The following is a 70669-nucleotide window of genomic DNA, read 5'->3' as shown; positions in this document are numbered from 1 at the left end:
TACTCTAACCGCATGCCCTAACCGCGTGAATAAAGTCCGACATACTACTATTGTAACGTAAGCTTTTCTTCAGGCCAGTGGTTGAACTTACTTTTCGTTGATCCTGGCCACTTTCTCGCTCGATCTCTAATCAGAGATCGAAAAAAGGAGATAAATACTCCTTCTTTTGCCGATTAATTATGCCGGCAAATGAGCGTAAATATTTCACGCTCATCTAACGATCGCTCGATTTTACGATCGTTTGTTAAATAATTGAATATAACTTTATTTTAACTCAAATAAAGCCAAATTACTACAAATTTCTATATACTATATTTTCTAATAAAATATAAAATTCATGTGTGTGTATAAACTTTTATGATATTACCAATTATTTAATTAATTAATCGTTTGGCTTTATTTTAAGTTAAAGTAAAATTTAAAAACAATATCTACAAACAAATTCTACAATGGATGAGCTATGATATAAGAAATAGAATAAAATAAGTGCGCGTTATAAGAATAAAGTAGTATCAAAAATTGATAAAATTGTTAAAATTATTAATGCGTGCTCTTGATTTAATAAACTAATCAAGTCTTTACAAAAAAATTTTCTTTTCTTGATTCTCTTTTTTAAATTAATACTTCAATATATTTTCGCAATAGATGCAAAGCATTTCGAAAGAATTTATTAAAAGTTATTTAATTTAATCTATCCTAGCTCATCCATTTTAAGGCAACGGACTTACTACAATTCACACTCTACAATCTACAATCTACAATCTACAATCTACAATCTACAATCTACAATCTACATCTACAATCTCTACGAATCCGTTACCTGAAAGTTAAATAAAAGTTTTTCTCACTCACCGGCACTGATGCGCAACAGCGGAGTTGTTTGTTATCGAAGCTAGTTGTCTGTAACATACAAATATAAAATTCATTTATATTAATGCTCACAAAATGCAATCAATATTTCAAAAAATTTTTATCGCGCGGAATTTTATATCCGATGTGTAAAATAATAAGCAGAGATAAACACGTGTGGAAAAATTTTATAAAATTTTAAAACTGTTTTTTAAGAAAGTTTTTTAAAAAGTTTTATATAACTTTTATAAAAATCTTTCTCTCTAATTTTCTCTTTAATTCATTTAAATAATAAGATCGAATTATTATGCGTACGATTTATAACAATTGATATACAAATAATAAATATTCACCATCAGGTTGCTCCGCCGATGCAAGATGCCTCTCCCAGGCCTCCTCCTCCTCTCATGTTGTTGACGCGCGATACTTTCAACGGCACTCCCGCACTCACGTGCGATATTTTTATATCGCTATTTCGTTATTTTACGCGCGATACTAAACGGCACTCCCGCACTACTTCGGTATTCGGATTAAAAATTTGGTCGCGCGATGTATATATTTAATACATATATACTGTGTACGACACTCCCGGTTTCGGTACGAGCGAAAATCCCATTTCATTTCGCGAGAATCAAATTCGAGCCAACAGGTCGGGAATGCAACGTTACAACGAGCAAAGATTAGGCCCGAACCGGAAAGAAGACGAAACGATTGACGGAATAGAGGAAAATAAAGTTCACCAGCTCTTTTTCGCGCATAATTATCCTATCTCATATCGAACCTGGACCCGCTAAGCACGATTTCAAGTGACCCGCACGGATGCTATATCACTAGCGCAGTACACAAGGCTGATAGACGGTAAAAGAAGAGGATACCCACATTTTTTAAAAGCTAACATTCAGCAATTTAGAAAATGGGGAGGCAACCCCTTTTACCGAGCGAAAATCGTGCCTAAGGGAATCCACTCGACTCCTCGACAGGGTTAACACACGCTAGGCGTGTGGCTGTAAGGTAGACGAGCAAAGAGAAGGGACCCATTGACGACCATTTCGAACAATCGATCGAGTTCTAACCGATTCGGGCCAAATCAATTGACGAAGCAGAGCGTGTTCATCACTAAGCCGATCGAGCGCGAAGCATCGAACCCGCGCGCCCATGTACATTTTGTACTGGACCTACGTTCTGCGCGGCCGGCATCACCAAGTGCCACGTTGCACAAGGCGCGAGTACGTCGCAAAGCAACAACTCGATGAAACATCCCACTTAGTTGGCGTCGGAAGGAGAGACTCGTTGACAAAAAACGAAATTGGGATTTTGAAAACGCGAAAACGCGATAACGCGAGAATACTATAACGCGAAAACGCGGTTACGAAGCGCAGCCGTCCGCGACACGTTGACGGCACCGACGACGCGAAAGGGTACTTCGCTTCCCTTTCAGGCACCATAAGATTTATCGTAAATAGAAAAATTTAGAATAAATCTCAAGGCACCATCCAAGTACTAAGCCCTCCCACCACGACAAGGTGTACCCCATGGGAGGGTTATATTATATATAATTTTTTTTATATATAATATAATATAATATAATAATTGTAATTAATAAGCTCTCTATAAAAAATAATTAAATGGAGTGAGAGTAAAAGCTCTCAAATCCTTTACTCTCACTCCATTTAATAATATAATATATATATAATTTGGAATTTATTTTGAAATATAGTATATAAATTTAAATTTACATAATAAGATTTCGATTAAATTGTGTATTTAATTAACAAAAATTGAGAAAATTTAAAGCATTGGTTGAAATATATTTAATTCTAATATTATATTCTAATATTATAAAGAAATATTATAATAAGCATCGATGATCGAAATATCAAAACATAATCTCTTATACTCTTTTATGCATAATCTATTTTAATTTTTAATCGCAGTAATGAATGATTGCGATTCGATAAAAATTTATCGTTGCATTACAGTTTCATGTCGTTAATTAATTTTTAATTAATTAACATTTATTAATATTCACAAATTATGTTTCATGTCGTTAATTAATTTTTAATTAATTAACATTTATTAATATAACAAATTATGTTTCAAGAATAATCATAATCGTGTTTAGTAAAAAAATTATAATATACGAAGCGTTTCTCACCACTACTTTATTACTCGAGAGTCACTGTGCAAATGATGATAAAGCGGTAACGTATAGAGCCCTATTGTTTATATGTTATATTGTTAAAGTCGAACGTCGTGTTATCGATAATTAGCTGAAATATTTTATTCTAAAATATACATTGTAAAATATACATTAACGCAGAATATTAAGTTAATGAAGTATTTTAATTTACTGATTAAAATTGATTATTTATTTAAAAATTTATCACGGAAACTTTTGTTATGCTAATTATGTGCATCCATAATTCGATTGTTTTACTTCGCGTTTTCTCACATCCCAAATTATATTTAGATTATCAAGTAGAACGATAAAGTAACACGGATGAAATATATTTGTGTTCTAATTATTAAAATAATAATTATTGTACGTAAAAATCGCAATTATCAAAGTGTTTATTTAATATTTTAAATCTCTATAATTTCATCGATTTTCGATTAAATTGTGTATTTAGAAAAATTAAGAAAACTTAAAGCATTGAATCGAAATATATTTGATTCTAATATTATATTCTAATATTATAGAGAAATATTGTAATAAGTATCGATGATCGAAATATCACAACATAATCTCTTATCCTCTTTTATGTATAACCTGTTTCAATTTTCAATCGCGGTAATCAATGATTGCGATTTGATAAAGATTTATCGTTGCTATACTGTTTCATGTCGCTAATTAATTTTTAATTAATTAATTTTTATTAAAATTTATAGTAAATTATGTTTCCATACTAATTGTAATCATGTTTAGTAAAAAAATTACAATATACAAAGCGTTTCTTACCACTACTTTATTACTCGAGAGTCACCGTACGAATGATGACAAAGCGGCACCGTATAGCGCGCTACTGTTTATATTTTATATTGCCAAAATCAAACATCGTATTATCGATAATTCGTCACCGAAATATTTTATATATTATAAAATATACATTAACGTAAAATATTAAATTATGAAAGTATTTAATTTATTGATTAAAATTAATTATTTATCAATCAATTCACGGAGTCTTTTGTTATGCTAATTATTTGCGTCTATAATTCGATTGTTTTACTTCGCGTTCTCTCATATCCCAAATTATATTTAAATTATCAAGTAGAACGATAAAGTAACGTATGAAATATATTTGTCATTCTAAATATTAAAATAATAATTATTGTCTGTAAAAATCGCAATTATCGAAATGATTATTTAATATTTTGTATCCCTATAATTTAATCAATTTTTGATTAAATTGTGTATTTAATTAACAAAGATTGAGAAAATTTAAAGCATTAGTCAAAATATATTTAATTCTAATATTATATTCTAATATTATAAAGAAATAATATAATAAGGATCGATGATCGAAATATCACAACATAATCTTTTATCCTTTTTTATGTATAACCTGTTTCAATTTTCAATCGCGGCAATCAATGATTGCTATTTGATAAAGATTTATCGTTGCTATACTGTTTCATGTTGCTAATTAATTTTTAGTTAATTAATTTTTATTAAAATTTATAGTAAATTATGTTTCCATACTAATTGTAATCATGTTTAGTAAAAAAATTATAATATACAAAGCGTTTCTTACCACTACTTTATTACTCGAGAGTCATCGTACGAATGATGACAAAGCGGCACCGTATAGCGCGCTACTGTTTATATATTATATTGCCAAAATCAAACATCGTGTTATCGATAATTCGTTATCGAAATATTTTATATATTATAAAATATACATTAAAGTAAAATATTAAATTATGAAAGTATTTAATTTATTGATTAAAATTAATTATTTATCAAACAATTCACGCAGTCTTTCGTTATGCTAATTATTTGTATGTATAATTCGATTGTTTTACTTCGCGTTCTCTCACATCCTAAATTATATTTAGATTATCAAGTAGAACGATAAAGTAACACGGATGATATATATTTGTGATTCTAAATATTAAAATAATAATTATTGTCCGTAAAAATCTCAATTATCAAAGTGATTATTTTATATTTCAGATCCCTATAATTTAATCAATTTTTGATTAAATAGTGTATTTAATTAACAATGATTGAGAAAATTTAAAGCATTAGTCGAAATATATTTAATTCTAATATCATATTCTAATATTATAAAGAAATATTGTAATAAGTTTCGATGATCGAAATATCGCAACATAATCTCTTATCCTCTTTTATGTATAACCTGTTTCAATTTTCAATCGTAAAGATCTATCGTTGCGATACAGTTTCATGTCGTTAATTAATTTTTATTAATATTCATAGCAAATTATGTTTCGATACTAATCGTAATCGTGTTTTGTAAAAAAATTACAATATACGATGCGTTTCTCACCACAACTTTATTACTCGAGAGTCACTGTGAGAATGATGAAAAAGCAGTAATGTATAGAACGCTACTGTTTATATTTTATATTTCCAAAGTCGAAAGCCCTGTTATCGATAATTTGCTGAAATATTTTATAAATTGTAAAATATACATTAACGCAGAATCTTAAGTTAATGAAGTATTTTAATTTATTGATTAAAATTGATTATTTATTAAACAATTTATCACGGAGCCTTTCGTTATGCTAATTATTTGTATGTATAATTCGATTGTTTTACTTCGCGTTCTCTCACATCCTAAATTATATTTAGATTATCAAGTAGAACGATAAAGTAACACGGATGATATATATTTGTGATTCTAAATATTAAAATAATAATTATTGTCCGTAGAAATCGCAATTATCAAAGTGATTATTTTATTTCAGATCCCTATAATTTATTCCATTTTCGATTAAATTGTGTATTTAATTAACAAAGATTGAGAAAATTTAAAGCATTGGTCGAAATATATTTAATTCTAATATTATATTCTAATATTATAAAGAAATATTGTAATAAGTATCGATGATCGAAATATCGCAACATAATCTCTTATCCTCTTTTATGTATAACCTGTTTCAATTTTCAATCGTAAAGATCTATCGTTGCGATACAGTTTTATGTCGTTAATTAATTTTTATTAATATTCATAGCAAATTATGTTTCGAAATTAATCGTAATCGTGTTTTGTAAAAAAATTACAATATACGAAGCGTTTCTCACCACAACTTTATTACTCGAGAGTCACTGTGAGAATGATGACAAAGCAGTAATAAAGTATAAAGCGCTACTATTTATATTTTATATTTCCAAAGTCGAACGTCGTGTTATTGATAATTTGCTGAAATATTTTATAAATTGTAAAATATACATTAACGCAGAATCTTAAGTTAATGAAGTATTTTAATTTACTGATTAAAATTGATTATATATTAAACAATTTATCACGGAATCTTTTGTTATGCTAATTATGTGCATCTATAATTCGATTGTTTTACTTCGCGTTCTCTCACATCCGAAATTATATTTAGATTATCAAGTAGAACGATAAAGTAACACGGATGAAATATATTTGTGATTCTAAATATTAAAATAATAATTATTGTCTGTAACAATCGCAATTATCGAAGTAATTATTTAATATTTTGGATCACTATAATTTAATCGATTTTTGGTTAAATTGTATATTGTTTTATTAATAAGGATTGAGAAAATTTAACGAATTGGTCGAAATATAGTTAATTCTAATATTGTTAAAGAAATGTCACAATAAGCATCATTGATCGCTATCATAACATAATTAATTTTTTTATCCTCTTTTATATATCCCGTGTTTCAATTTTTGTTCCCAGTAATGAATAATTGCGATTCGATAAAGATTTATCGTTGCGATACAATTTCATCGTCGTTAATTAATTTCTAATTAATTAATTTTTGATAATATTTACAGCAAATTATGTTTCAATACTAATCGTAATCGTGTTTAGTAAAAAAAATACAGTATACGAAGCGCTTCTTAACACTATTTCATTACTCGAGAGTCGAACCGTGCGAATGATGACAAAACGGTAACGTATGAAGCGCTACTGTTTATATTTTATATTGCCAAAGTCGAATGTCATGTTATCGATAATTCGTTGCCAAAATATTTTATATATTATAAAATATACATTAACGTGGAATATTAAATTATGAGAGAATTTAATTTATTGATTAAAATTGATTATTTATCAATCAATTCACGGAGTCTTTTGTTATGCTAATTATTTGCATGTATAATTCAATTGTTTTAGTTCGTGTTCTCTCACAATCCAGATTATATTTAGATTTTCAAGAACGATAAAATAACATGGATGAAATATATTTGTGACTCTAAGTATTGAAATAATAATTATTGTCCGTAAAGATTGCAATCATCGAAATGATTATTTAATATCTTGGATTACTATCATTTAATCGATTCTCAATTAAATTGTATATTGTTTAATTAACAAGGATTGAGAAAATTTAAAGCATTGATCGAAATATATTTAAGTTTAATATTATTAAAGAAATAATATAATAAGCATCGATGATCGAAAGATTATGTTTAATTCTTCTATTCCTTTTTATGTATTTTCTGTTTCAATTTTTAATCGCGGTAATGAATGATTACGATTCGATAAAGATTTAACTGTATCGTTGCGATACAGTTTCATGTCGTTAATTAATCTTTAATTAATTAATTTTTGTCAATATTTATAGTAAATTATGTTTCGATACTAACCGTAATCGTGTTTAGTAAAAAAATTACAGTATACGAAGCGTTTCTTACCACTACTTTAGTCGAGAGTCACCGTGCGAATAATGACAAAGCTGTAATATAGCGCGCTACTGTTTATATTTTACATTGCCAAAATCGAACATCGTGTTATCGATAATTCGTTACCAAAATATTTTATATATTATAAAATATATTGTACATTATCGTGAAATATTAAATTATAGAAGCATTCTAAGTTATGGATTAAAATTGATTATTTATTAAACAATTTATTCATTATGGAATCTTTTATGCATAAAATATTTAAATATATTATTGTGAAGCAGTTTATGAAATATTACTATCTATGTAAAAGTGTTAAATAATATAAGAATATTTTATTATAGATATTTTAAGTATATTAAAATAAGATAATCCAGAATATTTTAGATATGTGTTATACTAATATAATTTAAAAACTTAAATAATTTAGATAATTTACAATGAGAAAGAGAGAGAGAGAGAGAGAGAGAGAGAGAGAGGGAGAGGGAAAGAGAGAGAATCGTTATTGAGAAAACATGCAATATATAATATGATCTGCATATAAATGACATATATATATATATATATATATATATATATATATAATCTGAATATAAATGATAAAATGATAAATAATTTATAAACTATTTACCGGATAATGTTGCTTAGTACGTGGCCCAGTGCTTTTTAGACTTGCTTTTCCTTTCCTTCGCTATTTTTTCGTTGCACTCACTTTCACTCCTGAAAACAAGATTAATTAAGATTAGTTAATTAATATTAGTATACGCAAAAATCGCGAGACATTTTGCACGGCATTCCCGATCGCGTAGTAATTACAATTAAAAGTTTAGCAAGTACTAATTATAATTATCATAGCGAATTATGTTTTAATACTAGTCATAATTGTGTTTTATCGTTAGAGAAAAAATTTAATAATATACGAAGTATTTAGCACCTTACTCTTCGAATGTTGCCGTGTGAATGATATCAAGACCGTACATGTAAACACAGCGCGTCATACGCCGCCAAGGCCGATCGTGTTATTATCCATTCACTGCTGATATATTTTACGTACTTTAACATATACACGAAATGTTAAAGTGTCTAAAAGTTTTAGATTACATGGATTAATTAAATAATATTTGTTAATTTCATGTATCGCAAAGCTTTTTATTATGTTAATTATTTCGATTTATGATTCGATTGTTTTGTTGTGCGTTTTGATTCTAAATTAAATAATTAAATTTTAAATAATTGAAAAATAAAACGAGATAAAGCGTCGCGGGAATTATATTTTATTCTATAAATATCATTAAAATAATAATTGTTCATAAACAATGCGGACCACAAATGTTTATCAAAATATCTTCGTGTATCATCATTTGTGTGATAATAATTATGTCGCGCGCGTATCTATTGATAGTTTTGATTATCATATTATAAAAATTATACGTATATTTCTCGTAATCGAATATTCCTATTATTATCGATTTATTTATTCGCGTTTTCTCGCGAATTTTAAATCGCGATTTATTTTGTAATTTAATTGTTGATTTACATTGAAGCTTATTTTATTTTTTCGTATTTTGAATATTTCCTTTGATAATCTACACAAAATGCGCTAATAATGCAAATATTTTCTTCTACAATCGAAGAAATGATCAATAATTTTATTAATGATTCTTTTAATCACGATTATATATATTTACGTTACATAAAACTTATTAAATTCTATTATCGCATATCGATTATCAATGATAAATGTTGCATAATTAATCATCGCTAATCGGGCTTGTCTGGACTATATAAAAATATTTAGTAAATTTTATATTATATGTATATTTTAGAGACATTTTCGTGTATTAAATTATTCCATGTAATAAATAAAAATTATTATATATTATTTTGTATTAAGTTTCAAATTATATTTTACATTCACTTTTGTATTAAACCCTGTATTGAAAGAAAATAAAAATAAAATTTAAAAAAAATTTTTTCCTCGTATCTCCACCTTACAGAGGCATTTGCCGGATGAGGTTTGAGTACTCTAATGAACCTAAGAGCTATGCGGCAGTAACGTATAATACGCCGATATTCATATATGTAGACTATTTTTATATTTAAAATAATCTTAAGTATAATCTTAGATCGCGTCTTGAGATTCCGATCAGTTAGTAAAATAGTTGTATTTTCCAACTTACTTAAAACGATCTTAAATATAAGAATGAATTATGAATGCCGGCCTTAGGGTTACCTATGCCGGACAAGTCGAAGGGAAAGAGTCAGACTAAGAAAGATATCAAAATTATATATATGTTATTTTTAATTATATTAATATTTTTGAATAAAATAAAAGAAAAAGAGACAGTAATTGAGAAAATAGAAAAAAGACAACTACAGTGATTTGAATATCTCAAATCTTTTCTCCTCCTCTTTCTCTCTTTCTCTCTCTCTGAGTGATTTGAATATCTATACTCGAGAGAACAAATGTCCATAGAAAATATTTCGATGGGCTCCATAGAAAGGAATAACCATGACAAATGATGATAATCCCTATGATTTTAACACCAAGGAATATACAATAAACCATAATAATCCAAGAACTCGAAGAAGAAGATAATAGATAATAGAAATAGATAATAGAAATGCATAATGATTGGAAATGATTAAAAATTAAAAGACAGTATGAATACAACCTATTTATTAATAGTAATACTATTTTGTAATTATATTAAATTTTATAATTTAGTACATTGTATTATATAAAATATTAAGCATAAAAATATTATGCTGGCAAGAAAATTATAATAAAAGTATATAAATAATGTTGACTATATTAGAATGGAACATATGAATTCTTTATATTTTATATAAAGGAAGAGATATTTAAAATATTTTGCAACTATATTTTTCGAATCTTAATTATAAAAACTTTAGAACAATCAGTGATTAATTTGACAAATTCTATACATGTATTAATAATTAAATAAGTAATCAATAAATAAGTAAATAATTAATAATATAATAACTTTTTTAAATAATTAAAAAAGTGATTAATAAATATCAAAGATCAGTTTATTGCTAATTAAGATTTATAGAAATAACGGTTAAAAATGTTTTTATTCCACAGCAGGCATTTCGTGTTTTGTAAATAAAAATATATAAATATGGCAATGAATATAGAAAAATATTTATCTTTGAACATTACATTAGAAGATTACAGTATCTTTCACGATTGCATAATTTATTTACTATCAATTTATATGTATACATGAGTGTCTTGTTATACTCTGGTGTTACCGACATTTCGTGCACATAGCACGGAACGAAACCAGAAATTGTGCACATGATACCCTCTGAGAACATTCATGGACATTGGCTTTGTAGTTCATGTCCACGTTTTCAATGTCCATAGAGGGAATATCGCTTTCAGGGATCACCTAAAAGCAGGCCATAGCCATCTCTCAGTTTTCTCTCTGTTCGTGCTACGTTATTGGAATGAGCATATTCACAGATTATGGCATATTGCAAGCAGCATAAATTCATCTATGGCCTATGATGCATGGCTTTAAAGTTAGAATGCACTATGAATACTGATCTATGTCACGAATGTAAACCGTGGTTGGCATTGGCAGCAGATTCGAAATTCAGTTGCGGTGTAAGGAAAAGTTTATGAGTATAAAACAAGAAATAAATACGACTAATATCGTTGAAGATTGACGAAGTCACGAGATAATTATATGCCAAGGTATTTGAATTGTGAATAGTACAATCTTAATTATGAGCAACGAAGCAGAATAAATGAATAGATACTTTATATATACAATAATTATTTGTTTTTTGTTTTCTATTTCAAAACAAACCTAAATATTTTACATAATTAATCTATTAAAATAATTGTATTTGATTATTATTTGCAGATCATAAAGACAGGTAGGCTTATTGTATCTTCGAATAGTATATTCATCTTTATCATTAAGGGGATAATGAAGTGTTAAATAAATGCAAGTGCTGTCCATGGAGAAATATCATAGTAGCAATTAAGACAATATTTTTAAATACTTGTCAAAAAATGTCACAATATATAGTATATTGATTCGAGAATATAAAACCGAATCTACAAGCTACATTGAATCTTGAAAGTATCATTAATTTAATAAATAGGAGAGAAATTATGAACCTTAATTGTATTAATATTTTTGTAGATTAAAGGGAAAAAAATTATTGGATGAAGCTCATGTAATAAGAAATCATAAAAGTCAAGCGTGTAGAATAAACAGTAACGCTTAACTTTTATGATTTCAAATTACATAAATTACATAGTTGCTAAAAATATATAGACACATTTCATATATACAATGATTACCTATTTCTTGTTTATATTTAAGATTGTCTTAAGTTAGATCTGAAAATATTATGTGGCCATTTCATTGGCTGAATAGAATCTTAAGACAATGCAATTCACAAAGCTCGAAACAAATTATCAATGATGCATGCTGATATAAAAACATGAGAGCTTGGTGCTTTTACTACAATTATGCCATTTGTATTATCTGTATATTATTTCATTTGGTTCATATTATTCATATGGATCAGGATGACAAAACAAAGTAGAATAATGAGTGCAGATAATGTGAATCCTGATTTATTGTCATGAGTGAGTAACATATTTCTTAATGAAATGGAATCTATTTTACTTAAACGTTAAACATGTAAAACATTTTTATGTTATATAATTTATAGCTCACATATGTTGCTACATATTTATTTTATTTAATATATAACATATTTAATTGAAATAATTTCTCATATTAGATTAATACTCTGGACTTTTTTTATTGCTGCTAATATTAGTTATATGCTGCTCATCATAATTATCAATGTAGGCTAGTACCAGACTTTAATTATACACTTAAATTTTGTATTTTTCTAAAAGTTTTGTCATACTAATGCATAGCATTAAAATATTATATTAAAAATTTTAAAATATGTTAAAAAAAAATAGATACAGATTTTTATAGTTACATCCAACTAAAGGATTAATATTTTTTTCAACATTATAGATATAATGTATCTTAACAATGTAGCATTATTTTAAAAGCTTATTTAATATAAAGTAATTAATAAAATAATAAGATATAATTACAAATATTTAATTAATAAATTAAAATATATAACGAGCTACAATGATTTATTGCTTCATTATACATGACACAGAGAAAAACTCCAGTCTTTTATTGTTTATATTGTTAAAAAACATTTAATTTTGGCGTCTTTTCATTACTATCCTACAATTGTACAAAAGAATTCTTCCTATGATAATTATAAATAAAAAGATATGGAATGTATAATATAAATGTAAAATGCTACACATTTTTCTTTGATTCAAAAGCAGAAATACTCTTGTAATGTAATGATCTTTAACATGTAATAATGTAATCTTTAGCTCATGTGATAGTGATCACGTGATAGATCACTGATGAGCTACAGAGAAGCGCGAAATTTCTAATCTCCCAAAAGCTTGTGCTCTTTTTTACATAAAAATTTTATGAAATTTTCTGTTAATATTATTCTATTATACACGTAAAATTTCTGCGAATGCTCCAATTTGTAAATTAAATCTATTTTGAAACCTGCAGAGCTAACGGGTCAAACATATGATCGGCAATTTATATTCTTTTTCTCAGTAAAGAGATGCTCGGTTGGATTTTCCGTACAATTATTTGTGTAACTATTGTTAATGAATGTTTGCTTGAAGCTTTTGAAAAGAAAGGCGACACGTTTCATACGCTCCTGGAAATGCGCATGTATGGCGAAGCGTGCGTCGGCACTCCCGTTATCGATCAGTCTCGTGGTCCCGCCGTGTCATGGAGGATCTCCTGCTGCAGATCGTCAGGGAGTCGAATAATGCGAAATTACAAAATTTACGCAAATCGGCGCAGGAAGCGCACGGTGAGCATTCGTCACGTTTCCTTTTTCTTTTTTTCGCTTGATACACTTTTATCCAATTTTTTAATTAAGTGTTTTTCCCGCGAGAAACATATGTATCTTTTCTCGCTTCTTCGATGAAAATGTCAAGCAAATTGCATCCCTCACGACAAATTTAATCTCGCACCTGTAAATTATATATATTATATTTATCTCTTATACTGAATTTGATTGTATTTAAAAATTTTTGTTGTGTTGTGTTTTATGTTTTTTAAGTTGACGTTTTTCGACGACATAAAATGATAGTACTATATGATATATATTAATGAGATTAATCATTGAGAAAATAAATGTTTTATAATAAAGATACTTTGTTCTTTGTCGTAAAAGGTTAATTTCTTTTTCTTGCAGATTTTCTGGAGAAGCAGCAAGGATTGCTACGAGATCCTCCTCACGAACTGCGCGCAAAATGCTTACATACGTTTCAGCTAGCATTGGAGAGCAACAGAAGCAAATTCGTTGCCTTCGGTCTTGCGGGATTACATGTAAGTGAATAAAAATTTTCTCTTATAAAGCCATTTTTTTCACGTAAAAAGATACTTTTTTCAAATGTAAAATTTCGCGTATGCTTGAAGTTTTATCTTTAATCTATTCTACATGTTTTGATGGTCAGCATTGGTGTAACCGCATGGAAAGAAACGCATGTTCCGGAACTATGTGCGATAAAAATGAGAGATAGCGACGAACAGCTACGACAATTTTAAACGAAGTCGCTATAACAAAATTTTTAATTAGCTTTGAAATAAACTGTTTTTATATAAATTTTTATATTGTGATAACACAGAAGATTAAATAGCTGGAATTAAAAATAGATAAATTATTATAATTAATTAAATTATAACAATTAATTACGATTTAGTTGTGAATTTGATTTATAATTGATTATATTGATAATTAATTATATTGATAATTTTCTTGTTGATAATTAATCGAATTAATGTATAATGAAATTGATAAAATTCGTAGAAAATGTTAAGAGACGATAGATTCCAATCGCCCTATGAGCCGGAAGACGATTCGTTATGGTTGCCTGCACAAATGTTGCACGCCATGAGCTCCATCGTCTCGCAGTCCGATGACACGCAGACAGATATGCTTAAAGTAAGTCCCGTAATAAAAACACTTCAGAGCAAGTGCTTTAAAAATAGAAGTTAAAAAAAAGAGCAGAAAAGAAAAATATTAATAAAATTAAAATATCTTTCGTTTTCACAATGCTTACTTTAAGATTATTATTCAAAGACGGGTGATATCTCATCATTTCTTCTTTCAGGTTTTATTGCAAGTTGCCTGTTCCCCTTATTGGACCATGAATGGACGTCTAATTATCGCTATATTGACTACTTGCTGTGAAGCTTTTGAGAATGGAAATCAAGCTGTACGTACAGCAGCACAGGCGGCGACCAGTCAAACATTGCGATCGTTTTGTCTTTTCTTAGGTAATGCGAGAAAATTCAGCCTAAGAAAAAAATAAGAAACGATAATAACATATTGTTGATGATGCATATCCGCTCTGCATAGTGATTGAAGATATAGCACTCGTAGAGATGTTTGATCAATAAATTACAAGATCGCGTGTCGGCGGAAAATGCGGGTCAAAGAATGCCATCAGCGAAGCATCCAAACAGCCGGCTATATCGTTGATGCTAGCGAATGTGTATCGTAGGCATATTCCGATGTTTGTACGTTGCAAATAAAAATTGTCTTTACTTATTTATTTGCAGATGAAGAGTGTCAGGAGATGGATGAAAATGCCAAACGGAACAAGAATGTCCGCGAGCGAGGCGTCTCGTGCTTCAACGAGGCGTTGCCGATTCTGCAGTACATCTGTAGCAAACTAGATGAGGCTCAAAAGTAAGATTATATCTTGGATGATCAGTAATAAGACTTACATAATATCCCGTAAGTAATGTTTAGGAAATCCTGTTCCAGTAACGGCAGGAACGGCAACACTGTAGTCTTCCTACTGGAATGCCTGCACACACTCATATCGTCGCTACCGCAAAAGATCCACACCAATGCGCATTTCACGACCTTCCTGTGGCAGAAGTTCTGTCCCGCCTTGATAGCTTTCCTTGGCACACCTCGAGTGGATAAGACCTTCACCTCTCGGGAGGGGAAGGAGAATGAGATTGGCAGAGGTTCCGGATACTTGGCCACGTCGTTGAGTTTTGATAGCCATCAAGCTAAGACTGTTTACAGGTAAAAGTCTTAATAAAGTTATAACAGAATCGGAAAATAATATTTAATATATATTTTTATAAGAATTTGCATACGTGGTATAACATATTCCATGAGAAATAATTGATATAATGTGTCTTTTTCATCAGCATCGGCACAGAATTGGTGAGATTAGTAGGATGCGTTGGCCCGCTGCGACCAGTTTTGGAATCGGTGTTCCACAGAATGCTGCTATACCCACCGCCACAGCAACGTCTAGAACCGTTGAAAGCGTTGAAAGAATTGTTGCGTAGTCCTAGTCGTATGGTGGATTTCGCTGGACCGTTATTGGTGGAAGAAGATCGATCGAGTCATATACAAAGCGATATGGCACTGATGAGATTGTGAGTGTTGCAAATTTTCAATATCTAATAAAATTTCATCTAATTTAAACAATTCAATATTCATTGGAATTTATATATGTATATATATATATATATATATATATATATATATTTATTTATTTATTTACTTTAGAGCCATGGACTCTATCGAGGAATCGACAACGGGTGGACTGACTATATTGCATGCAAGTGTTTCTTGCGTTGTCGCCATGTTATCAGCGCTTCAGGAACTTTGCGAGGGCAAGGCTATCAATCACAATTATACATGTACGATCAATAGTTTGTACGAGGATTTGGAATCCTGCGATTATCGCGGACCTTTGACCTATCAGAGCATGGCACGATTGCCAAAAACATATAGGTGAATATCAACAACGTCCCACAAGAAAAGATATTAATTATTAATTATTATGTGGCAGTTGATTTAAAAATATAATTAAGGAGATTATTGATTTCAATTTAAATATAAAGATAAAATATTGAAAATTTTTTAAATTTATTTTATAAAAATAAGATTTTATTTTAATCCATTTCTTTTTTCATTTAGAGAACAATTGGAATTAATGAAAAAAGGAATGGGTTCGGATTCCGATTCATCCGGGCATGGACCATCGGAAGATGGTGATTCAACCGACACCGAAGGTCCACAAAATGAGTCGGACGAGATACAAGAAGAAAATAGCCTCGACGACAATGATTGTACAACGGAGAACGAATGCGAGAGACTAAGATTGAAAAAATTACCCAAATGTCTTCATGTAGGTCGACAGGTAGCTGACGAATGCAACGTGGACGTTGAGAGGCATAATGCCAGGCGATTCGTAAAAACACTCAGATCTGATCTGATACCGATGGTACTCACATTGAGGAGTAACATCGAAGTGGATGAAGCCTTGCAAAACTTTGCTTCTGAATATTGTCAAGGTACACTGTTATTATGAAGCTACTAGCAAAAAAATGTTTGAAAATTATATTAATAATGTGTGACAATATATTGTATGGATATAAAATTTTTTACTTTTTGTATTTTAGGTGTGTTTGTAGCTCAGCAGAAAATGCAGGAACAAAGCGATACCAGTACAGATTCATGTGCATTAATCACAATTATGAACGCCGATGGAATTTATTTGGCGACGTATGCGGCGTTACTTCTTAACCTGAAATTAATTCGAATAAATTACTATCATGAAGAGGCTCGACAAGTACCAGTTAGCGAGGTACTTTTAATTTATAGTTTAGTCTAATTTATATTGAATTATCGCATTTATCTTCAAATTTATTTTTAAGGAGCAATTTGTGGAAGAAGTGCATGGATCAGGTGTGCTGGTTTATCTCTCAGCGACATGGCTTTCCGAATTATATCAACAAGTGCTCGCGTGTAATTTACTTGAGAAATGCGGTTATAATCCTAGCTCTACGGAAAATAATGCGTTAGTCAATGTTCTCACGGGTACGCAAAATATTAAATTATATATTTTTTTAGAGAAATCGATATTACCAAAGAAATTATTTCTCTCATAGTATCTAAATTGCAGTCTTGCTAAATTAAATTAGTAAGATCTCTTTTTTTATACAATTCAGATGTGGACGGTATACCCGGTAGCCACCGAGGCGGACAGTTGCTCTCCGATTATATAAGACTGGAACGAGCCCAACTTTCTCGAAGCGAGCCGACTCCGGAAGCGGAGGCTGGTGCAAAACTCTCCCGAAGAGTGCTGACTTGTTGCTGGGGCAGCATGATGACGGTTCTTACAACGGGACTGAATCCTCCCAAAGAAGAAACCAATAAAAGCATCTTGAACAGAGATGGCAGCAGAAGAGGAGTCAGAGACACGGTCGTCTTGGCGCTTGAGGGTCTTCACAAGGCTGCCACATTGAGCAATGTACTCGGTACTTGTATCACTTCTTTCTTCCTCGTAAAATTTTTATCCGAGATATTATCTATGTTCATTTTTATCATATTTTTTTCTGTTTTAGGTCTACAGAACCGTTGCGGCTCCATTTTTGCTCTTCTCGCCAAAGCCGCTTGTACAGAACAATCAATTTCAAGAATCACTCGCAAGAAGGATGTTCTTCGACTTAAATTACAGAATAGGGCGACCAATATTCACACATCTCACGCACTTAGTATGGATGTACTTTTAGGGCGAGGTCTTGAGCTCGGTAGCCATGGTAGCGATTGTTGGCCACATGTTTTTACGTAAGTGACATTCAAAGACTTAACTCCAATATGCTCCCATATATTAATTAAAAAAGATCTTTTTTTATGATAGAACAGCTCTATCTTTATCACTTTTAAGTCTCTTGCAAAATTTAACATTTTCTTTGATAGTTTTCCAAATAATCATCTATTGCTAGATTTTTTATTTAGCCCACATTTAAAATTTATAACTATATGGTCTTTACATCTTCAACGCCTTGATCTTATCATATCTTAGATTTTTATAATCTCTAATATTGTTCCAAGTGTTTTTATTTCAATAATCCTTAATATATTTCCTATTTTAAAAAAATTATATGTTTGAAAAGGTGTTGTCTATATGTGAGCAAACTGGAACATGACTTCTTTGGAAGGAATCAAAATCCGTTGCTGCCTAAAACTCATCAGAAAAAAGAAAAAAAAGACATTGCGAATGGGGATGTTAAAAATGGTCAAGATAGACTGCGACTGAATTTCAATATCATCGATGATGAGGAATCTTGGTAAGATTTACCTTTCTATTTTATAAAATTTTAATCATTCGATATTTGTTTTCTGACAAATTTTTTCAAGCAATATTCTATATTTTTACTCACCTCATTATTTTTTTTGTAGTGTGGACGTTTACAGTTTTCTTTCGAGTCCTTATACGCAGAATCCCAGCTCGGACACTATCCCGGAAATTATCCAAGAGTCGAATGCTGATAGTCAATTCAACGGCATTCTACCGGCGGACTATGCCGCCAAGATTATCTGCGTATTGTCGCAGCAAGTCGATAGACTCTTCGAGGATGCGGCGCTTAAATTGAATCTCAGAGCGCTTTGCTCTTTCCTCACAGCTCTTTGTAAAGCTAGTAAAGCGCAACTTTTTAAGACCACCGATGGCTGTAAAGAAAATAAGAGATTTTGGTGGAGACGGAATAAACCGAGAGAAAACGAGATGAATGTGTTGCTCTTAGCTCGTTTAGGCGAAGTTATGCTCAAGTGCGTAAAAAGTGGAAGGCCCTTAATTCATATAATGGGGGTAAAAGTCTATTTTCTTTTATAATATTCGCGAATAACGAAACTTTTATATAACATAAAGATTATATAATTTTCCAGGTATGGAGTATTCTAGGGCCACATTTCATGGAAGCAGCTTGTCACGAGGACCGCGGCATTTCAAAGAAAGCCGTTCAATGCATTCATGACTCCATGGCAGCTCTGTTGAACGAACAGATAGAACTTCCGCATTTTCACTTCAACGAAGCACTTTTCAAGCCTTTTGAAAATCTTTTATGTCTCGAGCTTTGCGATAGCGACGTGCAGGATCAAGTGCGTAGTCACTTGCGATTACATAAAGCGATTTAGCTTACAAACTGCTATTTCTTTTCTCAGATTGTTAGCTGCATCTGCGAGTTCGTCGAAACGAATCGCACGGAGATTCGCTCGGGCTGGCGTCCACTTTTCGGCGCTCTTCGAGTGGCGTCGGTCGGCAATTCAGATTCCGTCGAGTCTGCGCCCTTATTGGAAGTCTTCAGGGTCTTCCTCTCAACAGACAACACGTTGGTCTTTGCCAACGCCGCATTGGATTGTATCCTGTGTTTGCTGAAACATGTGCGAGGTATTGGCGATAATGAGACTCAATCCGAGGAAACGGAAAACATTGATGGCGCGGAATCGAGGAGGATGAGACTCTGTGTGGAGAGTCTCAAATATTTATTGAGTTGCAGCGATATTTTGTCGTCAATGTATCGAATGCCGGCTTGTCCGATCTTCCATTCTGCCCAGAGAATTCAAGTATCGACGTTACCGCAATATGTAGATCCGATTATTCCGAATCTCGAGCTGACCAGATTCGATAAGCACATGGAATCGATGCAAGATATCATCCCGGAAAGATCGTACGATGTGCTGACTCCTCTGATCGACAAGAATGCTCATTCCACGACGACATTGCAGAGTATGGATAAGCCCAGTGGTATTCTTCGCGTCTGGTATATTCTTATCGAAGGCCTAGCGAGTGCAACCATGATCTGTCCAAGACGTTATCAACCACATACCTTGGAGACCTTATTCCATCTTTTGCGCGACATCTTGAATGTACCCGGACCAGCTTTCGGACTCTACTGCGTTAATCATCTGCTACTACCTATGGTGCAAAATTGGCTGAGGAAAACGTCCAAGATCTTCCGTGGTTGGGATAACTTCGCGCCCAATTTTAAACAATGCTGCGGTCTCACGACCGATCTCGTGGTTGATTACTTGACGCATCTACAAGGTAAATACGAAGATAAGGCGAACAGAAACAATAAATTATTCAATAAATTAACAAAGCGCTAATTCGTCCGTTCGTGTAATCGATTCCTCAGGTCCAGAAGTCACCAGGAACGATGCCTACCTACCAGCCACAACGTTGATGTTGAAACAACTTTTATTAGTGATGGCGGAATGCGTGGTGCAGTCTACGGAGAGCATAGCTCGTCTCGGTTGCGCTTGCATCAGGTAAATCAAAAGCGCGGAGAACAACTCGCGACATAAAAATCGTTCCGAAGCGAGCCCAAGTAATTTGCTTGTTCACTCGTTAGTTCTTTATTGCCGTTCTCGCGACCTTCGTTAATATTTACGCGGTTTTGTGCGCGACTAGGTCGTCTCTATGCATGGAAAATCGATGGTATTAATGACAAAACGAGATTGCAGTAAAAAAGGAGAGAACCGGAATGCGACGTAATGGGCACCAAACGTGATGATACTTTAACGGCTAATTGAAACGACGCGTTGTCGCCGGTGATTTCGTAATTAGGAAACTCGATTAGGAAACCTGCCATCATAAAGTGACACGAAGAATGAAGCGTTTTTCTTATATAATTTTATATCACTTGGCTAATATCTCGTCCAAATTTCAGTGATAAATTAGTCAATTTTGATGGAATGTCTAACACAGCTGACGGTTAAGTTAGGTATATCGTTGTTACGAAGAGTGTGTGTAAGACGATAACGAAGCTTGACAGGCTGTCCGATGAGATAAAATAGCCACCGACACTCGACACCCTCAAGAGGGCGTCATGCCAACGAGCTGCACACGTTCTCCCCCCGTGCGCGTCCATCCATTCGTCCATCTAGAGAGTCATCGATGCATTTTCTTCGTATTAATGTACATCCAACCGGGCCGAGCTCGGTAACACGATCCTGCGAATCGGTGTCGATCACGAAGTATCGATGTACACGTGTTGCATCGTATGCCGATATTTTAAAAATGGAACTTGGTTCGCGAATGCGCGAGAGTCGAACGGTATCCCGATCTGAAATCCTAGAGTCGTCCGGTATAGGTGGACAACCCGCTTCGATAACGTGATCTAACTCTAGATCAGATGATTCTCGCTTGATCGGCGTGATGATGAAAGCATTGATTGCTCGAAAAACCAAATACTTGACAAGATAATAGCATGAAAAATTCAATTGTTGCTTATCAACGTAAATAGATGCTATTCAAAATGCGAGTCTAATTATTATAAAAAATAAATAGAAATATATAGAAAGAGAGAGAGAGAGAGAGAGAAATCTTTCTACTTAAACTATTATTATTTCTCTTTTATATTATTTTACTCAGAAATAAAATCGTGAATTAACGAATGACATTTGACAGGCACGTCCTAGTGAGCAGCGGGCCACTCCTCACCTCGGAACAATGGGAAGTCTGCGGTGTCGCGTGCTACCGCGCTTGCTCAAACTCGTTGCAGGAGCTGCACCAGCTGACCATGGCTTTCTCGCCCAGATCGGAATCCTTTTACGGGGACGTCGCCCAAGTGAAGGTCGCGGCGCGCCGAGACGCGACACCGGAAGAGACGGAACGACTGCGACGACTCGCCGGCCAGGTAAGTAATCCGAGTAACTTTAATTTCGAGATGTGGCAGAGAATCGACACGATTCCGCCTAGTCCCCAAATTGTTGTTCGATGTGCTTGATCGATGTGCTCCTCGTAGAGATCTCGATAGACGGAATATTCCGAGCGCGTAAATTCTACGCCCTGACTAGAGAGAGCTCCTTCTACGTTTATCATTCACACGTCACAATATCAAAATTATCTTTTTATTTTCTGATACGCATCTCATGTTAGACGCTAAAAAAATATATCCATCTAATTTTCACAAACCGAACGATAACATACGTAATATCTATTTAAACGAGCGTAAATTTCAAAGCCGGATATTTAACGTTAAGTATGAGATGCGAAAATTTTTCTTTCGGTTTAAATTCACAATCATTATGCCAATTTTATTTTATTTTCGGCTGCTATATCCGTTCGATAGATGATTTTTCTTCGCATAGATATCTCCTTGTCATTTGATAAAGCCCGTTGTTCAATGAAGTAACAAATGCTTGAGTGTGAAAAAATGAGAGAAAGAAAGTGTGTATGTGTGTGTGAAAGGAGAGAGATAGAGAAAGAAAGAAAGATAGACGTACAGGGACACACGTGGTGTCCTCCTGACCTGACTTGCTCTCAGGTGAGCCAGCTGCGTGAAGTATTGACTGCCATCAAGAGGCAGAGCGCGGCGTCACTGCCGACGACGCCTTTCCAGGATACGATGACCATTGAGACGGCAATGATCGACCAGCACACTACCTCCTACCCCGTCGGTTGTAGGCAGCACACGACACCCCTCGATTACACTAACACTACGACGAACACAGGCCCTCAATGGCTCTAGCCGTCCACGGTAACTCACGTCATGGATTTTAAGAACAATCAGACAAGAAAAAAAAGAGCTCTACTGTATCGCATCGTGAGATATTCACCATTCCGGCAGAAAAGCGAATAACGTGGATAGACTGTGTCCCCGATATATCCACGTCGAGTGATTCACAGAATCGTGCAGGCGTGCCGTCAGGCATATCGTCGTCGACAGGCAAGGCTCCAAAATGCTTGCATCATATGATCGCGATTTAATACCGCTCTCAGCCTAAAGAATATTTTTGCATATCGAGCAATATAGTGTATATCTTGTTTGTATACAGGATATCTCAAAATTAATCTTCTCTTAATAGCAGATTCATTGGTCGGTTTGGACAAGGTTTTTTTCCTAAAATACGAAAATATCGAAAATATCAATAACTTTCGAGTTATACAAGCGATTGAGAAAGAATGTTTTTCGCAAATTATACTTTGTCGAGTTGCAAGCTTAACAAAATTACATTCTTTAATTAATATTTAAAATAGTTTATTATTATAGAATTTTAATTTGGAGTTTAATTATAATAAAGATATATGACGGAAAAATTAAAAACTTGCAAAAAATCATCTTCGATATTTTTGTAAAAATTGAATTCGAGTTGGCCAAGGAGTTTATTATTAAAAGAACATATCCGTGGAGATTTTTCAAGATACTCTGCACACATACATACATACATATACACACATACAGAGGGAGAGAGAGACATACAAATATATGTACTTATATACAGAACGCACGTACCTTGTATGTACATTAAGTACGTACGGCAAGTATCATGACCGGCCGATCGCTTTCGATGTATTCCAAGCTTATTCAATGTGGCTGATATCGGCGACGTGACAGATTTCCGAAATGTTTGTGTATTTTTGTACCGCCAAATAATTGTTTTCAACAAATATAGAGCTTCCATCATCAGCTGATTGACTGTTCACTTGCCACCCTCCACTTTGAACGATAAGGCCGTGATAATGGAATACGCCTGTCGACGAGGAAACGCCGTTCGATTCGGATCACTATTTTTTTTCTTTTTTTTTAAACATTTGCACACGCTGGTAGAAGGCACGGGTTAGGCAAAGACGCTTTGACGAGGTTCTTTTCGAAAAGTAAATTAATTACACGAATTAAACGTAGAATCTCAACTAAAGAAAAAAAATAATTTTGATACGTGATATTATTTTTTTCCGTCAAATTTATTGTCTTAAAGAAAATTTTTTACTTCGCTGAAATTCGTTAATTTTAAGTATGATTGTTGAATTAATTCCGCTCTTGAAATATTTTAATAAGAGAACTGGTGCGCTCAAATGTAATAAATATCTCTCCTTTTTGATCGTTTTATTTCGTTATTTGAATTTATTGATGGAGAAGGACCTCGTCGCGCTGATTGAAATATCATTTCAATTTTACTTGGCACGGTCTTGCGAATCACCATTAAAATCCATGGCTTGGGTCCATGGCTAGAATTTCACTGTCACGATAACGTGTACGTAACGATATACGACACTGTATTATAGAAGCTGCAGCTTTCGTAGTGTGCACACATTATCTTGCGACTTGAAGAATTTACAGAGTCGCGTTAGACTAAGTGCATACTGTTATTACTATTGTAATTAAGATTATCTTCACGATCAGTTATTTAATCGTCGCGAGCAATGTCTAAGTCATATATAGCACGATATATTTTTACAATTAATCGAGACATTTTTACGCGTACAGTATCATCATGAGAAGAACTGATGATAGATATAATCTTACTTGCAATCGGAATATTATCGAGATTCAACAGACAATTGCTTCTAAAATAGAGATTTGCAAAATGTAGAAAATTTTCATCAGAGTTTACGAGAATTTTGAGAGAAACTACATCATACCATACATTGAAAATGCTGCTTGAAACAAGTTTGAACTTCATAATTCACGATTGTGTCTTCAGGTGTTCCTTCTGGAGGAACAGACACGCGTCGAGGATGCCTCGCGGTCGCCTGATGAAAGATCGTACGTGTTCCTTTTGTATCCTCCTGCCGTAGGCACTACTCTCAATCCCGATCTCTACATCATTAGAGTTCAATTGCGCGCGTTAGTGGTCGGGCTTTTGGTACATCAGATGCTGCTTCATTGCATCGCGAGTGTCCTCCTACAGGGAGCCGGCACCTCAATTTCAAGGTTCGTACATCACTATTTCGAAATCTGTAACAGTAAAAATTATTAGATAATACAATATAATATTATTGTACTTGTATAAAATATATTAAAATTATGGATAGTTTAAATTAATAATTTTAAACTTTAATAAAGAAGTATAGAGTAACATAAGTGCGTTATCAAGAACATGTTTCCGTAGCTTGTCCCATGTGATTCCGCATTCGACGCCGTGCAGTTCGCCTAATCCAAACGTCAAACACGGTTACCTGTCCCACTTGAATCCGTATCACATGGAGATCTTTCTTTCCATCTTGGATCTCTCTTACGTCGCTGCGTTGAAATTTGATTGCCGACCCGGCCTGAAGTTTCTGGTGCAGAAGGTGGCGAATCTTGAGCAGCCGGCGAATTTGTATCGTCAGGCGGCCGCTGCCTGGACCATCAAAATCATCACACTATTCGAACTGTGCTTGCGCGAGATAGAGGAACTAAACGCGACCTTGGAACTGGTTAAGACCATTCTAGGCACAGGGCTAAACGATCGGGAGTGCGTCTACGACATAAAGCATCGGAAGCTCACCAAGTATCTTCGACAACTACGTATGATTTTCGATGAGCTCTGTGAGACCTACGTTGAGGTGGTCCTCGATGAGGATGGCAGGTATACCAAGGTCGATAGTTTCGCAGAGAGAAAGATATTTTTGTTAGTGGCGCAGCCCGATGATTATCCCGAGATCACCAGAAAGGAAGCTATCGACGATCGACTCGCTGCCAGCACTCCAGCACCCGTCGGCTTAGAAGATCCTGATGTTCAACCGAACGACGAAGAGGACGACCAGGATGATCCAGATGATGTCGACGTATATAATCCAAATTTGGACGACGAGAGTGGTTTAGAAGAACTCGGAGCTGAATGTGAAAATGATCCGAGGCCGTTCAGACTGTCGGACTTGGCCGCAGAATACTCGACTGATTCTGGTCCGCAGTCCGAGCCGGAAACCGACGACTCGAGACCGATGTCCAGGCTTGGTTCAGTCACAGAGAAAGTTGTCTATCTTGATCGCTCGGGTGGTACCTCCAGCGAGGATTATATCGATGCCAAGTACGATGCCGTGACACCAGCACCTCCAAACATGATATATGATAGCGATGATCTCCGCTGTAATTTAGAATCATTTTGGGGAACAGAGTCGACCGACGCCTCTTCCATGAGAACCATGGCGAACGTAAAAATGCTCGATCGGGATGCATTCTCGGACGAAACTTTTTTATACCAGAAATCATATCCAGAAAGACGCGGTAGCGACGTATGTCCGTTGTCTAGGCGAAAATCCTTAACATTCATCACTACAACGGACCTCGAAGATGCGAATAAGTCATCGCTAGCCGCAGAATCCGTGGATCTTCGACCAAGATCGGTGATGGAACTCCGCGAAACAAAACGTCCCGTCTGGACGACATCCAGTGAACCTTGCGAGCTGAAAACAGGTAATGAAGAGGAGAACAAAAATAATTCTAAATCCTCGCAGATTCTTGACAATATAGACGAATTGCTGCGCGATTACGAACGTAGCAAGCGTGGCTTCAGAACGAATCCCTTTTTGCGGGACGAAGGAGATAAGGAGATAACTGCAGCCGAGAGTCAGCCAATCATCAATCAGGAAGTGGAGTTTCAGCGGAGAAACGTTAATAAAGATAGCGAAGCCCACAGAAAAGCATGGGCAGATACTCTGAACACTGCGCTGGAATGGGCCTTAGTTTTGCCAGTGAGTTACATACATAACTTTCTTATATTATATCATGAAAGATTCCAATATCAAATTCGAAATTGTAGACAAGTACTCTTTTCCGAGTGAATAATTTAGTCTCTCAAATAAGAATTTATGTGTAATTGTACAAGTCTGTAAATCATTTACATTATTTTCACATTCCATTTGATCGTTTCAAACGTGTCTTGCAGGATGAACGATTGGCACCGTTACTTCCGGTTTTCGTTGGCGGCGTGCGAACACTGACCAGGCACGCCGTAGATCAAAGTCTGAAGCAGCGTCTCTCGGCTTTCTTTCATCGTATCGCCGTGCTTTATGGATTGACAAATAATTAATAGCAATCGTGTTTTATGCGCGATCGCAGCCTTAGATCGTAAGACTCTTCAAGAAGCCGAAAAAGGATTTGATATGTCCGTGATATAATTTATTCTTTTCATATTCTTTATTGTTACTGCGATGAAACTATTGCTCGCAAGTCCAAGAGAGAGGAAAGCAAAAAAAGCAAGATCTGTCAATGTATCTTATTTGCGATCGAGTTGAGAAGGAGATCGTAAGATTGATACGAATTTTATCGGATGATTTAAAAACGAAAAACGTATGTGCGACGCGTTCCCGTTTCCGCACGCGGATCTCTATTTTTCTTCCCGCGTCGACACGTCGGAGACAAGGATTTTATTTACGATCCATTCCGCACGCACATCCCTCGATTCTCATTTTATGCTCTTTGCGCTTAACTGTAGTTTGCGGTTCGGTCGTAGTGCCGGGTGTAGCGCCCGGATTTTTGCTTCCAACACGTAAAGCTTGAGAACGCGGGCGACTCGTCTCGCGAATAGAGAATGATATTGGCACACACTCCTCTGTTCACTTGCCAAAACGACATCTCCAGGAGTGAAGTGTACCATCATTTTTTTACGCAATTTCTCTCTTGCCAGTATAGATACTCGCGATTATTTATACGCGCGCATTTCCGTTTTTCATAAAAAGTAGAATAAAAGATCTCTCGATGAGAGAAGCAGATTATATTAGTGCGACTATATTTTATTATATACAACGTAATTGTGAAACATATTGCTAGCGTAAATCTAATTAAGATTATAGTGTAATGCGTGTAATAATTTTTACATTGCGTTCCGTAAGTTGGAATATTATTTGTTGATTTAATTTATATTTTTCATTTTGTGCAATTAACACGTGTAGAGATAATATAATTGAACGTTGTGTGATGTATATATTATATCAAATATTATCTCCGATGTTTCTCTATGTATGGTATATTCCATAAACGTTGTAAATGTTGTTGAAGAGTATCAGATGGTTTAAAAATGGAGGGATTAATAATTGATAATAAAACGTGCCTACATGTATCCCCTGTTTTTTCCTCTCGAGATTGCATCTAGACGTACGAAAAGTAGAAAATATTGAAAGAAATCGTCGTAGATCAATGTGCAGCTAAAACGTCTGCATAATATATATATGACAATTTGCAAATAAAATGTATTTGACGAAGATGTGTATTAGCATTAAATAAATAAAATCAAATATCTGAGAACGTTAATGTAAATTATAATTGTGCGCGTTTTCGGAGATGTGATATTTTTAAATATAGGATCCAATTTGATTTCTAATATCGATATCTCGAAAATTGTGAATTTTTTTTATAGTTAAATATTCATTAAGACTGGATATGTAAGACTTTCTCTCAGAAAAATAATATTCTAGGATGAGAAAGACCATTAAAAAGACCATTTCTTCTCGATCGAGGTCGCGGATATCACACGATTTATTTCCATCGGCCATGCTCGGCTGGTACCAAAGATGTCGACCATTTCCTGCGAGACGAAACGTATTTCAGTTCGTCTTAACGGGCGCAGAAAAGGGCGGGAGACACTCTCGTCTGCGGTCGACTGCGAGTCGAGTCATCCTCGTAAAGAGAGAAGCTTACGAGCGACGACCGCCTCGGCTTATTCCGTGGTTTTATTCGTTGCGTCCCATTCGCAGGACGCGTCGGGGCTGTAAACATCGCAGCGAGAGACAGAGAGAGACGGAGAGAGGTGGAAGAGCGAAGAGATCTCTCTTCCAAGTGCGAAGTCATCGAAGTAGGAGAAATTTTTCATTCGGCTTTTTCCGCAGCCATTATCACCTGCGATTCTGATTGCAACGTCACTGTATTCTTTCCCGTTTAATCTATCCTCTTGGAAGAAGAAAAGAAAATGTACAAAATATTTAATTTATACACACTCTTCAAAAATGATTTTGATTCTTTCGATTTTTCAGTAAATAGAGAATGTTTGTACAAAATGTAATAAGTTACAAACTATATGATTATTTCTAATTAGAATACGGTGATATTTTTTTCTTGTTTTGAGTCGCTTCTTTGGTACTCCTTTCTTTGAAGTAATTTAGAGCATTAAATTTACAGAAACAAATAATGCGATTATACTAGGGAAGAGAAAGAGAGAGAGAGAAAAAGAGTTACTTACTGAGAAATGGACGTTCAGCTTGTTATTATACCTTTGATTCCAGTTACGAAGATTACTTTGTCGTTGTATACACATTGTCAAACGGCAAAATCGTCGAGAAGACGCTTATTAAGTTCTTAGCCACGTAGTAATTTCACATCAACGTACGTTTAGGAGAGACAATCTTCTATTATTTTCTATTATTTCCTGTGTCAAATACGATGGACAGTACGTTTTCACGGCGTGTTAGGTCTCTGGATTTCTAATTTAAAATTTCTGCATAATATCCAAGTCTAATAAACTGAAAGATTAATTCATTATAACATAAATTGAAAATTAACAAGTAAAGAGAGAAATCAGAAAATTATGAATAAAAATAATTTATCCAATCCTTTCACTTTTAATTAATATGTGAATAATTTTATATACATTATCTTTTGAATTATGATTTAAATAAATTAATTTAGCTACTCTTTGTAAATTACTTATTTATAAATCTTTCTAAAATAAATAAATTAATTATCGCACAAAGCAAGGGGTTAATTTAGGCGAAACGGGTTTAAAGATTTTGCTGACACGGAGCATGCACAGGGCGACTCGCTAATAATGGGACGCAGGAACGACGAACCGGCGATGTCGCGACCAGACAGACCGCAACTATCCATCCGTTCGTCATTTCCAGCATGCTTTAAATATTAAATAGAGCTCGCTGCGCTCGTAAAAAGGGTTATCCGTTCCCCCGCGATGGGAGAGACGACGACGTTGCTCTCTCTTTCCATTTGCCCTTATGATGCGAACGAAACTTTTTTTTTCTATCTGAGAAAGACAATCAGAATGTATTGTTCTCTTCATTGCATCTTTCTAAAATTAATTCTTGCAAAAAAGTTTAAGAAATTTATTTACATATGAAGAAAAATATAGAGAGGGTGATCCTTAGCTTTGATATCGACGTGAAATTTCTTTGTAAAACCTTAAGTGAAAGGATTTAGGAACCTGTCGGGCAAGACTTTATTTCATTTCTGAAAATATTTGTGTATTTACAAGCGTTACAGCGTTTGACTAACGTCAAGAATCAAACAGCATTCTCACGACTCGATTTTATATCGAAAACGAGCGAATAAGGTGATAATTATTCAGTCACTGATTAGTCTCATGTTTCGATTAATGAGATCTATCCGATCTGCTCGTTGATTTTTCATAAATGGTGCATATTTTTTTAACCAAAGTTTCTTTACTTTATCTCACATACTCGACACGTGAACGAGTCAATAATTTTCACTTTCATCACTATTACGAAACACCGGATATCGCTTACTTCAACAGAGTTCTCACACAATTGCAATAATTCGCGCGGATGATTACGAATGTTTGAGAGAATTGGCTGTCTCATATACAGCAAATGACGAAATGTCTCACGCACATTTTCCTGCCAGAATGTATTGACGTATGTTCTGCTATCTTTGTTCGTCGATATTTATATGTCGTCACTGCACTAACCAGAGATTATATATTGCCATAATCAATAAACTCGCATAAAAACTCACGCACGATAAAGTCGCCGGCGATTTCATATAATCATGTTAGTAGAGATACCTCTTCTCTTAATATGGTCTCCATACATCGTTCCTCTGTTCGCTCTCTTCCCCGAGCACGCCGATCTCTCGGATGCTACTGATGGTGAGATTGCCACCAGCTATGGTGACCTGTTCCTCGCTCAGATCGCCATGCAGATGTAAATGAATCTGATTCTGATTGACGGTGCTGTAGAGCTGAGGATAGAGGACCATAGGTGTCGGACCTGTGATGTAATTCTGACTTGGATTGTTATAGTAACCTTGATAATTGGGATTGTAATTGTGGGAGGCCACCGGGACCGGGGTCGCCGGGCCAGGTGTCCAGGAACCGTAGTGATAACCCGGACTGCCCGCATTGCCCGTACCACCGCCGGCGAAGATGTCAGGGTCGCTGGGCCTGGTCGGCACCAGCGGCAACGAGGTGGTCGGCGAAGTGCCGTGTCCCGAGTACATGGGCACGCAGTTCGGCGTGTAGGTATCCTGTTGATTTTCCGAGGAAAGCACTGCAAGCGGAAAACAAAATCGCTTCGATTTCCCAACTCTTCGTTCGAGGAGACAATTTAATTGCGAGAACCAAGAAAAAAAATTTTTTAATCAATAAATTGCGCTAATGTGATGATTGTTATCTAATATCTCTTAATAAATTTGCATTCTCGTGACATTTTCTTTGCCAAGATTTCAGCTTTAACTATAACTCGCGGTTTGTGAAACGTGTTTTGTCAATTTCGAATTTTATTATGATTTCCACCTTCGTAAATTATTAGCGAGACGACTTTACGAGCTTCCATATCTGAAGAATCGACTGTAATATAGTTTCGAAAATAGATACAAATGAAACACCTTTGAGATTACACGTTACGAACGGAGATTGCACGGCGCAAAGTTTTTTTCCTGGAACGAGTCATGCGTCAGAATATAATTAAATCGTCATAGGTTTTTAATTATCAACGACTCGGAAAATTGCATTATCGGATCTGCAGTATAAATTAGTTCAATTTTTTTGTACTATAATGTATATTAATCGATCATACCCGTTGGCAACGGTACCGGTTCCGTCGTCGGGTGATGCGACAGTGATTCTCCTGGATACGAAAACGCACCGCCTGGCAAAGGGGAATAGGACCCGCTGCTGCTGACTGGAGGAGCCGGATAAGACGGCGCTGTGGGTGGATAAGTCCATTCCGTGGTACCTACGCCCGTATCTGTAACAAAAAAATTATTTTTCTTTAGAATCGACTACTAATTGTGCAGGTAAAACGCATAAATATTTTATGAGGCAATGCCTTTATCTTTTATCTCCATCAAATCATTTAACATCATACATATGTATCTATATATAGGTATGTGTGTGTGTGTGTCTCTCTCTTTTTAATTTTCTAAAATAAATTCATTATAATAAATTCATTATTTAATATATTTTCTTAATTTGTATATACATATAAATAATTTAGAAATAAATAAATTTATACATAAATACATACATGCATGCATGTGTGTGTACATATATAATAGATGCAGAAATAACTTCTTAGTATTGTATTAAAAATTCATGTTTTACGAGATGAAATTATAATTAAATTATGATTTGATGGAGATAACAGATAAAAACATTATCTTATAAAATACTATTATTAAAAGAAAAAGATTACATGTACATATTCTTTGAAAAATTCTCTATAATAAATTAAATATTTAAAAATTAATTCATAAAAAATTAAACTTGTTTGGACACATGCCGTGAGCCTTGCTTCTTAAAATGCGCAGCAAATCGTATGAGTCGGTAACGGAGTTCCGAATGAGTAACAACCGGCAAATTAATTGACATGAGTCACGAATCGAAGAAGTCGCGACGGAAGTTTTAAGCGCTCGTCTGGTAGCGAATGTGTGTACGTGCATCGTGGGATGCACGCGTCGCGACGAGATTAATATCATTAACAAATAAAGCGATGTGATTGCATAAGAATCCCGATGATAAAAATAAAGTCTCAATCGTTCGCGAATAATCCGTATGACTTTCGTATCTTTCTCCAGGCTCTTCTTGTACTGTACAAGCGATTTCTTTGTCGCATACGCCAATTATGGCAATATTCTTGTGTATTTTAGTCGCGGAAGAAATCATTTTACCGTATCATAAGCTTCATGATTGCATTCTCATGCCGTACCTTCTCTTTCCCCAAGAGAGCTCGCTTCTAGGAAAGAAACTCAAATCACAATTCCTCGCATCGGTCGACTCTATTTGTAGGAAGCATTAGTAATATTATTTTATTTTGCATTTCTATCCTACGATCTGCATCGTAAAGTACTGGGATTTTCGAAACGGTAGAACGTTTCTCAAGCGAAAGAAATCGCTGGAAAGTCCGCGAAAACGTTAATGAATCTCATCGACGGACGATCAGCTGATGACAAAACTCGATTCTCAAGGGCGTGCTCATCGTCCGTTTGGTTTCAGAAATTATTTCATCGACTTATAATTTCTTGTCACACATCTCGAAATGTTTTTTTTTTCGACAGGAGAGCTTTCTTATATAAATTCTGAAAATTTTCGAGTTTTCAGAGAAGAAAAAAAAAGGAAATTTCAAAAGAAGAATTAATTGAAAATTTCTTGAGAAATTTTAAAGTTTATGACGTAAAAAATGCCAATTTTCATCTCGGCTGTCTTTTCGCAAAGAGATATATCTCGGGAAAAGATTTCGAAACGGTTTGCTTTGCGTGACTGTTGATAGAACCTCTGTTAACACAACACGTGTTTAATGATAATTATACCTCGCAGTTATGCTAAATATTTCGTTCGCACATAGCTTCGGAGAAAATTAACACGAAACTCATTGGAATTACCTCTTTCGCGTGCAAGCAATGGGGAAATACCTTCATCTTTATATGAAAACTATTTATATGTAAAATATTCTCCTCTCGCGAATTCATTTACAATCTTCTACAGACATGTAAGTCTCTCCTATTTAATAATATTACACATCAGCTGTTGCGTTGCACTTGTGACTTGTTAATTGGTAAATTGACACTATTTCATGCCGAGTATTTTTCCGAATCATTATTCTAGTTTTTCCAGAAGAAGTCATTGACACGTATGCGACGAGCAATATAATTTCAGATATCGTTTAGATCGGCCGAGCTCGATCTACCACGAGGCTAGGTCGAGGTCGAGACCGATCGGACAAAACTGTCGTTACGCCTATCGAGAGCGGAAGGTCGAGGTCGTTTCGGAATTCTCAAAGGGGACCGCCGTAGCAAGGAGGCGCTCGAGGGGCTGATTACCGAAAATGGCAGCGTATTTGCCGCAATTACCGGAACAACGGTAACAAAACAAAGGCACAAACACACTCGGGATAAGATCGGTGTCGGCACAGGACCATCTGTTGGATAATAGTCCGTTTCCCCCGATCCGGTTCCCGCTCTAGGAGCGAACGAGCAAGAAAAGGAGAGAGAAATGTTCGGTTCCATTCAAGACGGCTCTTTCTGTCCTCTTCTATTTTTTTTTTCCTTAGCAATGTTTCATTAGCACGGTGACCATACGTTCCGTACTCGTTTTTCAAACAGTTCTCAAACATGCACATTCTAATTAGCGTTGAGGACACTATAATTAATCATATTCATGTTTGCAATAATATAGTGACTAATGACGGCAGAATTTAGAGAAATATGGTTTCCAAAATCTTCTAGCTAGTGCACAAAAGGATTGATTCACGTGGGATCTAATGTCGAAAAATTTAATATCCGGTGATAAACAAGTCAAAAGTGGTCTCTTGATTTTTATTAACAATCACTAATAGCAAAATCTCCTAATTAATAATCTATCACTGTCAAACTTCTCTATATTGTTAATCGTCGTCGTTGGTTTGACATTTGGCGTCGAACAGCTGATCGTCACGCCGCTGCTCGCGTCGTCTCCGTTGACCGATTCTCAAGAGATGGCTTGTTCTTGCTCTTTAGGATCGCAGAGTTGTATCCATCGTCGTTGATCCTGACCGAAAGAAACGCACGAGTCCTGACCAAAGAAACTCCGCGAGCTGTTTACTACAGCCTCATCTTTCTCTCTTTCTCTCTCGCACACACACTCCGCGGGTGTGAAACCACAGTGAGGTGGTTTTGGTGCTTAGTCCTCCGACCAGCCATCTACTTAACGAACCGTCCATCGACCGCCGTCATTTCGTCGTTTCTCGGTTTCCCTCCCATCTAGCCGCCGCCCCCGTTCTTCCCCCTTTTGCGGGGAGAAGAGACGGAGGAGTCTCTTCTCCTCGAGGTGCTACCGCTATTCGGCGGTTCGATCGACCTCATCTTTTCGCTACCTACATCGTTTAAAATCCTTCAGAGATCTCTTCTCTGCGCTTTCAGAAAAGAGAGCCGACTCGGACTTTGATCGTGACCGTCAGCGTAACATGAAATAATATGAAAATCGAACTCTCTCTCGTCCTCGGACTATTGAATTCTAATTAGATGATCGGAACTGATTGGAATTACCTCGCCGATAATTCAAAGTTGTTCTTTTCTCATTCTTCAGATATAAATGTTCTCTCGTGAGGCGAAATTTTTCCTCCAAGTCACTCGAGATGAGAAAGAGAGCGTCGTCGCGCTTTCAGCGAGCGTCGGTTCCACCTCGTCGACCTCGTCCTTCATCGCTGTAGCGAGAATTTAGAATCCCGAGCGAGCCGAGAGATCAAAGCTGTTAAGGAGAAGAACTCAAGGAGTTTCGAAGTGGGGCTTCTCGGTTCCCACCGAGATAGATACTCGTTCGATCGTGTAATGTAAGTCGATATTGCCTCGATATATATTGCGGGTCCCGGGTTTATATACGCTATCGATATATCGGACAATATACAAGCCGGCCTCATAAACCGGCCTCGTAACGTACCAAAGAAGAACGCGAGAGAAGTCTTACTCGCAGGAAACTCGCGCGTATCGCTTACCATCCATACGATTTCTTCTTATACCGAGTATCCTGTCTCGAGGATAGTGTTTCTTCTCGGGGATGTCGACAATCTTGGCAGAGATTGTCTGCCGTCACTTCGATCTCTTAATATCTCGTCGAAAGAAAATATCTAAAAAGCGAGACTCGAACAAAAACTCTTATAAAAAATTTTCTAAATAATTTTTCTAATTTTAACGATGACACGTAAAATACAATCATTTTATTGCGATATTTTCTATAAAATAAATATTTACAATTAATAAAATAAATATATACTCTATAAATATTTACAATTTTGCAATAAAATTATAATGCAGCAAATGTATCAATATTTTGCCTAGTGATTAAAGGGTCCGATTTACTTTAGAAAATAAAAAAATCAAATCTTTTATATTTTTTAAGCATATGATATCTGAAGACTGTTTTTTCAAATTTTTTAAATTCGTAAATTTAAGAATTATAAAGTTTTGGAATAGTATACAGTGCAGGTTTTTAAATGAGTTTGTAAAACTTTAAACATTATTTTTAAAATTGTGACAAATATCGTGACAAATATCTCAAAAATTAATAGACTGAATAATTTCAATTTTTTTTAATGAAAGAGAACTTTAGATATACTGAACCTAAATAGAATTTTAAAAAATAATGATTCATATTTTTCTAATCTTTAAAAAATGGAAAAAGACTTTACAAAATTGAAAATATTAATAAAAACATATATAAAACATCAAAAAATTTAATTTCTAATATTCTTCAAAAAAAAAATTGCTAAAAATCATTGTTAGAATATATATTGGGCCTTTAATTAAATCGAACTATGTGAAAAAAGAAGCGCGAAGAGATTCTTTCCCATCGCGCGGTAACTCGATTACGCGCGTTGTTCCCTTACATCGATACTCCCCTGCGGGAGTCAGTAACCCGGGAGATGTTCAATCTGCGAAACCGAGATCGACAACGCCGCTCTGCTCGACTTCAATGACCATCGCCGGTAATTTCATTCGCTCGGTTTGCACTCTCGCGCCTCGAACTCCCTCCCTTCCGCCATCCCCCTCGTCTTCTCCCCGCAACCCCGCTCTCATTCACGTTGCCATTCATTCCCCGTTCGCGCATTCCTTTATCTCGCCGCATCCCGGGTGCTCCATTCAATTCCACGGATGCTGCGAATTTGCAAAAGGAGGAAATCTGTTTAGCGTAACGTCGCCGGCCGCAGAGCTCGGGAGTCTGCGTGTTTCGCACGCACGCATCGCACGCACGCATCGTGCCGTAATTTGCCTCGGGCCGGGATTTACAATAGAGCCCCGGATTTAGGTGCCGAAATGAAAAAAAAAACCGATCGACGAATTTGGCCCTTTCCCTCCCTCCCTATCTCACTCTCTCTTTCTCTTCGCTCATTCTATCTTCTTCCGATAGTCCTTGGTGTTTGTGCTTTCTCTCGATATGATCTCTCTCTCAAGCTGCCACCAGGATTACCGCTCTCGTGCACCTCTCGTCCTCCTTCTCCTCGCACGTTCGCGCGCAATTTTCAGGGTGAATGAAGAACGCAGCATGAATGGCCGAGCCCCGATGATGCGCCCGGAAATGCTGAGGTCTTACATCGAGACCGGAGTATCGTAATAATTGCTCCCGTCAAGGCGATACAAAGGCCCGGTCGCGGTTAACGAAAGATACATGAACAAAAAGGATCATTAAATCAATCAATAAGAAAAACTGCGACCGACAGATATTTGTGTACACATCATAAAATTCGCATCTCGCGGATTTTAATGTCAATATTTATTAATTATCTATTGTTATACTAGAGTTTCTTTAAATTCTTAAATTTGGAAAAATAAATAATTATTAATTATCTATTGTTATACTAGAGTTTCTTAAAATTCTTAAATTTGGAAAAATAAATAATCTTATTCGCACGAACATGTCACCCTATTGTTAAAGCGTCGATGTGAGATTTCATGAGTTTCCGGAGTTTACTCGTAATTTCGCACGTTAAACGTTTTCACAGGAACGCCTCAAAAGTGGGCGCTGAAAGGAAGCGACTTTCAATTACATCTTTTCGGCTTCTGAAAAGAGGGTTACTTATTGTGTCTTTGAAAAGCGACGGAAAGGATAATTGAGGTAACAGTATGTCTCCCGAATATATACCATTGCCCTTTTCTTCACGTAATTTTGAGATCGTTGTGTTCCTTTGAGACGCTGCGATACCGATGGTTTGTCATATTCGTATTTTTCGACGATATATTGTTTTCTAAATAAAGCGAGAGAAGTATCTCGTAAACTATTACATAATCGATTTTACAAATAAGCTCGGTTAAACGCGGCTAAAGCAGGCAAAAAAGTAGACAATACGAGGCGAAAATGGAGGAATCGGATATAAATCGAGGACCCTTTCATTAAATGACACTGCTACTTCCAGGAATAGGGTTCCTCTCGACTGCTGGAGACTACAATCTTACAACTCCAGCTCGACTTCGTTTAAACCAATATACTCAAATTCCTTGTATCGAGGTAGGGTCACGGAAGGCCTTTCATTAGGATCTAGACCGACGGAACTCGTGTAGGTGGCCTTTTCTCTATATACAGTAATTACAAATTTTCCTTTCCATTTTCAAAAAAAAAACTTTCCTAATATCCTTATCCTCAACATTACTTTTATATCTTTGCAAAACTTAATTTTTTTTTACAAAAAGAATAACCTTTACAAAAAAATAAACCTTTATGTAAATAATAAAGGGATTATCAATGAATTATTAAGACTGATGTCAGATTTATTAAACGTCAACGCATTCAAAATATTGTTCGAAAAATATTGTGGAAAATACTGTTTGCTTTCTGATGACAAACCTACGGTGAAGTATTTCAACGGAATAACGGCGAAAGCGGTACATTTGTTAATCAATTGACTACGCTCAAGTCGCATCGTTGATTGGCTACCAATTAATCCGAGGTAGAAAAGAAGCGCGATGCGACAGAAAAGGATCTGGAAGAATTCGTGCCACTCGAGTGCACCAGGCCAGGTCGGCCTTTCGGATGGACCGTTGGTGCCGTTATTGTTTATCGGCCGACAGAGTGCTCGCTTACTTTTTTCTCTGGCGGACCGTAACCGTTTTTTTTTTGCGAGCTATCACGCACGTACGAATCTATTTTCGAGTCATCTAATGGCAGTTCGTACGGGAACCGAGTCTATTAAGCAGCTGAATCTAGGTGCATTCTCCACTTTTACAAAATAAATAATAGAAATTACACATCTTTCCTTTCTTTTCTTGCTCTCAAGCTTACTGCGTCATTTAACGGGGTGCCTATCACTCAAATCTTGTAAAAAGATTCTGATCTTCCAGATATTTTTATTTAAAATTCTAGATAAAGAAAATATTTTAAAGATATTTTGCTGCAATTTTCTAAAATAAAATTTTTTATTGCATACGTTTCCTAATGCTATTCATCTATATGATTTAATATTATCACTTTTGAAAAAAAAAAAGGAAAATATCGTGCAAATGAAAAATGTTTATTTTACGGAAGCAATTAAGTTTCAGTAATTTTACAATAAAGAATATGTACTGTATATTTAATATTTTGTTAATTAATAGATCCTTTTCAAAGTCAAATAATATTATTTCAGTTAAATATTATTTGACTTTAAAAGGACCCAGAGCATGATCGAAACGACGTCGACAGCACACTTTAAACATATATTTTTGTGCTTCTTATTGTATGTATAACTTTACCAAGTTTCTTTCATAACATATTACTATCATGCACCTTTACGCGTCTTTAGTTCCTAGCTTTCTTTTACTTCTTATTGAATTTGTATTATTTTTACAGGTTAAACATTTTATTTATTTGATATTTTAAATAACTGGTAAGCAGCAGATCATTGACTATTTTAATATAAGAGTAAAATTATCAAGGAGAATTTATCAAAAAATTCCATGAGAATTCATTAATTTTTTCAGGTACAAGAGAAATCCCTGAGAATTCCAAGCTTTTCATTATTTTCTCTAGCGAATAGACACCCTATATAAATAATACAATTAAAACCGTGTCGAGATGAATATCGGGAGGATTTTTCACCGGCATGTTTCGCGGATATTAAAAAATAAACAGCGACAGGTGAGGCATTGTGAGGCAAAATGGAACGATCGAAAGGAAGCATCCGTGCCTTCTCGAGCGTGGATCACGTAACTACTACCTCCTTCTCTTCTCTTCCACTCTCTCTTGTCTTGTCTCTCATTCCTTGCCTTCTCTCTTACTTCTCGCTTCTCGCGAGATATATCGTCTTCTTCTTTCGTTGCGCATCCTTTCTATTTTCCATTCTCTCTCTCTCTCGCTCTCTCTCTTTCTTCCGCTCCCTCACTTTTCTCTCCTTTCTTCCGTCGACACGATCGAGTCAGTGTACCTGCGATGTTACGAGTACAAGAATTTCGTATAGGAAAAAAAAACCGAAAAAAGCCCAAGAGCATGGGCTCTTCCTCCCGATCCTAATTCGTCTACCTCACCTCGGTACTTCCGTTCACTCGCGTTTTAGCGTGCTCCTTGTTCCCGCAAAAATAAAAAAAGAGCGTTTCTTTTCAATTATAGGTAGACATCTCGTCTCTATATATAGACGTATGAAATTTGCCGACGATACACGACCCCAGATGTATCCCTACACGACGGATGTATATTCTTCGGAAATTTTTGAATTTCGTAATCAGTGAACTCGCATCCAATTATTCGTCGATCTCACAGTTGCAAGATCCTTTACATATCGGGGTCGAGATAAATCGATGGGATCGAGTGACGACATTGGAATTTCCGGCGTCGACGCGAAATGATGGAAGAACGCATCGACACCGTTCTGGCATGCGTGGAATCTGCTGTACTGATCATCGAGATTGAACACCGAATTTACACCGTGTGCGGTATCCGTGACGAGTATTAAAGTGCGAGATAAAGGAGCGGGTAACACACATTTGAGGATGATGACTCAATGGTGAACCATTCGTTCGTACAATTTAATTTCTATGTGAGATTTCTCATGAAATCAGACTCGCTGAATTGGTAGAAAAATAAGTTTCCTGTCGTAGCGGCGTCTGAGTAAAAGTATGCTAATTCGTAGTGGATATTTTCTGCGAATGGCAGCGATTACGACGAACGTGGTGGAAACTTTAAATCCGCCGGCAAAGGTCGGGATTATTTACGATCTAGAGACGTGAACGGTGCGGGGACGAAACGCGGCGTGAATCGTGAATGATGTTAGAAAGTTCTTTTATCATCATAAATAAGGAGAAAACGAAAAATGGCATTCTTTAATTTTTTAAACACTTCTTATCATTATATTGTAATATATAAGAGAAACTCGAAATATTTATCGCGATTTATTTACAGAATTTTTTTTTGCAATATGCCAATGTTTCGGCGAAGCGATCTTCAGTTCGCGAATCGCTTTCTCGTTTCGCTCGTTCGTGATTCTTTCTACGATTTCAGTCGGCGAATCAACCTTGGACCTCGATTTGCCCGAGATGATTTCTCGATCGAGTTCAAATCGATTCGAACCAGTATCTTTGATTGAGGGACGTCTCGATTTTCGGTATCAAATTCCTTACAGGATCCACGCCAACTTTCAATAATACATATGGATTTTTCTATTTTATCTATAAAAATTTTTATGAGATTATATGAGATTAAGAGATGATTCTGATAATACAATTATTCAATATCAATATAATTTTTTTCTAGTAACTTTAAAAATTGAGAAAGTGGAAATTAATAAAGGCATGTCGGTGATGAAAAAAAATTAGAAGACGCCATTTACGAGCTCGTTTGAATTTTTGGATTCAAATATCGACAGTTAAATTGCCAGTAGAGACGACGAGAGAAGCTTGGGTAGAGGAAACAGTCCATCTTCAATGGTCTGGAACTCTCATTCGATCGTCGCGTGGGAAAATCTGAATGCATCGAAGCAAAGGGTTCGACTCGATCTCGAGTTAGCCCTTTCTACGGAGCAATATTTCAGAAAAACTTTTGATGCGAAAACTTTTGCGCATCAATGACATGCTTCTCGTACTCGAAAATGTGTCTTTCAAGTAAATTTAGTTTTTAAAAGCTAAATTAGATGCACAATAAGTGTCTAAAAGGTCGGCACGGGCTACGAAAAATTCGATGTGACAAAAAGAAAATAGAAACATAAAAAGAAGGAATATTTTAGGATTAACGAGAAAGGACCACCCCCTCGCGCCTAAAGCGATCGACCTTTCACCGCAGGTGGGCGAGAATGTGTTACTTTGCGCGGCCGCCGGATCAAAGATGAATATATCAAACTGGTAAAACTAATTAGGGGCTTCTCTAGTCGGATACGCTCGTTGGCTTATCTCCCGTCGGGAATAACGAGGATTCGACTTAAAGGAGGCGAGGAAAGGAATCGCCCATCTGCTTCCGCTTATCTGCGGCTTAGCCTTTCGCGCGCCTCTGGTTCCCTGTCGTGTAACACGAAGAATACGTGGAAACGGAACGGGCACGGCTGCCCTGTTTATTATCGCGGTCTGGACTAAGCGGTCGCCACGGGTTTCCTTAAGCCGTCCGCCAAGTGTGCGCCTGATTGGACGGACACGAAGGATGTTGTACCACCAGGATACGCGATAAACCGGGCAGGCGATAAAGTTCCGCATCGGTCACTGCCGCAGAAGGGGTGGGGAAGAAGGATTTCTGAAATTCCACTTTGCGGAAGGCGTCTCAGATAGGATTTCTCCGTAGATTCGACAACGTCCGGAATCTTCGACCATCAGCGGGAGCACTTTAGAATCCGAGAGAAGAAAGAGCTCTTAAATTTCTTACGAAAATATATTACAGAAACAAATAATGAAACTTATTTTTTTAAATCTTAAATTGATTTTGCTTTAAGGCCCAGTCTTTAGAGGGTTAAAAACATCGATTTTTTTATATTATCTGAAAGTATGATGCCTGAAAAATGAATATAAATAAATTTTCAAATATTTCATAAGGTGATATGTAAAATATAGCCATTTTATTACGACCTCTGTACTTTTCTATAAAATATATCTAAAGTTTCGCAATAAGATTATAATGCAGAAAAATCTCAATCTCAATATTTTGCCTAGTGCCTTAAGAATCCAATATAATTTAGAGAAGAGAAATAATTAATTTTATAAATATTTTCTGATGGTATGATGCCTGAGAAATGTATCTTTCAAATTTTATTGAAAAATTTGCAAAATTGACAGAGTAAAACTTTGAATAGGATAGCACACAAGTTTTCAAAATGCTGCCTGCAAAACTTTAAACATGTTTATTTTTTTTCAAAACGTTGTTTTCAAAGTTGATGTAACGGATATTTTTAAAAACTAATGGACTGAATATTTCAATTTTTTAGATAAAGGAAAGAGGACACTTTTTTAGAGATATATTAAACTTAAAAGAATTTAAAAAAAATTAATAATTAATATTTTTCTAACCTTTAAGAAATGAATAAGTTTCAACAAACTTAAAATATCTAATTTTAAAATGAATCTACTTTGTTATTTTTTAATTTTCCCTATTACAATTAGATTATAAGTAATCTTCTACGGAATAGAATTAAACCGAGTTTATTAATTTCAGACAATTACACGAGAGAGCATGTCATCGTCGAATTATGCATTTTCGGACACGCTATGCATAAACTTGTATTGAATGAAAAAAAGTTAATCCAAGCTTTAAAAATACTAACGTATTATTTAAGCATCAATAGCAACACATGTAAAATGGCAAAAAGGTAAATAAAATCTCTAATATTCTTCCAAAAAATATTTCTAAACATTATCAATTTGTCATAAAGCTAGAATAGACTGGGCCTTTTAAATGGACTTCTAAGTTGAAATATTTTTCAAATTATACAGACGCTTGATGTCGAAAATTTTAATTAAAAAAAATCGATTATAATTTGACCTCGTATGAGAGTCTTATATACATATATGTATATAAAAAAACCTATAAGAGACACCTAGGACTCTTTACAACTGCGCAGTTCGCTTTTAACCATGTCATTATCAGATCATTATGCAGCCCTATTAGCATTAAATTTTTTTTAATGCAAAGTGGAAGTGCAGGTATCTGTCATGGACGTGCCTCGTGCATGATATGCATGATGCATTCGACGTTTCTGATTGGCCGAGACGCCGTTTATAGCGTGTACTCCGAGGTAAATAAGTACTAGGAGACGCAACAACGGTCGTGGAAGTCGACGATGGTGCCGACGGATTTACGAGTTTAATTAAGTTCTGCGGTCGCGTTTGTCATTTTAGCAGGCATCGAAGACTCGTTGGCCACGCTTCGAACTTCGCCTTCCTGCGGGAAGTACGAATTGCAAAGAAGAAAAGTTTACGTCGCCGTTTCTCAAGCTGCGCCGGCAACGACGATCCACTTTTTCTCCACGCGAAGCGTCTTCTTCACGCAAACGTTCGATGGCTCGTCGCGTTTAACGCGATGTAAAATGCATAAATTATAATTCGAAAATGTACCTTGAGAGAAAATCAAGAAGACAGATGCGCGGACGAAGCATGCACGTTGCTTCTTAATGCATCACAGGTCTTTTTCGCATCTCCTATAGACGATTTAACGCGTACGTTAATAACCTCGTGATAGAATATGATAGGGGTCGCCGTGCTGCGAGGGTGAGTCGCGATAGGAGTGTGTGTGACACTTTCCTAATTGCCTCGCAACTTCCTACCCTTTCCCCTGTTTAAGAAAAGCAACCCTTATCCGTCTGCTTCTCGCGGGGTTGGTAGAATCTGGATCGGGGAACTTGCGAACAATACAACTGGACGTGAACTTTTGCTTCCTACTGCGTTGCGGAGACAATATCCTTTAGAAAATAAAAGTGTTCGTGTTAAAAAAAAATATATAAATAAATTTATAAATTATAAACACGCGCGTAAATCTTTCATATATAAAAATTATGATTAAAAAAAAATGAAAAAGAAGTCAAATTATTTTTCCGTATTCTTCAATTTCCAGTAGTTTCGGCGGCGGGATAAAAATCACTCGATTGTGTCCACTGAATTTACGGCAGTCGAATGTCGGATAAAATGAGATATCGAAGAATTGGACTCGCTACATAATGCGTACACGGATAAGATCGTGCTGTTCTCAAGAACATCGAAATAACGTTTAAGTAAGAGTGCCAGCTGCAGCGAGTAGCGGCAAGGAGGCGTAATAATCTCGTACAAGCACGCACTAGGCCTCCATTAAACCGCGTCGGCAGCATTCTAAGTACCGACGGGTAAAGTGCAGGCCGCGGAGGAGGTGAGCACCGAGAGGGATCCACGGTAGGACAATCAGTAGGTGGAAAAAATACCCGCAGCAGCCAGAAAGGTAGCCGCATTCTTGGTAGCCTGCGGAGGCACGTGGGAATCGCGAGATCGGACGGGGTCCCCCTCAGTAGTCCTTCTGCTCTCTCCCGCGCGGCTCGTCGTCTTTTTGGGTGTACCTTCTAGCTAAAGTACGAGCACATCTCCCGGTAAATAGGTAAAGAGTCGAGATGCGCCGGCCTCTTTGTCTCTTTCTCGCCGGGGAGTAATATGCCGGCCAAGGGGGATACGAGAGAGAGATGATTCCCTTCTTGCTAACTCGCGACAAGCTGCTCCTGGATTCTTCGCGCGCACCTCCGTGGACGAAGCTCGCAACGGAGCGAATTACACGCTTCTTAACCTTAACCACCCGGTAACTGGTACCGCGTGGTTAAAAATCGCAAGATACGTTTACGCGGCCGAAAAATACGATACGCGAGTCGCGATCGCGAACTATCTCTCGAGAGAGTCGTTGACGTTTTTCCTCGCATTTTCCTCTTCCGTAGTGTCCTCTCGCGTGTCTTCTTTTTTCATCGTTTCCGAATTCTTGAAATTCTGCAAGATGAAAGGTCGACTGGTACGTTTCTCATCCGTTCTTTGCATCCGGCGGATTTTTTAACTCGACTGTTCGTTTATCTTAGCCGGATAAATAACTTCCTCCTCGTAAACCACCATGACGTGCCTTTAGAAACGCAGTTTTCGTCTCTTTCTCCGACAGTGAACCTGTTAGAAGGCGCACTGGATAATCTCTTTCCCTCTCTCTCCTTCTCTCCTTGAATAATCTTTCGTCGGGAAGAAGAGAGGAGAAGAATAGCTACGACGACGACGACAACAACGAAGAAGAAGGACGCGAAGATGAGGAAACGAGAGCCCGCCACTCGCAGCCTATACGAGTAGACGTAAAGGCAGACAGAAGGAGTCAGCGCAGAATATACAATCAGCATGATTGTTTGACACCCCATAATCAGCGTCCTTACCCCTACCACACCAGCGGCATCGTGGCTTCTCCGTTCGTTTTACTTCGCCCCCGCCCGCACCTGTCTCCTCCTCTTCCTGATGCTGACCAGGTAGGCCACTCTTCTCTTCGTTCCTTTCACGTTGATACCATCCGAGATCCGCTCCTCTCCTCTCCTCTCGTCTCCTCTCTTCGCATCACCTCTTTGGGTACCTACTCTCGGTCCGCTGCCACTGCGCGCGGGGCCTCATTACCCCGATCACGACTCGAAATGAGACTCGGCGGGGCAAGGTAGACGAGAGAAACGGACACGGTTATATTATAGGAGACAGAAATAATGTTCGCGCTTCCCTTTTTTCCTCACCCGGAGACCTCCCGATCGACGTGGCGTTTAGCCTTTCGGTAAAGACACTCGTACGCGAGTAAATGTTGCGTGTACCTCTCAAAGTAATCGTGAACTTCATTTGTAATATTCGAGAAAAATTCTACAAAAACCTTCCTTATTCTATTTCCATCTTATTTTCCCCGGCTATCGAAGCGTAAATTCTATCAACTTTATATTTTGTTTTGCATACTTTTATATATATATTTTTATTCTCATGTTTATAAAATAAAAGTATTTTTAACGATTTCACTTTTTCTTGTAGCACTTTCCGGCACGTACGCGAGATTTAGAAAGCAATCACGGGAATACAAAGTCACGGGAAGTAGAAGGTGAAGAGGAGGAGGAGAAAGATGAGGAGGAGGTGGATAGGTTCGATTCAGTAACGTCGCAAGCGAAGCGAACAGAAGATAAAAGGAAGAGTCGCGCGAGCGAAGGGCAAAAACAACATGGATCCAGCTTCGGATCGATCGAGAAGCAACCGATCGATCCCTGGTATTACGCAGACGTGCACGTGAGTCGTACGTGAGTGCACGGGCATGTCGGGGATACCGTCGGCGAAGAGATCTGAATTGGGTGAAAAGAGTTATCTCAAGGTAGAGGAGCTGCTAAGAACGAGAAACGGATAGCTCTTTCTTTCTTTCTTTCTTCTCTTTCGAATCCGAGAGGAAGAAAATTGCATCCACCAACGCACTCGGTCATTTTGCACTATGGTTGGAGAGTCCGACGCCCATCGGAACTGCTCATTAGAGACGCGAAGGAGTCGAAAAAAGTGTCGAATGAATGAGCGGTAAATGGAATATCCGCCGAGATTGCATCCATTCATGCGAAGGTGGTGGAAGTGAAATTCATCGTTGGCCATCCGATACTCGGCTCCGCGTTTTGTCGAAAGCAACTAACGGCTCGCGAGCTCTTTCGCCGAGCTTTTGCGCGGCGAAACGAGCTAATTACGATGCATGTCGATCCACGAAGGTGTCTCGAGTTGACGAGAAGTCTCGGTCCGGAAGGTGACGGAGGACCCGATCGCGCGCACGGTAGGCGAGGAGAGGCGAAAGGGAACGAGGGGGGAGGGTGGTTGCGGAGGAGGAGATTAGGGCAAAGAGAAACCGCAACGTAGCTTCAAAGAGGTCTCGCCAGTCAGGGGGCGCGTCTACTTAACTTTGATCAGGTCGAGACCGCTGATGCGAGACGAGCCACGCAGAAATAAAGTGCCTCGCCTCGACCTTCCCCGTCTTTTTGCATCCTAAATTATCTCGATAGTTCGAAATATCGAAGCTACCCGACAGGCGCAGGACTCGCGCGTTTCGCTGAGGGAAACGGCCCCTGTTTTTGTCAGCTGGACGAATTTTTACCATAGTCGAACGATTTAACACGCCATTGAGGCGGTATTTCGAGAGAGGAAGAGACGATTCTCCTCATCTTTTTACCGCGTAGGAAAATCTGCGCGGAGGAAAAAAAGTTTTCCCGGAGGAAAATTTACGACGGTAGCCTGGTTCGCGACCGATGACGTTTCTCCACGAGGAGGAGGACACTTTTTCCTCGTGCTACGGAGATGCAACGGTGCATCGAGAGGGATCGGTGAAGGGGGGAGATGGAAACGGCAGGTTGAATGTCGTTATTACGTTGAATTAGAGGGTGCAGAGCCGGAACGAGGTATGAAACTATTACCTCGCGAAACGGCAGAGCTCTCCTCTCTTTTCCTCCCTCCCTCCCCGGAGTCCCTCTCCGCGATTTCTCCCCCTTTACCTTTTCGCGACGAAGGGTTGGGTGGGGTTAGCGCGTAGTTTCGAGTCGTTCTCCCACAAGGAGAACTCGCTGCGCGAGGAGAGTACGAGATGATGATAGCCGCATCACGAATATCTCATCGCGAACCAAAGAAGTAAATAGATCGGTAGATGTTGTTTCTACTTGGCACTTGATAATCGAGCACGTAAATCTTCAGTATGGAAAATATATAAGAGCTATTTTCTGGGAAAATTTTCTCATGTGATAAACAAAGTACCTTGAAAACTCGCTGTATCTTTAATTAATTTGGAATTCTTCCTTTTCGTCAAAAAGAAGTATGTGTATCAAACTTGAATTTGATCAATTTTATCGTATAAATATTAACGCGGTTACATCTATCGATTTATATATAATCCCTGCGTGTAAAAGCGCGTATCGAACAGACTTATCCATTAAAAATGGGCGACAACATAGAATCAGAACTCACCGCCGTGTTGAGGACTGCGTTTGTAGCAATCCTGATGAGCAGAGGAGCCGCCGGTAGCCCCGAGGTGTGTACTGGAAGCCGGCGATGTGGTCGGGTCGGTGTTGTTGGGGTTGGTGCAGGCACCGCTAACCGAATTCGCGGTGACATTGTTGCCGGTCTGCTGGTCGTGTAAGTGACTGCTACTGTGATGATGGTGATGCTTATTCCTCCCGAAAGATTCGAGCTCTCGCAGATGAGACCTGAACGAGGTCGGCGCGTCGAGGAAAGGTCTTTGTCCTAGGCCGAGCGCACGGAATTGCTGATGTTGTTGTCCTGAACAAGAAAAATTGCATTGCATAATATATCGCACACGATGTATAAATCGCAATCTCGAGTCGCTTAAATTTGTCATCCATTTGTTGTCTCGACTGCAAGATTCTAGTCTGTTTTTCTAGTCATTTAAATAATTTCGCGATTAATTGTAGAGAAAATTCTGAAAAATACATCTCGGACTTTCTTAAACGTTTTTCGAATCTTTCACGGCTTTTGAGCTTTGACACGATGCAAACACGTGGATTCTCGAATCAGGAGATTGACTAGCGCGCGTGTCTACGTCATTAGACCAATAGAGCGAGATAATGAAGAAACTCGACCTCTCTTCCCTTGATAGACTTCAATAGCATTCCTCGCATATCCGGAGCCCCGTGGATAGACAGAATCTCGAGCCAAGTATCGCGGCGTACACATAACGTGGGTACTCCGATTCCCTATTATGTCGGATCCTGATACACGCTATATATATATATATATATATATATATATTGTTACACGACAATGCACATGATTCGCCATGTGCACGAGCTCGGACGCTTACATAATCATCGGAGATCGCATAGACGACGTATATTCGAAAGGCAACGATGTTTAAGAATTAAAATAATGCTCACGTCCAACTCGCGAATATATTGCGACATGTATTTCCCGGTCGAAAGTCGATTCTTGCAATATATATTCCGTACTTTCGATATTTACATACTAGCATCTCCAGTGAAAGAACGACGACAGGAATTCTGAATTCCATCTATTACCGGTAGGCAGCAAAAGTGGCACATTTTCCCTCCCCCTTCCTTCTTTCTCCGTTTCAACGGATGCTGACATTGAGGAGAAGTCAAAAGAATGGAGGTCTAAGCGCAAATTGTTATTCCTCGGGAGAGTAGAAGGAAAAGAAGAGCAAGATGAGACGGAGCGCGAAGAGGGAAGAGAGAGGGCGAGATAAAGAAAGAAGGAGAGACACCTCCGGCCACGAGGGCGAACGACAAATAAAGTTCGACCGCAAACTGCACGAAATTGTCGGCGAGCCCAGATGGTCAGCTCCAGTGCTCTGACCGATGCCTACAAGATTATTCCCTGCTACCGACTACCACGGCCCGCGCCAGGAGATACTACAAGTGAAGGGGCCCGTGTAAAAGGGGCCCGCGCGAATCCCACGTACCGGACTTCTCACGTACCGGACGCCGATAATGCTCTAAATGTACGAAGCGTTACGCAGCAATGGATTCGTTCCTTTGAAAGGTCAAACGGTAGACGCGAGTTTTACTCCTTTGAAAATCTTTTCTGCAAAAGGGGATTCTTTCGAGAAAAATTTGAAGACGCAACCAATGTTGGATTGCACGTTATGCACGGGTTTTACATTTAATTACGATAATATAATGGGGATATAAAACACCTTCATCAATTGCCTTTCTGGCTTCTATAAAATACGGATAATCAAAGAGTGTGAAAGAGAGAAAGAGAGAGAGAAAGAAAGAAGGCGGGATGCAGAGAGCAATAATTCCAATCTCTCTCTGCGGCACGAGTAGTCGGCTTATCTAATCAAAATGTGGCGGCCCTCGGGAGAACGGAAACAACGCTTTTTCCTCCTCTCTAATAGCGGGGACCCCTCCCTCCGCCCGTCTTACGTTCTCCTTGACGCCAGCGTGGCGATTCGTAGATTTTAATATTCCCATCTGCTTCTTTCTTTTCTCTCTCATTCCTCAACGCTAACGTAATTTCGCAGTATCCATTTTGCTCTCTCTCTCCCCCTTCCCCCTTCGTCTTTTTAGTATACATCCGTTTGCGATTTCAGATCGTCGCAACGATAACCGCGAGTAATTTTTCCAACGAGTATACTATTCACGAGTATACTATTCAGCGTATCCTCGAGCCGGAAGCCCCGCGAGATCTGCCACTTCTCGACGCCGCTTTATCAGGAGGTGGTCTTTAATCGGACTTTTCGGTCGCTGATAGAGCCTTCCTCTGACCGGTGTCGGGATCAAGAGTCGGCCACGAGGGAATCCAATCGCGAAGTAGCCTGGTTCAATTTTAACATTTTGATTGACGGCCCACCGACCGTCGAAATTGCTTCGTATGGTTCCTTTCGTCGCTATCGGTTTTCTCGAAAACTGCATTTAAGAGAGATGTCGATTGGGACGGACGAGCGATTTTGCGGAGAGATGAAGACCGGAAAAACACATCGGGATGGATCGGCTCGCGTGTTTCACAAAATTCGGATCTCGCGAATTTCTCGAAGAGAAACGTCGTTTATCGCTGAAATGAAAATACAAGGGAGGGAGGAAAGGGGAAGGAAAGGGGGGAGGGGAGAAGAAATCTATCGCTGGTGACACATCGGAGACGACGTTTCGTTTCGCTCGTATTAAAGCGGGAAATGATTTCGCGAATATATCTATGACATGCTACTAATAGATGACATTCCAAATACGGAGCAATTACGGAACGAAGCAAATTCAATTTCGACCTTTGACTGACAGCACCCATCCATCCGATATTGTTCCGCTCGCTTGCATTTCGATGATTTTGGGGCCACGGTGACGGGCGAGCGGCCACTTTGTTTCACGAGCGCGTCTCTCTTTCTCCGTTTATTCGTACCGCGCTCGATTCATTCTGCGTTACGCGAATCTCTGCTGGCATTTCCGTTATTGGCAACCGACAAATTACTCAGGCACTGCTTTGTCGTGACCGATTCGTCTAACGGAAAAGGTCAAAGTTGTCACCTTGCGCTTCATCTCCCTTTTCTGAAACGATTTAACGCGCATTACATTATGTGCGGAAGAAACACTCTCCAAGTATTGCATTTAAATCTATTTAAAGGATATCTATTTAAATCTTGTAAAAAAATTCCCCGATATTCCACGTATTTTTATTTAAAATTTCAGATAAAGAGAATAGTTTAAAGATTTTTTATGCAGTCTCCTAAAATAACTCTTTTATAATGTGCATTTTCTAATGCTCTTCATCCATACAAAAAGAAAAATATAGAGCCACTTAAGTTTCAAGTGTTAGATGTTCACATGTATTGAAAAAAGTTAAATAGCTTTCGTAAGATGAACATTCTTTGCTTGCACATTTTAATTTTTTTATCATTAAAAATGATAAACGAATATGTATTGCATATTCAATATTTTTTCAAGAAATATTTTTAAATATGTAAACATATATATATATATATATATATATATATATATATATTTTATAATTTGACTTACTGGCTTGTCAATTGCTTACAATATAAGAGCAAAATTATTAGGGAGAATTTTTTAAAAAAATTTCTGAGAGGTTTTTCATATTTTTCCAGACAATAGACTCTTCGTATAAAATCCATACGCCAAATTGGTCGCTTTCCTTCGAGGAAACGGAAAGCTATTCTAAACCATTTCGCGCGCAAGTCGACGATAGAGCGAATTACGGAAATTGCCCGATTACCGGCCATGGCATATACATATAAACACACACACACACACACATGCATGATGGCGCGCACAGGGATGATTTCCGATAACAAAAAGCTCGCGATTATGCACGCAATAATGAGACCCGGCAGGTGTCTGCGGGGCGTCGCGCATTGTTGGCAGGACAATGAAAGCGCTGCCGGTTGTTTTGCTCGAACGACGTGCCGGTATAGGCCGGTTGCGCTGCATAGATTGTCTCCCCGGATGCCGTGCCGGCCGATGATGAGGCACGCCATCGGCGATGCCGAAAACCCGTGTATGCAATATGTCGTCATGCGTGTTCTATTCCGCGATCCGTGCCACGTGACATGCGTGCGTTCCTTTTCGTGTCGTCTCTTTCGATTCCAAAGGGCCAGTAGGTCGGCGATTGGGTGACGTCCGGTCTACTCTAACGACTTAAACGACGAGTCCCGCGTTTAAAGCGGTTGCTCAATTGTGTATAAATATGGGTCTTCTCTTATTCGCTAAAAGTAAATACGTGGAAAGCGCGCACAATTTTCGCGACATTCATTTGTGTGTGTTATATTGCTATTCATTTATAAATATCATAGCTTTCGATCGGATTCGGTTAATCACTAAAATTCGGTTCATCAGATTAATCATAAAAAAAACAAATATTTTCTTAAAAATGAAAGAATAAACTTGAGAGTTTCAATTGTATTTTTTGAAAGCTATAAGATTATTAATTTACGATGCGTGAAATCGAGCGGTAGCGAAATAAAATTGATCGAATCGAGCATCTTTAACCGAGGGGCATTAAAAAATCGTCGATAGCCGCAAAGATATGATAGTCGCTGTGGACGCGACTTGAAACTTTAACCCCGCCGTTAAGTGCACTTTATGCCCAGCTGGAAAATTGACGAGATTCACGAGTTTTTGTCCCCGCGCCCTGGACATACGGGCCACGAGTCAAGCAGTAAAAACATCAGTAAAATCAATCACGCTCGGCCATTGCGAAAAAAAATAGCGGGACCGGCGGGTGTATACGGTGCCCATGCTCCCATCAATACTTTATACAACAAATGCAAAACGCCCGCAAAAAACTGCCGTTTTCGCGGTTAACTCCGCAACGGCTATTAATCTGATATTGAAATAACGACCATTTTTTGTTTTTTTTTTTTTTTCGCTCGCCGCGGATGCATCCGAAAATAGGTGTCGAGCCGAATAGTCGGGCGCGCACAAACGCGCGACATCTCCTTTCGGTCCGACGCGGGGGTGGGAGAGGGAGAAGGGGCACGCAGTCGAGTTATAAAAGCGTAGGGGGAGGACAGTCACCGTTCGATCGACTTTTACTGCGTTTCGCGTGATCCTATCAATTTTGGCCGACCGATAATGAGTTCGCCAACAGAATGTTTTAGCAATTTTTTCGGGGGTTTTCGCGGCGAATTATATCGTAAGTGAGTTAAGCGTATTCGGGGCGCACGAAAGCGCGCTTGTAAAAGCATTGTCTCCCCCTCCGCGCGCGCGAGGGTGTGTGCGTGTGCGTTGCGCGAATAGCTCGACCCGAAACACGCATCGGGCCGCGATACGCACGTTGACCACTGCATCATCGCGCACCATCTGCTCGGTAATGACTCCCCATTACCGCGTACAGGGACTTTCGTTGAATTATCGGTACATTTTCAGAGGGAATTCCCGGAACGGCGCGTTTTAGATAGATCTCGCGATCGAAGTGTCGCATGATTCACTTACTCGTTTTCGATCGCGGCTCCCGTGGTCCATCGACTGTTACTTTAATCGCCCTCGTGTAGGTCGCCACTTGGGGCGGCGTTGTCGACACGGTAATGGTGATGCTGAAACTCTTTCCTGCGACAGAGAACAATGAATTATGAATTACATGCGAATCGCGAATTTTTTAAATGTGCAAGATGTTCTTTACAAGATATATTTCACATTTTTATTTCGCGGCAAAATATTAACAAAAACAAACTATACAAGTGCATTTTTACATTTGTGAAATAATTCTTTTGAAAAATATTTTTTTCCACGTCTTCGACTTGCTTTTTTACGAAAAATCGTTTAGTAAAATACAATTTATTAAACACTCTCTACAAAAATTTAAGTACCTATTTAAGTATCTATTCGGTCAATAGAGTGCTAATAAAGGTACTTGTGTTTCCATCTTTGATTAAGTACGACGAGAGCGGAGTTCGATTTATAATTTGCGACTTAAGCAATTACGGTCGTGTCTATTAGATCCTAACGGAGCCTCGGTATTCTTAAGCACGTTAAAAGATAATAGAAGAGGAGTGGATGCTCGGGGGTGGAGCGGTCGTGTACATATATCATCGGCGAAGGTCTGCAAGTTGAAGGTCCGGTATATTAATTCCCTCTCCATAAACGTCCGTCGGAGAGATTGACTACGCGCTCTTAAACGGCCCATCGCGCGCTAATATGCATTCGGTAATTCGCCGCTCTTTCGCGGCTCTTCCGCTTGAGAGAAGCGTAGGCCAGAGTTGTCTCTTTCGACCAATTGTCCCTCTCTCCCGACTCCGAGGGGCCCGCTCTTCTATCGCACGGCCAAGAATTTACCACCGAACTCTTACCACCGAGTCTCTCTCTCTCTCTCTCTCTTTCCCTCGCGTTATTTACGTTCTTCGTGATTGGAAACGGAGAAGTCCGGTTTAACCGTTTCAACCGAGACTGGACTACTGCCGTCAGGTCGTAGGCGATAACTTGACGGGGAAACGATTCGTACGATGCCATCTCATCCGTTTCGCGGGGACCGAAACTCTCACTCGGTGTCAACTTGTCGGACATGACGAAACGAAACACGAGCAAGACTGCTGTTTACGCCCCAAAAGAGACGATACCTAACACGCGCCGCGGACATGCAATCGTTTGTGTTGGCGTAAATGTCAACGATTTGTAATTGTCTCCCCTTGGTGCATTCAGTTCCACCTCGCTCGCTGTGTCTGTCAACATGATAACCGGCATCAAACACCGCCGACCCCCTCCTGCCCCCTCCCCCTCCCCCGCGCGCCACCCCCGGGGAGACTGCAACTGACTGCAGAGCTACATGGCGTTATATCCCAGTTATATCGCGGCTCTCTCCGCTCTTCTCCCCGTGATAGAACCGCCACCGCCACCCCCCCCGTCGCGCCCGTTCCCAGGACCATACCTCTCGCGACCGTCATTGCCATCATCATCCTTCATCTGTCGTACGCAAAGTCTCGTCTCGTTTCGCGTTTTTGCAAAGAGGAAGATTCGAACGATTATCGTTTCTTTCTCCGATGCGACCCTCGGTCGTTAGACGAGTGTGATAAATAACTTTAAGTTTCAATGGAAAAGAAAGAGAATTAAACTTTCCGAAATAAACAAAATCGACGAAAAATTGGACTCCAGAGGAGAGATGCGTGAAGGTAAAAGTAGTTTTAAATATTTCAGAATCAAGACGATGTCCGAGCGGAAAAGCTCGGAGGGCCGCCAAAGTCGGGAAGGGGTCGGGAAGGTGGCGGCCGATCGGAGAAAGGGTCGCGCGCTGTCCTTCCCCCTCCCCCTTCCCCCCGTATCGCCCTCTCCCCCTGGCAGAGTCCATCGCATTTGGGGCTAATAATGCCGCACAGCCGACTCCCCTCTCCGGCACCCGGACCTGCGGTTAATACTCGATGATGGGAACGGTCATCTGCAGAGACAGGACCCGGCTTGTGCATTCGCGAACGATGGACGGTCGGTCGGACGAACGGACGGACCAACGGGCGAACAGACGAACAGACGGACGGACGGACGGACAGACAAAACCGGGCCACGCGTATGTGGCACCTATATAACGTGCAGCATCACAGCTCGACTACTCACGATTCTCCCGTCTCTCTCTCTCTCTCTCTCTCTCTCTCTCTCTCTCTCTTTCTCTCCCAGTATGCGTATGCGGGTGTGAGTGTGTATGTGCGTGTGTCGATGCGTTGGCAACACCGACGATGAGATGAGCGCGCCAACCCAAACCGCCCACACACAACCGCCCGAAACCACTCGAAACCGTCCGTTAATACTCGTGGCGACGAGCGGAGGGGACGAGGTCGCGTAGGGCTAAGCGAGCAGCAACGTACGGGGTAGAAAGGCTAAGGAGGGGCAGCAGGGGGGTAGGCGAGCGGATGCGCGCCGGTGGTAGGGACGGAGCGGAGGTCCCCGAGTCTCCCAACAGGATGTCTCTGCGATTGTCAAATAATTACTATCGGTGGTAATTTCAGCCGTGTCGATATAGACTGCGGTATATTACTAATTATTAGGCACGGGCCGACCCCGGCGATGATGATGGAACGGTCATCCTCGTTTCACCCTCCCCGGCCCTTTTTCATTCGGTGCTACTATATTCCGTTTCTTTCATTTCCACTTACTCTGTGTAATTTTTCGAATCATGTGCTCATAAGTATACGAGAGGCGATAATTGCCAGGATGGTCGGATCCTTTGGAAGAGATCCTCGCATTCTTTTCACAAACAACGGTCAATGTCCCGCGCGTTGAAATAATAGTACGTCTTAATAAAAAGAAAAATAAACGCGTCTACCGGCTTGCGGTCATTCCCTTCTTAGCGTAAATTGACTTTAATAGCCGACTGATTAGAGGTAATAAACCGCGAGGTGTGTGTGATCGGAGTCGTAATCTTTACGCGACAACAGAAGACACGTGTAAAAGCAATTTCAATCAGATGTGCACACATTGCAGCGGAGAGAATTGTGAAGGTGAGAAAAAGCGCGAGAGGGAATATCGAACCTTCGCAAAGTCGTCGAAAAATAATCCCCTCGTCGCGTCGATACGAGCCGCTGGTCGCTCTTTTTAATCGAGGAGGTAGCGGCCTCGGAATTTTTCGTGGCCTCGCCCGTTTTAAAATCCTCGCTGCAATTTCTTGAATCAGTTCGCATCGGCCGATGCGATGCAATTCAATCAAATTAATAAGTCGCGGAAACAAAACCTCGATGATATAGCAGGAGGGCCGGCCGGTCCGCCCGATGGTGGTGGCCGGCATCAACACACCGAGGGCGGTTTGGTCAATCGCCGAAATTGAGTATTATGGATTATCGGGGAGAGATTGAAACGACAAAAACACGAGAAAAAAAAAAGAAAAAAGGAAAAAATATGCAACAACGAGCGAGCCGAAAAACGGACAAAGGGACCGAAGGATTTTGGACGAGGGAAGTGTCTCTTTCGCTAATTGACTTCAGGGACCTGATGCACCTGTGCGTCAGGAGAATGAAAATTGCTGACCCTGCACTTCATGATGAAATCAAATGAAACATAGATGACGCGATACGGGACGAACATCCCGCCGTGCGCGAGCAGTCCGGCCCGTTAATTCATAAACGCGCCCTCCGGATCATAGGGGTGCAAAATGCATTTGTAGGCTTTGACAAAGCCGTCTACTGATCCGTGAATAATTATTATCGGTCGGGAGATCGATATTCCGACAACGTAAACAGATCGAAGGAATTGCAAACATCAAGATTTCGTTTAAGAAAAACAAAGACTCGCGAGATTCTCGTTATTCTTTTCGATACATATCTAATTAATCCTCTCTCTCTCTCTTTCTCCCTCTATTACGTTAATCAATTGTCAAAATATTTTGCGTTAGCATTATTCGTCATTGCGGTTTAATCTCTCTCAATGTTGTTTCGCGAGATATTTTTGTTAATAGATACGCGCGCGAAAGAGCCGCAGGGGTTGACGGAAAATTAGGGTCGAAAATTAAACAAGTCAAGAGCATCGATCGAAAGCGTTGGTTGATTTTGGCAAGTCATCCTCTCCGTTCATATCCGTCCATATCCGTCGGATGATTTCTGATTAACGGCCAGTTGTTTCGAATGCTCGGTTGGGGCTTGCGGCAGACATCGAGTAATGACTCTGGGGGGGTGGCAGGAGAGCGGCAACTCGCGAATGGGGACGCACGGGGATGGATGAGGGTGGCACGATGATGATGATGATTACAATAACCGTGATTTTAGAGGGCTGAAAATCGCGGCACGCGCTTTCGCTCGTCCTGATACACAACCTACAGATTCTCTCGGTATGAACTTCAATATGATCAAAGATACAATTGTATTTCCGCAGAATATAATTGAAACGTTTAATACGCTTCTTTCATGAATATATCCTCTTCTTTTTTTTATACGTAAAATGTCTTTCCTTTCGAAAAATGTTTTGGAAATTTAAGAAATGACGAAGGAGGATGAAAAATAAAACGATCGACAAGAAAAACTCACCTCTACCGCTTCTACCGACAAATCTGAGGTCATTGAACTTGGCGACTTGATTCTTCATCAACGCGGTGGAGTTTCGCAGTTCCGCGCAACAGTTCTCGTCATTGCCCGCACGGACCGTCACCAGAGTCCCGTCGCCAACTTCGCCAAGAGCAACTACTTTGAACGCCACTGGAAGTGTCTTGTTGGATCGCCAATGCGTTGGCAGTTGACTGCATAAAAAGTACGGTGATCCTGAAACAAAGTCGCAGAGATTTCAAACAATCGTTTAATGTAAATTAATGTCAATTTCAAATACTGACAATTTTAATTAAAGAAAAGCGCAAGATCATCCGATCGATTTAACTAACACGAGAAAATCAATAATAATAAATTTTAAATAAACACTCTTCTTTCTCCTCTTTTCATTCGTTACTCTTTTTTAACATTTTTCTATTCGATCAAACGCTAACCTGTCCTGACCAGTTCTCCAGGATGTTCGGCCTGCGCTTCGCCGACGAGTCTTTCGGTCCACCATAGCTCGCCGACGGCGGCACTCTCGCTCATCTCGCCGCCTCCACCTCCGACGTCGGCGTCGTCTACCTGGTGGTACCTGCTGTTTACACCTTGCAGCGGCGCCAGGGAGGGACCGCACGGGCCGGCGCCTTCGTGGGATCCAACGGTGCCGTAATTCTCCCCGCAGCCCACGGAACCCACCGGTAGATGCATCCCATCGGCCAGTAGCCGCCCCACGTCGCTCAAGGACGTAATCCCCGGCTGGGACGTCGTGATTTCACTTACAATTTTCGCCGACGAAGGCGACTTCGCGTCCCACGCTACCAGCCTGCCCGGCAAACGTATCCCCGGCGCGTTTCACGCCGTACGTAACCAATCAGTTCTTCCTCGACGATTGCATCGATTCTCATCATCGATCGCAAGATCGTCATAGTTACAGACGGGAATCTCGATACCGCGGAATCACCGATTCCGGTTTTGTCTCATGATCCGACGCGGCAGCTGTTTTCTCGCGATGTACCGTTGCACTTTCTTACGCGACGCGTGACCGTAGAGAGTCCGGCGATTTAAAGTACATTTGTCACTGTCTATCAGTAGTTTATTCAACGATCGGTTAATAGTTGTCACCGCGTGTTCCAATCTCCCTCTCTCTCTTTCTCGGAACACTCAATTGCCTGCGGCACTATATCATTTGATCGCGATTTCTAATCCGACAGGTTGTTGCCAATGTGACGACAGGTCCAGACGTCGATTCCACGAATCCGATATTAACGTCACGCGGCGTTACACTCGGGTAAACGGCGCACTTTTCCTACATAACACCCACTGACGTTTCCTTCAACCGCGGCAGGCCGCGTCATGATCGCAGTCGACAATCGGTGGGGCGACGATCAACTCCGGCATCAAACGTCAGTCGCGGTCGGCGGTGCGCGACGTAATGCCGCGCGGACCGCGTGTTCGGCGCGTAAGCGGTCCCGGGACGGCCTAAGCCCCGATGATTCTGGACCCCCGCCTCCGCTTACGCCACCGAACTGACGCCCCTCGACGGCAGAAACGGGCTACGCTCTCTCCTCCGCTCCCACCACGCGCGCAACACGCTGCCGTCCCTCCCTTCCTCCCCCGTTCCACTTTTCGAGCTCGTCATCACTGAAGGTGGTGGTGCATCTCGTCGTCATCGTCGTCGACGACGATGGCATTCCTTCCGCCGTCCGGTCGACCCCGTTACTTCGTAAGAAAGAGAGATGTGTCGTGTTCGCCAACCTTATGAACCGGCAGATATGAGACGCATCGCGAATAAATAAATTCGTGGGATTTCCCATGTACGTCAGCATGTGCCAGCTCACATTTTCCTATAAAATGACTAGTGCATTAATTTTATTCAAGAGCAATTAATTTCAAAATCCTCAATGTTGTCTGAGATGAAAAGATACATCGTAGATACATACCAAGATGCATCGTCGAAATTTTGAAACGGCGACTATCAGGCGCCGTTCAGGCCATCTCCCGCGACGATAAGAGGCAAAATACCGACGACGAATTCTCGACGTTATCGTGTGATTTCCCACAACGGTCCAGCCTCCCGATAGCCGCGATATGATGGTCCAGCCTTCGGGCGATTCTTCCCCACCTTTCTTTACCAAGTGGCAATGTGCGATGTGGGGGTAGAAAACGCGTCATGCGATTGCGATATAGTCTAATAATAAATCTCTCGTTACATCTCTCATATTCATAATGTATTTTAGCAATATTTGCACATGTAATTTATTATCTTTTTTATGCTTTGTATTAAAATACTGTTTTTGTCAATTAATAATATTTATAGTTATATTAAAATACTATTAAATAAATTTGTTTTGCGATTAAAGAGAAATTACCCACGAACGTTGGCGAGAAATCAAAAACATTCGCGACTATGGTTAGTAAATTAAGAAAGATTTTGTGACGGAGATAAATTCATTCGATGTATACCTTGGCATGTGTCAACTGGTTTCCTTCAGTTTCCGCAAAATCTCCGCGGCACAGTATCCCATCACAAGCAACGGCAAGGCGTAACAAGTGTCCGTGTGACGTCACTCGGCTTTCTGGAGGCGGAGCTTCTCGTTGGGGAAGCAGATGGAGGGGTCCAGCTCTCCCGCATCATGCAACGCTCGCCCCACCCGTGCGATTTTGTTCCTTCGCACCTCTGCCCGCGCTTTCCATCTCTTCTTCCTTCTCTCGAATCCCTTTTTCTTTCCCAAGTGGAAGATCGGATGCTTCTTGCTGCAGCACACGCTGGAAATGAATAGCACTTCTTAACAAAAAAAAAATTATTGCATAAATTAAAAATTACCAATGATCTTTGAAGGATCTCCTAATGAATTCTTGTTCTTATCAAGATTTGGTTTTTATTAGTCGGATAGTTTTATAGTTTGCATCTAAACAATTGAACGATCTGGTATTACATCAAAAGAATACGACTTTTATAAAATATAAATTTTTCTATTTCACCATATAGATTGTTAGCAAAATCTAACTTGTGCGCTACATATAGATTGCTAACAAACTAATCTATCAGTTGGTCGTACAATACAAAATCTAGAAAATGTAATTTTTTTTTCCTATGACTTTCTGTTTAGGACAGTTTCGCATTCCAGGCTTCACCAAAAATTCTGAATCGCGGTCACGTGATGCTACTGTTTATTGCACTGTGGTTTACTGAAGCGTAATCGAGAAGGTAGATGCGGTTTGCCGCGTTCTCGCAAGATATAGGTGATTAACTTCTTGAAAGTGCTCCTTGTATGGGGGTGAATTTACTGATCGTTGGCCTATCCGCAGGGCGAAAACGTTCGGAATCGCCGCAAAAATCGGCACTACGATCAATCGCGAAACCGCAACCGCTATGACCGCATTATTTGTATGTTACACAAGTACCAACAAGTACAGGATCAGTAATTAAGACATTATGTCTCTCAAACTCTTTCTTATCGGTCATAATTCGGTGATAAGGCATTGATTTTAATCATATGTGTATTTACATACGAAACGTACAAAGAATTGACATTTTCCGACATAGAATATATTATCAAAAATATATCTGTTAAATATATCAAACGAATAATCTTGACCAATTATTTTTTCCGAGAATACTCTCATACATTGTTTTTTATAATCATAATTATTCTTTATACTCTTATGGAAATTAAAAGTCATTCGATCTAACAAAAATATCAGTAACACATTATTCAAATGCGCCCAAATTATGTCTGACAGTTGCATTAGGCAAAACGAGATAATTAATGACCAAACTAAATGGAAGGATCTTTTGACGCTTTTTTTTATCAACATGACGGTATCGCTCTGAGCCACTTCCAGCGCCACCGGAAAAGCTCACAAGACCGCCATATCTTTGATTGCTTTCTTAGAAAAAAGTGTCATTAAATGAATTTACATAAAGTGTATTATTCGGTATGATATATGTGTTAACAATCGCATGAAACTTTATCTCTTTTTTGCTAAATAAAAAAAGAAGCTTACTCTCATTAAAAGATTTAACTTTTGATTGTCAAAATAAAATAATTTTGCTATCAATAATCTGATCGGTAATTAAATCTTCCTTTACATGATTTAATCTTTGATAACTTTTACCTTTTAGAAAAATTATTCGTTTAATATAATTTTAATAGTATAATTATACAATGGTTTTAATATTGAGACAATAATAAATTATCATAATAATAATATAATTTACAAAAATCTATATTTTATAACATGTTTTATGCTATAAGATTTTTAAGATAAAAGAGAAGTTTTCGTTTTCTCCGGACAAAGGCAGAGTGTCGCTAGACGTAAGTTAATTTGCTTTCTACGCGAAAGCCGAGCTAATGAACTATAAATAAGGGAGGAATACTTGTGCCAAGTGGACAGCCGCACTTACTGACCCTTCGTAATTAAAATCCCGTCCTAAATCAGGACTAGGGATGCGATTAGACGAGGATCGCTCCTGTTCCGTCAGCTTACGAGCAAATCCACCGCGGCCCTTACGTACTTGAGCTCTCATCTCCCTCGGTTCTTACGTACATGTATATCTGCAATGGCCAACTTTTACGAATTTTATTACGAACTTTATTACGAATATAAAAGCTCTTGTAAAGAAACCTGTTTAAAAAGAAATATAGAAAGAATTTGAAATAGAAAAGTTTGTGAATGCAGTTATATATGAGTCATATTAAAATAATTTTTCAACTAAATACATAAAAAGTGATAAAGATTTAATAGTAATATATATGTATATATATATATATATATATATACAGGGTCTACCAAAAGTGTGGAAACCCCTAAATATCTCGGAAAATATACGTTTTACAGAAAAGTGTTTCCAACAAAAGTTGTAGGGTTTAAGAAGATCTATATACTGATTCTATCAGTTTGACCTTGGATGGCGTCGTCAAGGTCAGGTCAAGGTCACATTGACTTTTTTAAATGACACCCCCTACATTTGATTGCATATTCTTATAGCTTAATTCAAGAGCTTTCCAAAACACTATAATAATGTTCATTTTTATTAAGTACTTTGCGAGTTATGAGGGTTGAAATAATTTCTTAATTTTACATAAACCATAAAATATCTAGTAAACCATTCATTTTTCGATTATCTTACCTTCATACTTTTATGTACAATTTATGTACAAATTAATGAGAGGAATCAATTGGTGTAAAGAAAACACATAGTTGTTTCTAAGAAAAAATATGTAATTTGCAATTAACAATTCCATATTTTTTCTTAAAAACAACTGTATGTTTTCTTTACACCAATTGATTCCTTTCATTATTTTGTACATAAAAGTATGAAGGTAAGATAATCGAAAAATGAATGGTTTACTAGATATTTTATGGTTTATGTAAAATTAAGAAATTATTTCAACCCTCATAACTCGCAAAGTACTTAATAAAAATGAACATTATTATAGTGTTTTGGAAAGCTCTTGAATTAAGCTATAAGAATATGCAATCAAATGTAGGGGGTGTCATTTAAAAAAGTCAATGTGACCTTGACCTGACCTTGACGACGCCATCCAAGGTCAAACTGATAGAATCAGTATATAGATCTTCTTAAACCCTACAACTTTTGTTGGAAACACTTTTCTGTAAAACGTATATTTTCCGAGATATTTAGGGGTTTCCACACTTTTGGTAGACCCTGTATATATATATATATATATATATATATATATATATATATATATATATATATATATATATATATATTAACGAGTATTATTAAAAATAAAAAAGTAAAAATGTGGTTTATTCGTGATTATACTGGAATAATTTTTCCCCATTTCCGCTTCCGTCGATATAATACGTCTTTCGTTAATTCAGCTACGAAGCGTGCAGTTAATAATTCTTTTGTGGAGAACACGCGATAAAACGAGAGCGGATCAAGAAGTAAAGAATTTATCGGAGGAACGGTGCAAGGGGAGAATTGGGAAATAATTTGAATTTTATATTCAATTTCTCTCTCTCTCTATCGTTGGAAAAAATATATATATTACTTTTTTGTAATTAATTTTTCCATATCATGTAGAATACAACGTTGTTTCGCACGCACGTAACGCATAAGTTTAAAAAAATAAAAATAATTTAAAATAATTTAAAAAATAATTAATTTTTCACTTATGGAGAAACATCACGAATAGGTTTAACGAGATTAGTAATATAAAGAAATATTATTTTGTCGTGAAACATTAATGCTTAATTAAAATTGTCCGCGGAAACGCTTCTCTTTCATTTAATTCTACCGCCTCGTTTGAAGGATAACCGGTAAAGGCGGTAAAAATGGAAAGAGAGGTACACGATATGATATTAGATACGACAAATAGAGGTCTCGAATGCACCGCGATTAAACGAGTTGAAATACACAGCTCTCTAGCTACCATTACCTTCCATTCTCATGTCCCTTTCGGCAGCTATACTTTCCCCGACCACCGACGTAGATACATCCACCCCTTGTATGTTCCGTTAATAAGCTTAATAAAGCCTCGCTGCGACTGTCTCCCTGTGTTGTCCAGTACACTCCAGTACACTCCAGATTCCAACGATACAGGGATGGCACTCGAGTTTCACGTAATTTTGGCAAGCGGCATCTGGGAATTCCTATCACGTCATTTATTTACTTTAATCACCGTTTTGAATATTTTCAGGAAACTTGTGCAGGCATTATCAGAATATGTAACTTATTTAATCACAAAATCAATATATTGTGGATGATAAATATCATATAAAATATAATCAATCTTTAATATATTTATATTTTATTATTTACTTAGAGTTTTTGAAACTTGTCGATAGATATATAAAGTAACGTAAATCAGATATTTTATTCTCGACTACATTTGTATACAATCTTAAATAATATTTTTTATTTTTTAATTATATAATAGTAATTTTTCTTTATAAATATTATCCTGCAAAAATTTCATATATTTTCGCATGTTTTTATATTCAAAGAAAAATTTATCTTTTGTACTGTTGCACAATAATTTTTTTTTTAAAACATTCTTGACATGATTTTAGAAAAGAGATAATTTGCTAATATAAATGTAAAGAGTATATATAAAATAAAAAATTATAACAATTACATACCTTGAAAAATGATGACAATCCGCCAATGGTGTGTCTGCTTGATAGTCAAAATTTACAGTTTCTACCTCCCTGTGCTTACAATAGCGAGGAATGTAAGCTCGACAAGGTCCGGCTTTGAGATGGACATCAAAAGGATGATAATACACAGACGTGAGATTTGCTCTCTCTCGCGCTTAGAATTTCATCCTATTTGGTTGCTCGAGCTTTAAAGTACGAGCTTGGTCGCCTGTATGGTTTGGGCACTGCAACATATAAAACCAAGTATTAAGTGGAAGCGTTTAAATAGAAATATATCTTATAAAAATATTGTAATTGATAAACTGGAATTGATAAAGAAGAATAAAATCACATATTTATAGAAGAGCTTTTCATGTATGATAAAATTATTGCTTATTATAGAAAATTAATCTTTTTATACATATATTATGTTTTTCTTTTTATCTGCGTATACTAAGATCGCTGAAGCCGGAAATGATACACGAAAGGAATCAAGATTTCCGGAAAACCTGCGATAAGTCACGACTCGTATCCCGTCATCAATCATCTTATCGATACATTTATTATTGTCTTACACTAATATGACAGATCGATAATTTTTTCGGCATTCTTTTGATATTATACGTTTATTTGTAAGCGATTTATTTGACAATTTAATTTTTCGCTAATTATATTAATACGTTTTATTAACATGACAAAATGTTTGATTTTACAGTTACACGAGACTCACTAGCAGAGATGCAAACAGAAAAAAAATAAAATGCTTTTTATAAATAAATAAAAATAATTTTTTGTGAAAAAACAAGCCCGGTTTTTTTCTAAAATTGTATTTATTTTTCAGATTTATTTAACTTTATATTTTGATTATTGTAAGAGTCGATTTTTTATTTTATGATTGATTTTTTAGATAATATATTTGAATTAACCACCACTATTTTAAATGTAGATCGCATTCCAATTGACTATAATATTATGTAATTAATATTAAGTTTAATTAGATAAAGTCTTTAAAGAAATAAAAATTGAACTTGAGTAAATTCTCTTCATTATAGATATAAAAACAGTTTGTAATTTTTAACAATATACCTTAGTATTATTTTAATATAATAAAAAGCTAAAGTTCTCATATTTTTAGTTAATTTTTTTTCCAAAATGATTTTTATAAATAAGATTATTTTTTAGATTAAAATATCAAATAGTATAATAAAAATTTTTGTTATACATCAAACTAAAAAATTATCCGCAATATGTCGTATTTGATGTAATTTACTGTAAAAGTCTCATTAATTCATTTAAATTGTCAAAGAAAAATCAATTAAAAATATAAGAACTTACAGTTTATTCCTATTATATTACTAAAAAATATGAAGATAAATTTTATTACGTTAAAAATAAAAAATTTCCTTTTTCCAATGTTTGTCTGCTATTAAAAAAAACACATTTTTTTACATCTCTACTCATGAGACGGAAATATCATATGTTTGCACTACTGCCGCGATATAATGTATATTACGACAATTGTCTCTCTCTAGTATACTCTTGATACTATATATTTACCTGCAAATATATCTAACTTAAACTTAAAGTTGCAACTCATACAAATGTGATGAGGCGATCGACGAATGTGATATCGTACCATAATAAAACGACGACCACAATAGTCACCGCATTAATCACAGCGATTCAATTGATTCCTTTGATGCTTTCGTCCTTCCAATGCTCCATCGCAATTATATTCACATTACAAGTCGTCACAAGTCGTCATCTCGATGTCACAAATAATACAACACACTGTGGAAAATACAAACAAGCAAACGTTATTTTCGTTAGAACACTGATCCGATTCCGAGATTCGTTTAAGTATGTTTCGCACTTGATATTTGCAACACTTATTTTATTTTTATTTAAAATAAAGTTAAAGATAACATTCGCGAGCATTGCTTGTATTATATTAAGCGAATTAAATAATAACTGTCAAATTAATATGACACGTAAATAGCTTGAATATCCGACTCGATTAAACGTAACATTAGCACGTATATGACCGACCTTGTAATAGTAGACATTAAGCAAAGAATGCGGGAAAGAACAAAAAAAACAAAGGTGGAAAGGAGGGGGAAAGAATTCGAAGCGAGCTTGGCCGCTTTGTTTACAATTTAGTATAACGTAGCCTGGTCGCGAGAAACGCAAGAAATATATTTCTCCTCACTTTTCCGTGAATGATTTCTGTTCTTTTTAGAATCACACACTGAAAAAATTGTATTCTCAACTTAAGAATATGCCACGTATCTTTAGAATATATATTAAAGATAAGTGGCATATTCTTAAGTTGAGAATACAATTTTTTCAGTGCATATACTTACTATTAGAAATTTCCAAACTTGTAAAATACAAAATGGCTGGATTCAATGTCTCCCTGCTACTGCTGCTGTCTCAACTCACGGCGAAGGTTAGGTGAAATGAAATCTGCTACAATTTTAGCTCACACTCAACATACATACGTCACGTTAATATTATGTTTACCAGAAAATTCAGCGAAGAAATTTCGCGAATAACTCGAATTATGATTCAATCGCAAAGTATAATACAAACATGGAACGTCTTTATCGGATTAACAGTGCCTAACTACCACATTCCAGACGCGCAGCACAGTTTCCCCCCCTCTACTCGCAATAAAAACTTGTAGCCAGTACTTGTGCCTTGATGCGCGAAGTGGAGGGATTAAAAACGGTGCTGCTGCGTCTGCAATCTGACAGATGGCAGCTTTGTCAGGCCCATTTTATAATGAGTCATTAGTCGTTAGTCGTAAAAAAATTGAGACGAATCACAGTCGATTACTCTCGAAATAATCGACTCATCGTAGAATAGGCCTTACAGATATTCTGCCCTGAAAATCGAGATATTCAGCGCCTTCCTCTTTAGTGTGTACGGTGTAAATATAATTGCGCGAGTGTCGAAGGAACGGAATAAATCACCATCGATTATCGTTACCTAATAATCATCGTCGGTACAGTGCAGACAAGTGGACGATTCCATTTTAACATCGAATACAAATCAGTGCGCGGCCTTTTCTCGTCGAAAGTGCTCGGAAGAAATGAAGCAAAAATTCAGACCGTCTCGTGAGACGTCATCTCGCGCGGGATAATTAAAAATCTCGTAATAATATATCCAGGGACGCATTACTGCGCAAGCTATTGCGCAAGCTACTGCGCAGAAAAGCGCGCCCGGTTTATTTCGCGCATTACCCGCATTTTTTCTCATCGAAAAAGTGTACCTCCCGCGTCGAAAGTGCTCGGAAGTGATCGCGAAAATCGCGCAGAGTGTCGGACGATTCTCGCGATACATCATTTTGTGCACGACGCACGATTAAAAATTATTTTCGCGCTCGCGGAATGTCTCTTGGTAACATGTCGAAAACTCGTCTACCGCGCAGACTACTGCGCAGGGTAGTGCGCCATGTTGTTTCGCGTGACCTCGCGTCGAGTATGAGTCAGTCCGGTGTCTTTTCTCGTCGAAAATATATCTCGTACGTCGAGAAACGTGTCAAAAGTGTTCGCGAGTGTCGTACGGATCCTTGAACAATGTTGTATCGTGCCTACGGTAAGCGCGTGACGATTTACGTCGCTGACTTTCGCGAAATTCCGATCTAAGACGTACGCGTCGACTGCGCATGTGTTGCCGGGCACTATTCTGCGTCGTTTCAAAGTCGGAATAAAATTCGGGAGTGTCGCGAGTGAATGTTATCGCGGGATTTTCCAGTGAAATCGAAGTGATATTCGGGAGTGAACGTTATCGTGGGATTTTGTAGTGATATTTCTCGAATGGATTACTACAAGATGAGGCGTACTTCTGAGCGAAAGCGGAGGAGATGGAGGATTTCTTGCCGGGACTTTTGGACGGATCATGGATTAACGCAGTGAGTGAATTTACTTCGATATTTCTTTAGCTATTTTACATACTTTCAAAATATGTGTCATTTTCTCTTCCTTTTTATATTCTTTCTTTTTTTTTTTCTTTAATATTGACTACCTCTATGAAATTTGTAGAGAATAATAATTTTTGAAATAACTGTTTATCCTTGAATTACATCGCGATCGACAGTGGATAAGCGAGACTGTAATATACCGACAAATTTTTCTATTTTATCTTCTGGTGGCTTGATGAGTAGATAACGCAGATAATTATCTATTTTATCGGCTGGTGGTTGATGAGTAGAAAATGTAGATAACTGTCAAGTTTATCCAGAATATGTATATTATTTTACGTTTTAGAAAACTTGAAATAAAAACAAAAAATTTGAAATTATTTTACCAGAATTTACCAGAAAATTTATCATTTCAAATTGCAACATGATTGACAATGAATAAGTACAGAGAGGATATAATATACTAACAAATTTTTTATTATAATGTTTAATTATAAAAAGTAAACATAAATTAATTAAATTTTAATTTTTTCAAAAAATTGCAACTTTTGTATATTATTTTTTGCTTATAGAACTTTTGTCGCAAAAAATAAATTAAGAAAAAATAAAATTTAAATAAATTAAGAAAAAATAAAATTTATAAAATTGTTTTGAGAGAGCAGATGTAATCAACAATATTTGTTTAGATACATATATATATACACATTATTTTTTTCGATTTTTAACTTTTTAACTTTGGATATTTATAATTCAATTATTATTATTTATTAAATAATATTCAATTATTTATATTAGA

At 37.6% G+C, this 70669-nt stretch overlaps 2 protein-coding genes across 4 annotated transcripts; one reads left to right on the top strand and one right to left on the bottom strand.

Moving 5' to 3' along the window:
* The first annotated feature begins 11206 nt into the window (after positions 1–11206).
* On the top strand, positions 11207–27604 carry LOC105249408 (brefeldin A-inhibited guanine nucleotide-exchange protein 3). 2 transcript variants are annotated; one of them, XM_011254842.3, is made up of 24 exons: positions 11207–11430; positions 11603–11615; positions 13441–13634; positions 14022–14155; positions 14637–14771; positions 14941–15106; positions 15392–15521; positions 15585–15869; positions 15998–16231; positions 16365–16592; positions 16779–17155; positions 17264–17448; positions 17519–17681; positions 17813–18121; positions 18209–18431; positions 18761–18934; positions 19047–19455; positions 19533–19745; positions 19809–20691; positions 20783–20915; positions 22057–22285; positions 25074–25303; positions 25482–27045; positions 27240–27604. In XM_011254842.3, exons 3-24 carry the CDS (start codon positions 13550–13552, stop codon positions 27381–27383), a joined length of 6633 nt encoding a protein of 2210 aa, XP_011253144.1. In that variant the 5' UTR covers positions 11207–11430; positions 11603–11615; positions 13441–13549; the 3' UTR covers positions 27384–27604. The 2 variants fall into 2 exon arrangements, with proteins under 2 accessions (XP_011253144.1, XP_011253146.1); XM_011254844.3 differs by lacking the exons at positions 11207–11430; positions 11603–11615 and having other exon boundaries at positions 13535–13634; positions 15600–15869.
* Positions 27605–30438: 2834 nt separating this feature from the next.
* LOC105249410 (protein lozenge) lies at positions 30439–60899 on the bottom strand. Of its 2 annotated transcripts, XM_011254846.3 has the most exons (8): positions 60773–60899; positions 59285–60676; positions 58836–59066; positions 54334–54447; positions 48878–49189; positions 32113–32283; positions 31342–31584; positions 30439–31276 (listed from the first exon to the last, which is right to left on the bottom strand). In XM_011254846.3, exons 2-8 carry the CDS (start codon positions 59538–59540, stop codon positions 31176–31178), a joined length of 1428 nt encoding a protein of 475 aa, XP_011253148.1. In that variant the 5' UTR covers positions 59541–60676; positions 60773–60899; the 3' UTR covers positions 30439–31175. The 2 variants fall into 2 exon arrangements, with proteins under 2 accessions (XP_011253148.1, XP_011253147.1); XM_011254845.3 differs by having other exon boundaries at positions 30439–31584.
* Positions 60900–70669: the final 9770 nt, after the last annotated feature.

This window comes from Camponotus floridanus, unplaced genomic scaffold (genome assembly GCF_003227725.1).
Source record: "Camponotus floridanus strain SB8 unplaced genomic scaffold, Cflo_v7.5 scaffold96, whole genome shotgun sequence".
Lineage (NCBI taxonomy): Eukaryota > Metazoa > Arthropoda > Insecta > Hymenoptera > Formicidae > Camponotus > Camponotus floridanus.
This window is presented reverse-complemented; position numbering and strand designations above follow the sequence as displayed.

Coding starts and splice junctions, on each gene's coding strand:
- LOC105249408 (XM_011254842.3), top strand. CDS start 13,550: ATGGAGGATCTCCTGCTGCAGATCGTCAGGGAGTCGAATAATGCGAAA. Junction 15,870..15,997: donor CAAGCTAAGACTGTTTACAG/GTAAAAGTCTTA, acceptor CTTTTTCATCAG/CATCGGCACAGAATTGGTGA. Junction 16,593..16,778: donor CGATTGCCAAAAACATATAG/GTGAATATCAAC, acceptor TTTTTCATTTAG/AGAACAATTGGAATTAATGA.
- LOC105249410 (XM_011254845.3), bottom strand. CDS start 59,540: ATGCATCTACCGGTGGGTTCCGTGGGCTGCGGGGAGAATTACGGCACC. Junction 54,448..58,835: donor TGTCGGTAGAAGCGGTAGAG/GTGAGTTTTTCT, acceptor TCTCTGTCGCAG/GAAAGAGTTTCAGCATCACC. Junction 32,284..48,877: donor ACGCAGTCCTCAACACGGCG/GTGAGTTCTGAT, acceptor TTTTTGTTACAG/ATACGGGCGTAGGTACCACG.